Source organism: Hydractinia symbiolongicarpus, chromosome 5 (assembly GCF_029227915.1).
Source record: "Hydractinia symbiolongicarpus strain clone_291-10 chromosome 5, HSymV2.1, whole genome shotgun sequence".
NCBI classification, from domain to species: domain Eukaryota; kingdom Metazoa; phylum Cnidaria; class Hydrozoa; order Anthoathecata; family Hydractiniidae; genus Hydractinia; species Hydractinia symbiolongicarpus.
In genome coordinates this window covers 33,283,755-33,345,657 of record NC_079879.1, presented here as the reverse complement: position 1 = coordinate 33,345,657, position 61,903 = coordinate 33,283,755, and the positions used below count along the sequence as shown (strand labels likewise).

Here is a 61,903-nt window from a genome sequence, read left to right as displayed (position 1 = left end):
ACCTAAATGTATACGATATCCTATTAATTAAAATCTAACCACTATTAGATTCATTAAGCTATAATATTTTTTTTCTTATTGCGGTATATGTTTTTTAAAATGTCATCTTTTACCTAATGATGAGACTAAGTTGCTGTGGTATGTCTGTCCATCTGATCTGCTTAATAAATTAACAACCTTCTTTCTCTCTGCACTTTGCTCTCGCCGTAGGATATATAGAAAAAGACAACAGGTCTTGGGATGGAGGCTGATAAGTTTATTCTAGTTGGGCTAAATTTAGTGTAGTTATGTAGAATTATAGCTATTTTGTTATTTTTTACTAGGTCATTAACCTTTATCCGCCATCTTATCTCACCACAATTACGTATTCATCATACTTCTAAAAATGGAAGCAAAATAGCGTGTAGTTTGCTCGTTTTAGATATTTTAATATCGTTAATGGGAGTTTTATAATTTCATTTTTATGGAACAACACAACTTTTATTTTTATTGTACGTAGACATTAAAGCTTCAGAAAATACAGCCCATAGCCAATACTTACTAATTAATCTGCAATCGGTGTTGCTAGGTTACAGCCTCGTTCGGACGGTTAATAAGAGAAAATTAAAAGACTACTTCACCATAGCAATCATTGAATAATAACAGAATGTGAAATTATACTGTAATCTACAGCGAGTAGGAAGATATAATCCAGCTACATGAGAACAAAATGTTTTGCACTAAGCAGTTGCTTGATAATCAGCATGTAAAGTGGAATCTCAGAATATTATTTCCGTTGTTACAATGTTTAAGTGTTGAGTTGAAATTTAATTGTGCTGGCTGTAAAACATTTTTTACATATAACTTCTTAGGTTCTACCTTTGGACTCAAAAACAGGTAATGTCGAAAATGTAGAGTCAATATTAGTGCACAGTTGGTTTGTTAAAATCAGGAAATTTCAGTCTGAGGTGTTTTTATTTCTCTCATTTGTTCATCCTGTCATTGTTCTTAAGTTGTGTTATATTTTGATCATTTTTTGATGTAATTGACAGTACTTGACGCAAAATTCTGTTTTATGATTACGATTGATTTCGGTCCTTTCATTTCATTATCTCGATAATTCGTCGATAAAATTGAAGAGCTTTATTACCAATAAACCAAATTTTTTTCTTATGAAAAAAAAATCCATAAAATAATAAAAAATATATAACATAAGATAAATAAGAGCAGAATAAGTCTGGATTATAAAGTCGTGTTCTTAAGAATACAATAAGGACAAATGAGGATTAAGAAGACTGAAAAAAAACAGCATTGAGTCAGAGTTTAGTATTTGTCATTTAAACGAGAGTTAAAGAATGCAAAACATCATTAAACAAGAAAGAATGCAGAACATCATTAACATAAATAGAATGCAAAACAAAATTAAACAAGAGAGACAAGGAGGGTATGAACGCCTGCATGTACAAAGAATATTAAATTTGTGACGTAGCACAAATAGTAAGTTACATAACAATACATTAGTTATGAAGGTAATTTTGTGAATGATTTGCTGTGACGATATAATTAAAAAAATATCTGTTATTTTGTATATAAAAACACGAACTTAACTGATAACGTTTACGTGTCAATTGATATTTTATAAATATTTTAATAAAATGAAGGATTTGAAACTTTTCCACAAGGATTCCTGATTAGGCACGCAGTGTTTATTAAAAAAGGCCATGCTGATCTCAGCAATAGTTAGCACACTTCAAGGTTTGGAATCGAACAAGTAACCTGATTCCTAAGTCCACCCTGAACATTAACAAGGTCAAAATTCATGGATCTAAAATAGAAATAGCTGATGCAATTACTTGTGGTGGCAAACTTCGAAGTTAGCTATTTTGCGAGTTTTACGTTGAAAGTTTATTTCTTATAAACAAAGCTTTTTATTTGATTTAGAAATTTATAATATTTATTTTAGACTAGCTGTTCTTATTTTGTACTAAGTAATAAAAAAACAACAACATCAGATTACAGGCTCGTTTTGTTCTTATTTATGGGCAATGAAGCCATAAGGACTACTATTTCGCAGTTTTTGTAAGCGAGAAAAAAAAACACAAGCTGAAATAAAGAATTTACATACTGGATTGCAACTTATCAGATTATATAAAAAATTTAAGTTGGTCAAGCTCTAATTTTTTTAAAAAAAATTACAAGCTGAGCTTTAAAATATTTCTTAATCTTTCCAATTTAAAGAAAATATTTGATTTACAAAAAAATCAATGCTCTTTGTCTTTTGTCTTAAGCGATTAAAATAAAATTTCACATTATCATACGAATATTCCTTCAATGTAAGTGATTATTGCTTGTTTGTACATTTACAACTTTAAACAAAAAAACATTTTTCCTTCAGTGTTCTCTCCTCTGTTGTTTTAGCCACATAATCTTCCAAATTTAAATAAAAATATTAGCTATGCATTTTTCGCCCGTCAACACAGAAAATCACTACCTAACCGCATTACATATGTAAGGCTAATCTTGCAGAGTTCCTCTTTCAACTTTCTCGCGAAAGAAGTGGTCGTAAACAATAGGATGGAAAGAATTTTTTAGCGTAATTTATCGTATTAATCCAGTATAAATTGAACTCAGCCATATTAATAAAGAGTATTAGAGTATCTTTTACCTATATAAGTAAATATTTCGGAAAGAACATTAGTGGCTCTTTGAAAACCCCTAATCTTCGGAAGCTTAAGAACATTAAATCTCACTCAGCAACATTGCTAGAGAGTAGCTTTGAGTATAGCCTGTGTTATTGGACAATATATTCAGAGAAGCATATAGCAGGTCCCTAGAAATTCTTGATCCTGTGGTGATATTATTCCACGTACAACCTCATGTTCAAATTAGAGGAGCATGATGGTTTTCAAAATAATTAAAGTACATTTTTCTATTCTTTGTAGATGGTAGGCATACTAATCGACCTTAATAGTGGCCAATCAACATTTGGTTGTGAATATATTGACAATGAGCCACATGATTAGGGGGACAATTTGCCTGAAGCAGGCTATAATAATGAGGAAAATCAACAGAACAGCCCTGGACTAACCCACACCCGCACAAGGAAATACATCGAAGTTGGAGAGGAAGGAAAATCATGATGTACAAAGTTTCAGCCCTATCGATTGAAAAATAGTTTAAGATATTGCTTGGCTAGGAAATCTATAAAAGCTTTACTTTAGGGATATTCTCTTCCCGAAGGATCAACATCAGGTTGATAGTGTATTTGGACGACATGCTTTTGTTGGAATGGGATCAAATATCTCTGATACAGGTACGGGACTTTGATCTTTCTTCTTCAGAACTTTAGAACCATTTCAACAGATAGAATTCATAGTCCTTTACGTGGACTGAACAAAAATTAATTTCTATCTTTCTTACAAGATGCCCTCTTGTCTCTTCAAATCTCCCACAGTAACAATCATGGCACTGAAAGTTATTTAATCTATGGGAGTACTAGACTTTGTTAAATTGACGCTTTAACACATGAGCTAATTGTAGAGCATTTGACATTTTAATCGATTTGCACACATAACTAGCCTTTTACAAATTAAAAGAAATGTGGGAATTACACAAGCAACAGAAAATCATTTACAAGGATTTTTTATTTTGTACTATTCCTCTGCTTGAAAACGAGGCGCATTAGTACAAGTAGAAAAATTAGGAATGCTCTGTCCCTTCAAATATGACCACTTAATGTAAATTAGTAGTTACCTTACTCTTGTTAGCTAACATCTTGTAATTTTCCGGAAAACTCCCACCCCAGCTTATTCTATTTTTAAAAGTAAGATTTCCGAAATTTGCATGTACGAATAACGTTTATAGCATGTGACGTATAAAGTTAAAATATATCATGCATAATTAATAAAAATAATATGCATAATTTATGTAAGTCACTATGTCTATTGTGACGAAATACTTAAAATAATTTTCGTCCTGCTAAACTTTGTAAACAAATACAACTCAAAGTCCTGTGAAAATACCTACCGAAAAACACTCACATGACCTATAACTTTAAACATCTATTAAGGATGAAATTTTGTTATTGGAAAGAAAGTTTAAGAACCGTCACAAAATCAAAAGAACCTTTCTGAGCACGGAATTGCATTCCGAAACATAGAGTGTATTAGGTGTTTGAATGAGATAAAAAGCCATTTTAGGATAGCTACCATCAACAGAGAAAGAGAAGTTTCTTTAATTATGTTTTCAAAATTAAATAAATGTAAAAGAGGCGTACAGTTACTTCTTAAGTTTCAGACCTTACAAGGGGCTCGTCTTTTAAACCACGCTTACTAGATTCACGAGTCATTCTCCATCTTTTTGTCTACATATATTGCCATGAATTTAAATAGCTACCCATTGTCTGCGTTGTTACTGATTGTTGAAGTTGCATCGACAGTTTGTTTGGCATGAATATAAATTACATGGCTTCAGCATTCATGTACGTGCATGTTTTCATGTTAATAACATACAGGGATCATATTACATAACAAACGCAGGAATTTTTATAATTGAATACTTCCATACTAGGACAGTATAACAGAAACTAGATGAACAAAAAATGCATAAAATTAAATTTGTTCTTAAAAGCTTACAAGAAATACTGAGATATTTTTTAAAAAAAAAGCTTAGCTAACCGCGTAAAAAAAGACTATTATGTAGCTATAAGCATTGGCTAAAAATGACGCCAGGAAAGTGTCTAAAAGCAATAAAAATTTTCTCATGCAATTTTCTCTATGCAAATTGTATTTTATCTCCATAATAATCTCCACATTTTCAGCCATGCAAAAATGGTACCGCGGTTGCGAGATTTCAGATCAATTTGTGGTTTTCAGGCGGTAAATCAAAATTAGGTCAACAAAACTTAATTAAACAAAATTAAAACAGAACCGAATGGATTTCTTCATGTGAAAACCAGTTGACTGTTTGTTGCAGTGCTATTATGACCTTTCGAATTCATTTTTTATCCTTACTACAATCTTTATGAAAACACTAAACTAAACCAAAATGGTGTTTTTCAAGGTCTTCTGATTCTCAAATACAAGGTCATACAAAATCCAGAGTCGATCCGTTCGAAATTTTTTAAAAAAAATTTCTTTGTTTTGAAGTACCGAACTATTACTCTTGTATTGTAATTGTTGTTTTGTCTTGGCAACGAAATACATTCTAACTATTAAGTAAATCAAAGTGTTAAAATACTAATTTAATTAGTGTGTCCATTTTGACGTTGAGTCATGTGCGGTGTGCAATTAACACGAATCTGTCGTGTAGGTATGTCAAAAAGAACTTGACAGGTTTAAGATTTAGTTTGCAAATACAGTGAACTCTCTATAACTCGAATCCCTATAACTCGAATCTCTCCCTAACTCGAACGATTTCGCTGGCACGGTGGGAATTTCCTAAAAAAATCTCATAAAAAAAATCTCTATTACTCAAACCCTATAAAACTAATTCGTCTTTGTATTGAAGTTTTACAATCATTGCGTCCGTTGCTGGGACAGAACGTAAAGCAGAAAACAAGTCCTGCAAAATAAAATACAGAGTGTTAAAGGAGTTTGAGAAAGGAACTGCTCCAAAAGGTGTTGCTGCCCGATTCGGTGTACCTACCAGTATATTGTAAACATGAAAAAAAACAAGGACAATTTATTCAATCAATATAACAGAGGGCCGTTATCAAAACGAGTCACGCCAGAAAAATATGAGTAAGTGAACAAAGCTGTCTACAAGTGGTTGCTTATGTTACGAAGGCAAGAATGTTCCTATCAGCGGATACCCAAAGGTGAAGCTCTGATTTGAAAATGTGGTTTCCATTAGTGGGGACAAAAAAAATGTTTTTTGGAAATTTTAAATTGTTGATCGACAAACACCTTAGACGTGAAGTGGTTGGAAAGCTACTTAAAGTCGTTAAGAGTGGTTGCTATGGCCGTTGCTATACAGCGTTTCTGACGATTGGTTGTGAAAAGTGTGGCATTGCACATTGTAAATTAAAATGTTCTAATGAGCACTACTTTCTACAGTATTCGAACACAAATTTGGGTGTCTAAAAATGCAGTCATTCTTCCAGGGTTATCAATTTTATCAAAAATATGAATAAAAGATCTCGTTTATGCGTTGTTTTTAAAAATGTTATTAATCAAATATTTTTTTTGATACTTGTTTTAGATTTTGCTAAAGAAGATTCTTCAAAAATATTTTTTAAGCTAAATAAGGTTTATAGTAGTTGGTGGCCAAGTAATTTCCTGCTTAGCAAGCAGAGAGGTCCTGCTTTGAACTCTGTGGTTGACATTTTTTTTCCAAATTTCCGTTTCTTCTCCCCGACAATCTTTCGACCTTTCATTCGATTAATGGCTACTTGCTGAACGTTGGTGAAACTGAGCACTGCCAGGTGGAAAATTTAATTCTCTTTTATATTTTAAAGATAAGTGATCTTGATTTATGGCCAATAGACAGCTTTTCGGTAATTTGTCCTTGCCAAGACGTTAATAGGTGTATTTCGGAGTGTAAGGATTAAAATATGCGTACATACCATTTGTTCTCAACACAGAATCCAAACAATGCATCATACCGCATCTCATTTATAGCTTATAAAAATTATTACTTTAATCGAAGAAATTAATGCAAGAGAAAGTCTTTGCTTTTATTTTCACGAATCGGTAGACATATTTGTCGTTACAAAACGACAATTAAAAAAAACTAGGCCAAAAATACTTTTTTACTTCTTTTCTAATATATATTTTATATTTTATAGGTATATCATCCACAAATGTTGATACTCAATCAAATTATCATCCAGAATCTAATTTTTTTATGTGTTGTGCAAATGATTTAAACAGACACGAAATGGAAAAAGATATAGTCAAATATCGGTTGACATTATATTCCTTGGTAGCAAGAAGTTACTGATTGACAACAATAACAAGAAAGTGTAATATAAAGTGTAATTCAAAGATAATGCTTCATGTTAAAGAGAGGTTAGGTTACCAGTCTGCAGAGCAACATTGGCCTGGTGTTAATTCGCCTGATTATCCTTCTCTTTCTAAATATCACGCGTATTTTTGATGAAAAGTAAAAAAGGTTCGTCCAGTACAGTTCTAAGGAGAATATTAACATGGTGAAATATGAAAGACAATGAAAGAAAAACTTGACCAATACAAGTATTATACGGATGAAATTAAGAAAGCTTAAGAAAATTTATGCAAAAGGATGTATTGGCGTTTGTCAACAGTTGTCAACTTCCCCGAAGTTTGCTAGCTGGTGCCTTGAGGTAATCAGTGAATTTTGGGTCAATATCCTAACTCTGGTTAGAAACTTAGTTGAAGTTTGATTCAATTTGGACAAGTCTAATAAAAGTTATAGAGGGTAATAATATATATACGAAAAACCCCAGACCGAATGCAGTTAACAGCTGCTGATTAAATTTATCAGAAGAACCGGAGTTTATTAGCTGCCTTAGAGAAAAAAAAATAAAGTGAATTTTACTTCTGAGATTGTATGAAAGGGAATTTTTTGCGAATCAAAACGTGATGTTAAATGGCATTGCACTCTTATTTAGTACAGTTCATTCATCATCGATTATTTCTATCACAAGGCTACTGTCTGGTAACCTTGTGGTAGAGCGTTCGCTTCCAGTGCGGGAGATCTTGGGTTGTAGCCCCAACCGAGACTATAAAAGTGTGAATAAATCCTTTCTGCTTAGCCTTCAGAATAGGAATATCATTGATTGACAGGACCTTCGTTTATAGCAGTAGCAAAGGGAACTGAAGAGGCTATACTGGGTAAACAATTTCAATAATAATAAAATAAAATAAAATATCGTCCTTAAAATTCACTTGATCAAATTCGTTTTCAATTTTTCAATTCAATTTTTGAAGATTGAATGAACTGATGAATTTTGTTTTAGATTTGGCATGGATTTGTTTTGGTGAATAGATTAAATTTAAGTTTGAAGTCGACTTAATTTGGCTTTTTTTTTACACAATTTGCCGCTCTCACCAAATTTTCTAGGGACAGTTAGTGTACAAAAACTTCGAGCGTCTTCGGGAATCTCTCTATACTCTCTAGGGGTAACAACCGGTATTTTCTAGAGATTAAATAGAGTTTGTTCATAATGCGGGATAGTCCCCAGTTGAATAACAACATTAGATCTGCTCCATTGTATTTATACAATTAGTATTTAATCTGTAACTATGGTTACTGTTAAACTTGTGTATATTTAGGAGAACTTTGTACTTTTTTGATTGCTTGAAAATGGGTGTGTGAAACACCCGAAACGTCGCAAAAAATGTAGTTTTTTTTTGTTTTCAACGTTGGTTCGCAACATTGATGTGACCGACGGAAATCCAACGTCTTTTCAACGTTGCTCCCAGTGTAACCGTAAATAATTACTCCCTGAAAAAAAATTATCCCCCCCCAGTAATAATTTCCTGGGAAATTATTACTCCTGGAGTGGTAATTTCCCAGGAGATTTTTACTCCCTTTTAATCACTCTTTTATGAATGAAGTAGTACTTTTTTCCCAGTAAAACTAACTCGCATGAAAACATTCCATTTCAAATTCGAATGCGCGAGCTTCCTTTATTTATAATTCGATATCTCTTATAATAATACGCTAAGTGTGTCCGTCTGTCTGTGACAGGCAAAGTTGATATCGTCATTTTCCTTTGATGTTGCCGAAAAATGCATGTCTAATATGTCAAATTTTCTGACGTTACGACGCGACGAAAATAACACTACTTTAACGTCAATATCCTATATTAAATTAATGAAGCCATTACAGTGCACCTAAAACTTTGAGGCCAAATAACTTGGAAACGAGGTGGTGACGTCAATGATTTTTCACCGCGTGGGTAACTAGGGACCAACTAGGACCAATTTGGGTAATTTTCCCAAACCTGGGTCCCCGAATCCGTTTCGGAATGGACGGGTTGATGACGTCATCGAAAAACCTTCAAATCCTAATATCTCTGCAACCGTTTGTCAAAAATACGCGATCCTATACATTTTCTTGATAAGCGTTTCAAGACCTATACAATAAAGGCAGCAGGTATACAAATTTCTAAAAAAAAAATTTGGGGGGTTTGACTGGCCATTGCTGACATCAGCAAAATGTTAAAACCCTTATGTCTCATTAACTGCTTATCAAAAAGATATGATCATATACATTTTCTTGGTCAGCGTTTTAACATCTGCATAGTACAGGCAACGAATAAACTAAATTTCGCCAAATATTTTTGTAATTGCACTGCTGACGTCAGCAAAAAATCTAAAACAACCTACTTTTCCATTGTTCTTCTGCCTAAGTGGATTTTTCCACGGGCTTTATCGACTAGTCTATATAATAATAAGCCAGTTCCGTGTCTCTGTGACAAGCAAAGTTGATATCGTCATTTTCCTTAGATGTTGCCGAAAAATGCATGTCTAATATGTTAAATTTTCTGACGTTACGACGCGACGTCAATAGCACTACTTTAACGTCAATATCCTATATTAAATTAATGAAGCCATTACAGTGCACCTAAAATTTAGAGGCCAAATAACTTGGAAACGAGGTGGTGACGTCAATGATTTTTCACCGCGTGGGTAACTAGGGACCACCTATGACTAATTTGGGTAATTTTTCCAAACCCGGGTCCCCAAATCCGTTTCGGAATGGACGGGTTGATGACGTCATCAAAAAACCTTCAAACATTAATATCTCTGCAACCGTTTGTCAAAAGTACATAATTCTATACATTTTCTTGATCAGCGTTTCAAGATTTATACGATGTAGGCAACAGGTATACAAATTTCTAAAATAATTTTTTTAAGGTTTTGACGGGCCATTGCTGACGTCAGCAAAATATTTAAACCTTTATATCTTCTTAACCGTTCGTCAATAGCACATGATCATATACATTTTCTTGATCAGCAGTTTAAGCTCTACACGATAGAGGCAACGTGAAAACAAGGTTCTTTTTTTTGTGGATCGGTTGCTGACTTCATTAAAATTCGAATGACGCTTCTTTTTCATATTTATCCTGCCTCAGTGGATTATTCCACGGGCTTTAACGACTAGTCTTATATATTAATTCCCTTGCGTGAGTAAAACTGTGAGTCCACGACACGGAAATCACGGGTCACTTTCTTATGACGTGGCTGTACGCTAAAATTTAACTAAAAAGATTAGGGATGTACTTCATAGAAATCGCACATAAGGTGTAAATATATAACCCGCTGCTAATAACGATATAAATATATATACCCTTATGCCAAAAAACTCTATGTTAGCATATATATATAGGTATCGCTACATATGAAACGGTATTAGATATTCACAAAGCATACGGACTGTTAAATGAAGTTCCTAGCATAAAACGGAAATTGTGTTGACGAAAAAGATGGCTGTTCTTTTTGAGTATTCTCTACTCTTTCATTCAAAATAAATCTTTAAAAAAACATTTGAAGAAGAGCATGGTTTTATAAATTAATCATAGCAAGGTTCTGTAAGGTTTTTTCATGTTTTATTTTCAGTTTTGATTATATTATTGTTGCCAGACATGTTTTATAGCTAGCATCATAAAAAGCCAACCACCACCAACAACTAGCTAGCTAGCTAGGAATATATATATATATGTAGCCATGTTCTTTATACCTAGCTAAGTCTCCAGTTTATATTTAAGTGACTAGCTATTAGCTGCTGTAGCTAGGTAATGCTAAAGATTCCCATTATATATATTCCCACAAAACCCATCAAACGTTATTAACCCTGAAGATTTTAAACATTTTCCTGGGTTTTTTTGGTTTGCAAAGTTCTTTTCCTCCAAATATTCTGAAAATAAAGTTCAGAAATTACTTATTTTTAAAATGTAAATTTAATTTGTTTCAAATTGTGGTTTTGACATTTTCATGTAAGAATTTGTGGGCAAAAACCTTAATCAACATGCTAAAAGAACTGACTTTTCTTAATTTAGAATTACTAAACACAACCATTTTCTTACATTTAGTGTAAACTTTTGTGCGTATGGCTTATATTTAATACACCAAAAGAGCTACTTTGTTGATTTCAATTTTATACTCTTTGTAAGCTATTTTTTTCTTCTTTTTGACATTTTGAATTAACTTATTGTTGTAGAAGGCATATAATATACATGCATATAAAAAAATGGAATTTTGCAAATTTCTGTTTTACCACTCAATTTTTACATTTTATAAGTTATTTGGAACAGAATGGTATGAAATAGACCAAAATACCTGATCTTAGTTGTTTTTAATTTACAGGCTGTGTCTGTGAAACTTTAAGGGGAACATTTGGTGGAAGACAATGGCATGACATATACTGATAGAACTGATTTTTGTTGTGTTGGATGTTATATCTGAACCTTTTTGACATTTTATGTTAATTTTGCGAGGAAGGACCATATATATATACACAGAAGAAGAATTCAATTTTACACCTTGCAAGCTTTGTTTTTCTATATTTTGTATAAATTCTTACTGGGGAGGACTCCGTGCAATATATCGAAATGACAGATCCTTCTCGATTTAAATTTGATGTGTTCTAAATCGTATATAGTTTTGGAAATTTTGTGTAAGATTTAATGGGTAAGGGCTAGATGCAATATGTCAAAAAAACTTTTTTTGTTGAATCAGAAGCACTCCCTACAACCATTCTTTTTTTACAGTTTGTGAAGCTTTTGTGAGGAAAGAGTGTATGCAATGTTATCGAAATAACTGATTTTTGTTGCAAACTGTCTTTCTTAGGCATTTTGGATTAAAATATTGTTTTAGAGGGCATATGCAGTAGATATATGTACCATAATAATTAAATTTGATTTGATCAAACTTTGATTTTGTCGTTACCTCTCATTTTTTACATTTTGATTAAACTTTTGTGGGAGACCGTCGGTATGCGAAGGACCAAAATAAGAGATTTTAGTATTATTTAGAATTTGTATTTTGTGTTGCAAAATTGGTGCAAAAATTGACATAAAATGAACTTATATACAGATTGATTGCTGTTGTTTAACATGACTCATTATGACTTATATATATATTTTATGAAAATTTGTGACAGAATACTATGTGAGATTTAAAATTTTGTTTACTTTATTGATGGTAAAACAGCATGCAAATTGCTAAAAGGACTTTATTAATTTTAGATTTAAACACCGTTATTTTGTTGGCATTTTGTCTAAAGTTTGGTGAGGAAGGACCGTATGCAATATCAAAAAACGTTTTATTGCATTATAATTTATCCTTGCAAATCCCTTTTTAACACCTTAGATAAAAATTTCTACTTAGGCAAAATTTATTGTTTATTTTTCACATTTTGTGTCAACCTTTAGCAGGGTTTGCAATAAACTAACTGATTTTAACATATACAATGAGAGAGATTTGTGTTTGACATTGATCAGCTTTTTTGTATATAATGTGACGTTTTGAGTGATTTAAATTTTATGGGTGAGGTATATATTGAAATGCTTTTGAAAACTTCTTTCCGAATAATTTTCGCATTTGTCAGATGGTCAGAGCAAGTAATTTTAGTAGATTTAGATTTTAAATGTTACATATATACTGCAGTTTGTTGGATACCTTTAATTTTTTTGGTCATTTATATAATAATGCAGATGTAAGATGCGCACTGCTGTATTGTTTGTTTTTTGATGGACATATATCTGCTACATAAATTAAATGGAATACAGTGGATTCATTCCACGGGAAACAGCTAGTTTATTATTACAATGATTTATATGTTTTCATTCAAACACAAACAATCAATAATCAATAAAAAAATGGCGGCGGAACAACACACTGACTAAAAAATTGTTGAAGAATTTTTTAGAAACAAAACTTATCCGAAAGATATAGCAAAGAATGAAGGCAAAAAGTCAAATTTTAGAAGAACATGCGGAAACTTCTCACTGAAGAATGGAGAGCTTTTTTTCAAAGACTCAGGGAAGGTTGTTTTTGAAGAAGAGCAAAAGATGACAATTTTTCATAACATTCACAAAGAAATCCGTGAAAGTGCAAGTGCGAAGACTATGGCCAGTCATTGAGGCGTGAGTCTACATATCAAAATTTAATTAAAACATTTTTTTGGTTTGGAATTGTGGATGATGTTAAAAATTACATCAAGAATTGTAAAAAATTGTCAACAGCAAACAAATATATAAAAAAGGAACCGTATATTCGTACGCACTTTAATATGACGTGAAGTGCGTATTAATTGTGCGTAGCGCTATTCATACGCATTATATGACAGATTTACGCGGGAAAAAAGGAAAAATAAATCCTAACCCTAAAGCACTTTGCGTACGAATAGCGGATGAACATATACGTACGCAAAAGTTGGCAAAAGTGCGTACGAATATACACTACGTAAAAAAAAATTGCTCAAGAACTTCATAGTATACCAGTTTCAAGTGAAGTTATGAAACAAATTGGTGTCGATATATGTAACCTACCAGACGTGGATGGATACCTCATTGTTTGTATGGACTATTTTTTAAATAGTCGGAAGCAAAGCTTATCAAAGACAGTAGCACAGTTTTTATACGAGATTATCTGTCACCATGGCAGTGTAAAAATTTAAATCAATGATCAAGGCAAGGAGTTTGTAAATGAAGTCTCGACGACCCTACATCAAATGACAGGCACAGGCCAGCGAATTACATCTGCATACCATCCTTAAAGCAAAGTTCTTTGTGAGCGTCAAAATCGGACAATAAAAGACTCTTTGGTGAAAGTTCTCGAAGAAAATCCGAAAGAATGGCCTATTATCGACGGTATACAGGGACGGATCTAGGGTTGGGCAGCCTAGGTAATTGCCTAAGCCTAATTTTGTGACCTACTAGAGAAAAAAAATTCTATAGATAGAATAATCTATAAAAAAAAATTAAATTATTTTTATAAATTTATTTTTAGCATCCGCCGATTTCGACTTCATAACGATGTGGCGTTTTATCGATTTTTATTTATTTTACTCAAATAAGCAAACCCGGGACGATCTTAGGCAAAGTGTCGATTCGCCTAAAACGTCCGCGGGTTTTAAAGTTCCGAATGAACGAAAATCACAGATGGAATAAAAAACGCCTAAAACTTCCGCGGGTTTTCAAGTTCCAATGAATGAAATTCTGGAATGTGAAGAAAAAACGCCTATAGCGTCCGTGGGTTTTAAGTTTAAACGCCTAAACCGACCACGGCTATGGTTACATGGACAAGTGGATGTTTCTTTTTCAATATGGTTTACTTGGGTCAGGTCCAATTGCAGGGAGCACTTCAAATGTCTAGAATATCAAAGTAATTGTACGCTACCTAAGTTAAATGAAGAAGTTTTGAATTTGGAAACCCTTTTAGATATTGAAAGGATTGGAAATGCTGGAGGGAAATATTTTAGCCACGTGTGGCATGTTGTTTTCTCAAACCAAACCTTCGTCTGCCTCTGCAAGAGACAATAAATTCATTGCTTTAAAGTAAGTAATACTTGAAATATTTTAGTTTTAGCTGTTCCTGAATTTTAGGCACTTTTGTGTCAAGAACTATTCTTAAAAGTGACAAACCACCAGATGTTCTTACAAAACATGTGATTAAAATCTTTTTCTTATCAAAACAAAAGGTTTTAACTTGACCTCGATCAAATGTATTGTTTGTTTATAAAAGTACAATACTAAACGAGATAACTGAGGCAATTTATGTAAACACTGTCTTGGCGGTCAAAAGATGTTTTGGTGTGTATGTTAAATTTGGTATAGAGTGTATTACTAGCTATCTACCTGTATGTGTATTAGTTTGAATTTTGTTAGTTTTTTTGTTTAACGTCTTAAGGTCACAGGCTTCGTGTAGGCTTCGTGTAGACGTTTATGCAACTGTGTGTCTTTGTTGCTGTTTGGGAGAGAAAACATTCTTGTAAGATAACTAAGAGACGTCAGCATTTTCGGTGATGACGTCATCACATTAGGTGACATATGGAAAAAACGCTCTAACTTTGAATTTTGTTAATTTAATTGCGATGAATTTAGTAACAATAATAATAAAAACACAAAATAATATAACAATATAAACTAAGAATTGACATAAAGCTTTTAAAAACATGTAAAAAAAAATTTTATTAAAAAAATTTATTTAAAATTTTTACTCAACATAAAAAAAGTGTTGTTGTGGCAACACTTCGGCATAATTCCCCAAAAATTTTTTTTGGAAAATAAAGTTCAATAAAAGTTAGGAAAAGTCACAAAATTTGAAGGTGTAACTATAAACACATAAAAAGTTATTAAAAAAAGTTTAGGAGGGGGGGGGGGGGCTGAATCACCCCTCCAGCACGAATAGGGTTAATTCTTATTCTGTGGCGGTGTGGATGCTTTTTTAAGAAAGTGGCTTATTGATTGTATATATTGCTGATGTAAATGCTAAAAGAAATCGTATACAGTGCAAATGAGATTATTTTTATTCGAAATAGTCATGTACAAAAACTTCCTGATCATACTGATTTTACCAAATCTCCGAATCAGTTTCTTAAACGTTAAAAGGAAGTTGGATAACGGTTGCTAAACAACATAAAAACGACGTTGATTAAACGTCACAAGACGTTGTTTCAACGTTGAAAAGAAGTTAAATAACGGTTGCGAGAACATTTCTAAAAACCATAAAAACAACGTTGATTAGACGTTGTTTCAACGTTAAAAGGACGTCGGAAAAAGACGTCAAAAAAACTTTCATTTTCAACGCAAAATCAACGTCTACTTTAAAGGAAGAAACTTTCGCTGGAAGAAAGTTTCGTGGTTTCCGCGAAAGTTTTTTCCCGAGAAATGCGAAATTTTTGCGGTTCTTCTGAACCGCGAAACTTTCTTCCAGGGAAATTTTCTTCCTTTAAAGTATTCAATGTAACATGCAACGTCTTTTTAACGTTGAAGTGCCTACTGGGTAAAATGTAAAAAAATCGGGAAATCGGAATAGTCATGGTCCAAAACATGCAAAAGAATTTAACTTGATGAAACAAAGATGTGTAAGTTTTAAGTTCTAAGGATAATCCTAACAAAATTCATTATAATTTTCCGATCATAAGGATTTCATAGAGGCTTTTAGGGGTAGTTTAGAGTAAAAGCCAATATCAAAGCCTCTGAAAGGAATGGGGCCTAAAAATTCGGCATGCAGGTGTTTAATAGATAAATATTGAAACTCAGTAAGTATCATAGCATGCAACATAGCATAAAGGAGTTATTAAAACAACAAAAATATCGGCAGAATCCCCCCCCCCCCCTCCTCCCCCAAATATTTTGAAACTTCTCCGGTTTTTCATTCGCAAAAGTACTTTATTGCTTTGAATAATCTAAAAGGGTTAGAATTTCGGAGAGAAACGAATGCTTTGAAATATGCTAAAGTATATTAAAATTTATGTGTTTTTAAATAAATTCGACGAAGTATTCAATCTTCAAGATGGTTGCTGGAACAGAGATTTAATTCGACAAATCAGATATCGAAATTATTCAGTCTCACTTTGATGGTATTAAACTTCTAATATCACAAGCTTGACTGAATAATTTTTTATATCTGATTTAAAATCTGAATATCTGTTTATTATAGTTGATAGTGTGGGTTGTTGGATGAATGAGAAGTAGAAAAAATGACTAATTATCGAAATAACACCCATAAAAAAACATGTTATGGTGTCAAACCTATTATGGAATATTTGAATTTTCACTCTGATTAAGAAGTTCTCCATTTTTTGTGATTTTTTACTTGTCAGCTAGAACCAGTTTTTTACATTGACTATTTTAGCTATTTTTTGGTTTTCCACAACATTACTCTTAACACCTACTTGAAGAGTGTTGCATCACGCTGAATCAAATAAACTTTTTTTATGAAGTTAAAGTTACTACTTCACTTGCACACAGCATTAGTTTTTTGTGAGCACGTTTTCTGAAGCCTTTCCAAATGTTTGCACATCGTTTGTCTAAAGACTCGACTGCTTGGAATTTTTAAAAATCTTTGTTAGTTCTATAGAAAAATGACTTAAAGGTTTTGCTCGGTATGCAAAGTTGTGACATTATCAAATAACGCTAAAATATTTCATTGCTGTTATCGAACATAATTATAAGTAACTAAAAATTTGTGTAAATTTATGTAAAATGCTCAAAACATTAAAAAGTGTAGCAATCTAACTGCATTTAGCATAAGAATTATTAAGGATTTTGGTGTAGCTAGCCAAACTGTTTTTGACTTTTTTAATGTCAGAGGTACCAAAAGCTGTCTAGATAGCCACAACCCAAAATACAATTATATCAAACTGAATGAAAACTTCCAAATACCAGGAATAAATAAAGATAGCCAGCTTTTGAGCAGAATTTTAACTTAAAATCTACGTTTGTAGCCAAAAATCTTAAAATTAGTTTGTTTAAGATTTATACATGGCTAGAAACCGTGATGATATTTTAATCTTAACATGTGAAAACATACAGAGAATAAATATTCCTATAGTTACAAAGTAGTTAGAAGAAAAAAGGTGAAAAGGAGACCTAAAAAATTGACAACATCACTTTCAACTCAATATAGCCTTCGGAGCATGTTCATGTTTTTTTTTTCGGGTTCCACCGTGATGTGAAAATTAGGCTGCGTGCAATCAAAACGAAATCCGTAAAAATCGGGTTTTGCGGAAATTTTCCGAAATGAAGCTGCTAAACTCTTTTTAACGGAATACGGCTATTGTAAAAGAGATATGGGCGTGGCTTAAATGTAGTTTTTTAAAGAAAAAATGCGATGATATATACGCTGGCAACATCAATTTCTTAGAAATGGAACATATTGTGCGCTGACGTTTAAACGCTGGGAGATTAGAATCCAGCCTTTAGTATTTTATTTTCACATTAGCACGTGCATTTGAACCCACATCTATTACACATACTATTTTTGTTCTATCGCAAAGAGTTTTAAATGTGCTTTTTGTCAAAAGGTCGTTCGTTGTGATAAACCTTTGCAGCATGTGGGCGCCTTAAGCCATTCTGTATATTTGTGAAAGAACTTTTTACGTGGAGGGATTCACTAAAGGAGACGATCGATTTAGAAATTGATTCAGCCTCCTTACTCTTGGGTATAATTGACTAATCTTTTTTATTGATTTTATTTCACACGTTTGTTAATACCTTGCTGTGTGTTATAATACTCAGGAAATTTCATTTAATTCAACTCAATACAGAGTAAGGCTAAGCTTATAGAGGAAATAGAGATGCAAATTCTTAGATGATCTTTAATCACAATGCATTGACCGTGTTTCTACACACCCACTTTCTCTTTTATTTAAACAAAACTTAACACAATCACGGCATCGCAAAAATATCATATTTATATCCTATGCAGAGTAATAATATAGAAACCATGATGCTTTAGAAGGGAGTGAGAAAAACCACTGCGGTGTAAATTTATTTTGTCGCTATTGAGAAATTATTATTCATAGGAATAAATAGATTATCACCGAATGCGTAGGTGAATTACTTAAATGCTGGGAATTAATTTTTGAGCATCAGAAAAAATCCGAACAGACTCACGATTCTGCAGTTAGTATAGACGCTTAGCAATAGAAATATGGAAGCAAAATACCTCGATAAAATGGTAAGAAAATGCTAAAATTTTCTTAGGATTTTCTGTTTTAACAAGTAGGATAGAAGATATGCTTTTTATATAAGAATATGCTTTATAAGAATATGAGGCCGGTATTCACTCAACTATTAAGAATATTTACACAATCTGCAGACTAATTTTGCATAGGGAGTAGAATGAAACGACTTCTTATTATCAAGCAAATTTTTGTCCAACTGTATATCTATTCACCAAACGAATCACCTTTTTTAATATGTCAGTGTCTATACTGAATTCTAATTTCAGCCTGAAAATGGATGATCTTGTTCTTATAAAAAACAAGACGTATGATATACGCAAACAACATCGCGAATAAAGTTTACAAAAAGCTGTCTATCAAATTGGGATTTTTGTTACGAAGTTAGACACGACATATTTTACTATTCAGATACGCAATAATATTTGTTACACACTTATTTTTCAAAATTGATTTGTGAGACCTTCCTGAACGGAAAATTCCTCGAACTTTTAATTTTCGATGGGTCCGTCTTGGGTGAACCGACTGACAGGAAGAAGAAAGACCACAAACCCACAAACCCCAAAATTTGCGAAATTCATTAATTCAGTTAATTCTGCCTACATTCACTTTTAAAAAGTTTGGTGGAAACACCTTTATTTACTAGTTAGTTAAACAAGTGTTTTGAACACTTGTCTTATCTTTTTAAAAAAGAAAAAAGAAAAAAAAAGTAAAAATAGTTACCAAGATGAGATTCGAACACACGACGACTCCCGTGTCGGTGCTCAGAGAGGCAAAAATTTCTATTCTTGTAGGACACATTTGCGTTTTAATACAAGCTCACGAGCTTGTAACAAGCTCACGAGCTTGTAAGCTTGTAACAAGCTCACGAGCTTGTAAAAAGTGTACTGTCTTGAAAGTTTAATTTGTTTGGTACTGGAAAAAGTATTATTTGTATTAAAAGTTTATTTTCCCATAAACTGATGAATATCGCACATTTTTCTGATACAAATACCAGATGAAGCGATTAACGTAACTAATTTTACATTGTTATTTCATTTCAATTTAAGATATGGTTTTCAGTTATACTTGGTGCTGTCATGAACCTATCATGTGGCTATACTAATATTCTTGGTGAAGTAAGAGAGGTTGAAAAAGATGTAAAAAATATTAAACAGGAATTGAAAAGTTTACATGCTAGGAAGGACGTTGAAAGCTCAGGCTACTTATCGAAAAAAGACATAGACGAGGAAATCAGAAAAAAGAATGAAGAGATTCTACATAATTATTTGGACGTTTTGCCAGAACTTGTTCCAGATTTGTTTGCAGTGAATTATACCAATTCGAAACGGAAGATGTTGCGTTTAGTACGAAGAAAATTGAAACGACGAAAACATCACTTTCACAAAACTTGTGGTAGAAGATACACTGTGCTGGAGAAATGGTTAGAGGCACAGCTGCAAAATGTCCAAAAAAGAGCTGCCAAAAAATATATAAATAACTGTACGAAGATAGATGCAAAGAATCGCAAAACAGGTAACGCAAGTTTCACTTATTCTCACTTTCATATCGAGGCTACATTACGTAATTTAGTTTATGAGTAGGTCTATTCTTATCGACATTAAAATAAATTTAATATTTAGTACTTGCCAAAAATATTTTCTGGATTTTAAAATTTTAAATCTTTATAATAATATCTAAATTCTCAAGCGCAGCTCTATTTCAGACCGCGCAATCAGGAGGATAAGAATGCAAAAATAAATAAAATCTGCAAAACTTTGATCATTTTGTCCTAGCTTTTACTTCTCGATAATAAACAAAGTGCTAAGCAAGCAGCCAACCAGATAATTTAAGCATAGGTCACCTAAATTTTTTAAATGGAAAATGAACATGTATTATGTTCTCCGACCCCATGACTCGATTCTGGTAACTTTTAGTACTAAACCTACCCAAAGTTTCTTATGTAATGAGACAACTTATAAGTCTTACTTCGTTTCATACAAAAATGTTTTTTATTACTCACTTAATATGAACATTTACCTTTGGGTTTCATACCAATCCCCTAGAAAAGAGTGCTGTGACTTATATAGACAGTTACTTCACAATAATTACTTTTCTATTAAAAAAAGACCTAAATAACCGTACTATAATTTCACAGGACGTGACGATATTGGCAAAAGAGGAGAGAATCATAGATATCCATCAACTACGACATTGTTTTGCAGTGATAAAGGTGATTATGAGAGTGATGGTTCGGTGACAATGTGCAAAGAATGTTTAGTACGAACTGACTTAAGCGAAAGGTAAAAATAAATTTGTCCATACAAGCACCTGTCATGATTCTTTTTTTTCAACTTCCCATGGCTTTATGTTTATATTACAGGGTATTTCCGCGATATATTCATGAAGTAACGTGTGGAGATGCTTTCAACGACAACTTTTGTTTTTCTGGCGAGGGGATGTGTGTCGAAAATTACATATATGTGACATTTTTAATTGATGACAATGAAGTAGGAATGGACAGATTGTGTGAATGGAGGAAATACCAACAAGCAATTAGGACTTCATGTTCTTGTCAAATTATGAGTACCTCATTTTTTAGAGGCTTTCTTTAAAACATGTTACACACACTTTTAGAGATTCATGACTTTATAAATATTTCGTCACTGTTTATAATACACATCTTTTTATTTATAAAATTATATTTTTTTGTAGTTTTTTTTCTTAAAATTTAAAACGCGTTTTAGTAAGATCATTGTCCATCCTTCAATTTCTCAATATTTCATAAGCTTAAAGTTAAACTAAAATCGAAGCCTAACGTTTCGTCAACTATGTTTTTTTCAAAAAAAGTTCTGGTAATATTTTACGATTCTACAAAGCATGGTGGTTTGAGCCTGCTGTATAAAAGCATCAGAAACTTTGAACAGAAAATACGATTCTTCCTGGAACTAAAGTAATTGGATCTTAAGCAGATCGTTGTTATTTGGAGAAATTTCGAGGTTCTAGTGACGTCACTGAGAGCTGACATAAGCAAAAAGTTATTTGAATCATTTCGTTTTTTTTATGACATACTTTATATGCCCTAAGTTTAATTTTATTTTAGTAAGCCTAAAAATAGGAATCCGTCTCCCAATCATAATATGTTTAAAAAAACATGGACCAAATGGGGCTAGGTTCAAATGGTGTAGCCTTTGTTTGATCAAGCGTAGCGATAGCGCAAAATGCCATGACAAAAAAGGCCAGGAATATAAAGATCATATAGAATAACATGACCGTTTAAGAATTACATAATCTAACAGAAGTATCTGTTGTGGGAAAGAAAGAGCTTAATCCATTTGGCGTTAATTAATGAAAAAAGAAATTACGCCACTGCAGGTGGCCAATTACGCCAATAGATTCAAAGTGGTCAATTATGCCAATAGCTTCAAAGTGGGAAAAATGATCTTTTTTTTCAATAACATTTGATATAATTCTGATTATATTAACACAAAATGATCTATGGATGTTGTTCCTTTTAATTAACGTCCTTCTTACGTCCTTAACCTTCTCACGAATAATTAGGAATAAATAACAGATATGTCGAAAGGAGGTCTGTTTATACAAGTTGAATAATACTTCTCGCGAGCGTCTCTATGAAGAACTTGGTCTTGAGAGCCTTAGCGACAGGCGTTGGTATTGCAGACTTGTTTTCTTTTTCATTATTGTATCAGGTACCTGGCTATCTAGGTTCATTGCTTCCCTTGAAGCAAAGTTCTTATGACCAGGCTAGAAGTAATTTGTTTAGGAATTTTAAAACCAATACTGAATATTTTAAGAATTCTTTTTTCCCGTACTCATTGAATGAGTGGAATAAACTTGGGCCCGATTTGAAAAATTTAATATCAATCTCAAAATTTAAAACAAGTCTTCTTAATTTTATTAGGCCAAAAATGCGTCCTGTGTATAAAATCCACGATCCTCGTGGACTAACACTAATAACCCGATTGTGCGTAAACTTTAGTCACCTTAGAGAGCATAAATTCAGACATAATTTTTGCGATACCTTAAATCCTCTTTGCAGTTGTGGTCTTGAAATCGAGTAATCACTATCTCTTGCCCTGTTCTTTTTACACGCATATAAGAAAAACACTCATTGACAATATTAATAATACCATAGGTCCAATATCAGACCTCTCGGATGATACACTAGTTAATTTACTTCTCTATGGCAATGATATTTATAATACAGAACAAAATTGTTTTATACTAAAAACCACTATTGTTTTTGTAAAGTCATCTGAAAGATTTGATGTTCCATTATTATAAACAAACCCCCTCAACCTCGTCAACAGTATTTTCTTTTAATTTTCTCACAGTTTTATTGTCTAATTTATGTGCAGTACCCCACAGACAGATTTTTCTATCGTGGGGTATGAAGAGTTTTGTATTCGTCCTCTTTTTGTTTTGTAATTTTGTGTTTGAATATATATATAAAAAAAAAAAAATTGAATAATTACAGTCCTATGAATAAAAACCCACCCACTTGAATTAACACACTTCCCAACTAACGATTCACAGATAATTACCAAGCTCTTCCCCCATTTTCCCTCCTAAATAACCCCCTTTACAATTATGTTACCGAGAGAATTCTACACCCGACAAGTGACGCAGGGACTTCGGGTCGGTATTTCTTATTTTTGTTGCGGTATGGAAAAAAATAATAGTTACGTCTTTCAAGTGGAATTTAAGCAGAGAATGTTTTTAGAAGTTTAAGCAACCCAAAATTACTGAAACATTTGACATAACATTAATGCTTCACGCCATTGAAGAAAAAGCTAATTATATTAGCCGATATTTTTATTAAAAAGTTATCATAAAATATGCGATCCTTGGACAGATCTTTAAACACTAAAGAAATATATGTGATTTAAAACAAGGCTAAACATACTTTAAAATACATCGCAGCGTTATTATTCAAAGACTAACCGTTTCTTTAATCACCTAACATGAGTACAAATGAAGTTTTAATTGTTACAACTTGTAAATACATGACAGAATGTTGAATTCTGTTGCAAAACCTTCTTTTGTTTTCCCTAAACTTAATGTCCATTTTCGTTCCAATGCTGCCAGTATGAATAGACTTTTACTGTTATTTATGCTAATTAATACTAATAGTGGTTTTTTGTTAACAATAGACCTTTCTGAATTTCCTAATTATGCCAAACTCAATTAAAGCGGTCGATATTAAAAATGTTTCTTACCCTAAGTTCCTAAGGTAGAACAAATTACCTAATTTCGTAAATATTTTTGTTTGTTAAGTGCCTCAATTTGGAGCTTAAGGTTCCGGTCAAACCCTTTATATAGCCGAGCCTTTTCAAAATCTAAATAAAATCCGACCAGAATATTATATTGCTTTAAGAACTTTATTTTTGTCATGATAATTTAATATTTTATCTGAGTACCCTTTTTTAAAGAGCACAAAACCAATATAAAATTTTGCATGACGTCATAATTATTGTAATTTATGAAATTCAGGAAAGGTATGTTGGAAGCATCGTTCAGGCACAACGTAAGGCGTAATATAAAGTTTACTGATATATAAAAGGAACATGTATTTAGATAAACAGTTATTGGCCAACAACCAGTCAGCATAGATTGAATTTTAAGGAGTGATTTGTTTTATGCCAGGGTTTGTTTTGGTTTTAGAGGTGAGAAATATTACCGGAAAAAAACGACGAAATGATTAATGTGTTCTGATAACATAAACTATTCTATATTGCAGTCATATAGTGCAATCTAATTTACCTTAGTTAGGTAGAGAAACATTTTGCATCTATGATATTTTACCCATGATAACTGTTATTAGTTATTGTTAGTATAGCTATCAAATTAAAGGGTATTTAAAGCTCCCATTTAAGCTGAAAAAGCTGTGCAAGCAAAATAACCGTTCAACTAGATATCCAGCTTATTCTTGTGCTTAGCACCTAACAGAAAGGATCGATTTCTTTTATAGTTATCAACAGAACATGCAACTCACAATCATTTGCATTGAGTAAAAAACCAAAAAGTTACTGGCCCGTTGATACCAGATGGGGCTTGCTCAAAGATATTAAAGTTACCACTGGATTTTTTGAATCATTAAATTAATATAAATAAATACGTACAAAAAAATTAGAAAAATTGGTTTTGAAAATGTCTTGTTCTCAGGCAAGATCTGAGAACTCTCTATTCATCTTGTACAGGATCCAACGCAGACAAAATGTGACTGTTACTCGTTTGATTCTTGGTTGGTATAAACAAGAAGAAGATTTTTCCTCAGCATTTCCAATAAGATCTTCAATTAACTCTTTCACAGAGGCATCAGCAGAATGAAATTTTTCTTCCAACTCTAAATGTTGCTTTCGAATTGCTTCGTTTTCGTTTTGTTTAATATCGATCTCTTTAGATAAATTCGCAATTTGGTTTTCTTTCTGACAAATCTTCTGCTCTTCTTGTAACTGTGAAAGAGATATTTTCACAGCTTGTTCCGTCATTAATTTTGCAAACGTGATTGTGTTTGCTTCGAAAGCCGCTTTCTCGTTTTCCTTCATTAGAAGTAGTTGTTGGTTATTTTTCTTAGTACGCTCTTCGCTTTTTAATCTTTCTAAACGCAAATCACAAATACGTTTGGTCTGTCTGGTGTTTTGGGCTTTCAGAAATATGATTTTATTTTCCAATCGTATACATTGATCTCCGTGTTCTCTTTCTTTTTCATTTGCCTTCACAAGCTTTTATTTAAGCAGCTCGTCTTCTGTTTCAGCCGTTTCAATTTTTTTTTTGCATTCTTGAACAATTTCACCTAAACACTGGTTTTGTTTTTTCATATTGTGTAACTTTCCGTCAAGCGTACCATTTTTTAGCTTTGTTTTAGAAAGCTCCTTCTGAAGAATTGTATTCTGTTCTGATGTGGCATTAAAAGCTGATTTTAATCTTTCTTCATGAATTTTCATGGACACAATAGCATTTTCTATGCTATCAATGATGGAAGTTTGGGCTTCAATATCTTTGTTTAAGGATTGAATTAACTTTGTATTTGAATGCAATTGCTCTTCCATCATAGCGATTGCAATGTCTGCTTCTTCTTTCTAGGAAATAAAACACAGAGTTTGCTAACTATTTGGGAAATTCCGACTTACTGCAATCTATACCTTGAGGGAAGAAAATTAACCAGACAAATACCAGTTTGACATATCATTTGTCAACTCACAGATATTGGATAAGTAATCTCTAAGATTCATGTCTTGTTATCTAATTTTGTTGTGTTCTTTATTTCGTTTTTTCTTATTCCCTTTCTATTTCACGTAGAATACGCATTAAATAGAGTTTAAACCCTGATAAGCAAATCTCCATATTTTAAACACAGTTACAAAGAGAGTGTTGGTACTGACTAAAAAAGTTGAAATATTGTAGATTTTTGGTATCTTTAGGTGTGTTAGCTAGCTAAAATTATTCGAAAACTTAGATTTAGAATGACGTGAAAATACTTTTATTTTTCTGTTTGCAAAAGTAAATTTAGTAAATTTAGGTGGATTATTTCGTGGGGAGCGTAGCGGGCATTGCTCCTCCTGTCAAAATTCCGCCAAAAGCGGTCCGCTCCGTGCAGAAGAAAAAGTTTAACTAACTTAAACTCCTCCCAATAGAAATCAACAGGCGGAGCGGAAAAAATAAGCGGACATTGTTAAAAACAATAGCCACTCAGTTCTTTTTTTAGTCCACCTAGTGAAAAACCAGCTTAAGACTAAATGTACAGTTTAATAACATTCAGTGGAACGTTATATTACTCTGACCAGTTCAGAAAAGTAAAACTAGCTTGCTAATAGCCAGCATAGCTACAAATATTTGAAGAGTTCATTTCAAGCACTTCCTTCCCCAAAAGTCAATGTCAAAAATGAAATAGTTTTAGTTGACACTAAAAGAAGTACTCCAGGAATCTTAAAGCTTAAAAATGCACGTAAAGTTTAAACGGACCGTCTAAATGTAAGAAAAAAAAACTTACTGGGTAAACAGGAAAGATGTACTTTTTTCAGTTTCATAAGTTTTTTTAAAAGTTGACAACTTTTGACTCAACTTTTGCTAAGTTTTTTCTATTGAAATTAATAGAATAACAAGAAGCCCGATGGCTTGAAGATTTCCGCCATCAGCAGAAATAATAAGTATGGAATTAAAATATGTCATATAGTGTGATTCTCAGAGAACAAAAACGCAATGCACGTTATCTGCACCAAAGTTTAACAAGTTTAAAAACAAAGAAGCCCAGCGTAAATATCTTTTGTTCTGGGGACAAAACAAAGTATATAAGAACAAAGTCTCAAAATTTAAGAACATGTTAAGACTACAAATTCTTTTAATAAAAATATAAAAAATATATAAAAAATCCAAGCGCTACACTTTGTAGCATTTATCATCAAATTAGGGTAATACCATAAATTACAGAATAACCGCCCCCTGCTGAATAAGCACTTCTACATAATTAACCGCCCTGCCAATAAAGCGCCCCTTTTAATGGGTGAAATTAAATAAGCCCTGCCCATTAAAAGGCCCTGCACATTAAGAACATCCCAAGAATATTTATAGGCTACGTTTCAAAAATGTTAAAAACATTTCAAGGGCTTTTTACCATTTTCATGTTCTTATAATAAAAGAATGTGTGCATATAAATAAAAAAATAAAATATTTTACATATAGTATTCTCTAAAAATATAAAAGCTTTAACTTGATGTCTTTGAAATTGATCTAGAAAATTGTGGATATTTTTTTATATATGCAAATTCTTTTACGTAACATTGAACTTCTGAATGTATCCGTATTTAGGCGTTACTCTAACTCTCTCGCTCAATTCGAAAATGCCGACAGTGGATGTTTTGATAAGGGCTAATCTAAAAAAAAAATGAGAAACAATAATACAATTGGATACTTGTCCATACACAACATATCTATCTCTCATTTATTCCTCCATCCAATTTTAAAACCATCAGGACAGAAAACTTATATACGAGACAGGTAAAGTATATATACATGTTTTTATTTACAGTGTTCACAACACATGTAAGAAAGACTAATACAAAAATGATTATTAATTGTGAAAATATTTGATTATACTTCTTTAAAATTGTGTACAACATCGGTGAAACAGAATTTCAGTGTAATATCACCAGACAGACGACGAAAAAACCTATTTTCTTCCAAGTTTAAACCTGCCTAATTTTAATGGGGTTAGGTTGTTTTATAATAACTTTTTACTTTTTATGCTTTATTAGCGTTTTACACTCATAATTTTGTTCTTATATTTAGTCTATGAAGGTGTTCAAACATCAGCCTTTCTAATTTCATTTATTTCTTGTTCGCAAAAAACTCCCAACATGAACTACTCTTTGCCTGATGTAAGTTGGAAAGCTCGGTTTCATGTGGGCAATTTATATTTTGTTTGTGATTGTATGCTCCCATACACAAATTGCAGTTACCTTTAAAGAGAAATTTATAAGAAAATGAGAACAAAACTTATATATGTAAATCAAGTCACATCTAACTGCAATATAAACACGTCAGCGAATACATGCCAACGTGAATCGAGAATTTTTGTTAACACCTGGGCATTTGCCTCGGCCGATTGCAGTATCAACGATGTTGTAAATTATAAAGGCTAAACGTATATAATGTGGTCTGGATTTTCAGCTTACGGAATAAAATATATGTCTCAGTTATAATATAGATGTAAAAAACTATTAAAAGATAATAAGTATATATATAAGTGAGCAATGCGCTAATCTTGGAAATAACGTTTAAAAAATAATAGTCTATGACTTATCACCTGGATTTTTTACTCTGTCTATTTGTGTTTTTTGGGGTATGGAAATATAAACACCATTGTGTCACAATGAAACATGTCTAGCTAGCTACAATATAATAGGGTTTACTGTAGCAGTGGAAAAGTGATTTTACAAAATTCAAGTAAAATTTTATCTAATTGAAGCTTAAAAAAATATTTTGTAAATGCTTCTGCTGGTTGGTTAGGGAGTTTACAAAGCAAGTTCAACAAAGTGCCCAAGCTTTCCGTTAAAAAATCTTAAAGTTACCGAAATAGTTAATTAGAACCCTTGTAAAAAATAATATAAGGGGTACCTACGTCCAGTTGGCTGACTATTAACCCAACTAAAAATTTGCTTTTCTGGTAGCTAGCTAGCTTTAGCTATTCTAAAGTTAGATAGCTTGGTGACTAGACAAAAGGCATGTGCAGATCAGCTATAAGACACCAGCTAGCTAATCAAAATACAATAATTCTTACCTCATACCCAGTATGCTATAATATATACTACTCTGGAGTTCCCACCAGCAAGGCAAACCTAAACCCAAAGGACGCGATGCGCACAACCAGAATTCAAAGTGCTTTTGGTCATAGTCCAAAGCTTTGACCAAGGAATGTAGAATACTAGAAAATTGTGAAAATCAGATTATTTACAATCTTTACTCTTATTAGTTGTAAACAAAACGAAGCTTTCCTATTGGCTTTTCAAGTAATAACAGTGACAGGGACTGCGCAAATATTTTAGCCTAAAGTCTAAATATTACAACCTCCAGCCTGGCTGCACTGTCTCTCTCTGTATCCCTCAAGGCGATTTTAAAGATTCCGCCTCGCGTGGCGTTCGGCGGAAATCAATTAATGAGCTATTGTTTAAACTAAAGATTTGAGCATATTTTCTGTTTTTAATCACAACCGCTTTTCTTCTTCTACCATTATAGCTGCTGCTTCTATAACAATAACTGCAAAGGAAGATATACGTGTTTTTTCTTTGATATTTATTGTGAAAAGAGAGTTTTTTAAAAAAGTTATACATTTTATCTTAACGTGTAGACAGGTATATTAATTGCAACTAAACTTTTTTTCTAGCCTTTAGAGGTATAAGCAACATTTACTTTAAGGGAGCGGGAAAGGGACAGTAAAAAGAGATTTAAACATCAAGATTTTAATGCAAAAGACTTCTTATAACATTTTCCCAAATATTCTTTCCAAGGTTATAGGTATATAGGTTTGTTTCATGAGTAACCAACAAAGCATGTTGAACATTTGTTGCGTGAAATGTTATGTCACACTCCCTCTGCCACCACTTTGTCAATAATCATACATTTGTATCAAGCAGTGTTTTGGTTAACCTTAATACTTATTAAAATACTGTGCGTATTGTGAAATATTGCGAGTTAAGGTTCTTGTGTAACAAATTCAATATTCTGACACCATGTTATATTCAGATATGAGTGGATGTAAAAAGAGTAAACAAGTAAAGCTTTTCAGCTTGAGTCAGCCATCTTTGATAAAAATAACATGAGTAAAAACTATGTACAGGTCTAATCGATATATTGGGTTATAAAGCTATGCACAGGTGGATAAACAATCCTAGCTTAGCAGCTGTAGGCAGGGCTTATGGAAAGCTGGTCTATCTCAATAAAAAACATAATGTAAGAAATTGTTTCTTAAATTTTCCTTTATTTGACCCTGAAAAATCTTTGATTTGCAAGGCATGTATACCTTTCTTCATATCGGACTCGAGAAGGAATTACAGACGTCTCGTAAACCAGTTTCCCAAGTATTAAAAGTCGCATTTTTATAACCTCCACCCAAAGTGATTGTATCTGAGTGTATTTTCTTATAAAAAAGTCAAACACAGCAGAAATCATTAAATGCGATATTCCCGATGAAACCTTCTGAGGAATCACGTGAGCACACTACACAACAATCATTGAACGCACAACAATCATTGAACACAATAATGACTCCTTTCAAGGAGTCAAGAAGAATGAAACCCTAAAGTAGTCAAATGAGCACCTCAAGAGGGAGTCATTGCGGATTGACTCCTTCTTGCGTCTCAATTTGACTCCTTTTTGAGTCTTTGTGAAATGATTGCATTTAAGGTTTCATTTGACTCTTCTAAATTTATCAGTGTAGAGCTTATCATAAAGCTACACATATACTAAAGCTTTTTAAATGGCACTCAACTTTTCGAGGTTTTTCTATTCTATTCTGCTTCTCATCTTGTGCTCAAGACAACATTTTCTTATAATTTTATTTATCTTTATTATTTCATTTTCAAACAAGTTCATGGTCATTTGAGGGTCATATACCGTTCATTGTTGATCTCTTTCTAACCAATACAGGCAAGAGTTTTAATATGTTTTAAACATGTATTTTTGTCACAATTGATATATACGGCCACCAATCAGTGTGAAATTATTTCTAAAATTTCGATATGTTTACTCCCTTGCATAAAATAATGAAAATGCTCAGACGATATATCACAACGGTAAACTGTTTAATACCTACAGACAACACATTGCCAATTAAAATATGGTTAAAATGGAGTATTTTTGTGTCATTTGAAGTAAAAAGAATAAAAAAGTATGTTATGAAATTGTTAATGGAACCTACTTCGTTTGAATTGGTTTATTTTCATCAGCAACTGTCGCTATCTTTTCTTCCAGTGGTTTCAACTCTTCAGCAATCGTATCGTCATTACAGACGATTTCATCAGCAGGATTATTTGGAATAGTTTCCGTAACATGATTTTGTCCATTTCCTTTGCTTCTATTTTGTTTACCCTTATGTTTGCCTTTGTGTTTACCCATCACGAATGAACCCTTCCGTTTCGTTGAAATTAGGTGACATTAAAAACTTTTTTATATATGCACCTCATTTGATACGTAATCATTTATAAAATGACGTTATTTTTTTAAAAGTAGCCGTGGGACTGCGAAACATACAGTTAACTTTTCATGCAGTTTTATTTTCATTTCGTGGACAAAAGCATTAATTTAAGACATACTTTTACGTCAATGAACTTTGGTTCCCGGACAAGTTTATCTTTGCTGGTCTTACTTAACCAAATTAAATAAGGTCACGTGTCTTTGATGATTAACTTGAAAGCATTGTAAAGGTGGTTGATATCTGGTACTTAGTAAAAGATTCGTCGATTGTGTTTGTCGTTGTCGTAACAATACTCGTTGTCGTAACAATAGCGACCGTATGCATAGTGAACTGTCGTCTTAAAGCCTGACCTTACAATAAAGAAATTAAATAAATAAATACGCGCGAAAACTTATATAAAAAAATTGATATGTTACGAATAGAACCATATGCTTTTTTCTCAGACAGCTAAGAGAGTCTTTCTTATGTAAGTCATGTGATACGTTTAAGAATATGTTTGTCTTTCAAACTAAAGAAACTAAAAAAACAAACTAAAAAATTAAAATAAACTCGAAGAAATACCCTTACCAAGAAGATTAGGACAAACATTACGTACGAACTTCTTGAATAAAAATTATTATACGCGATAAAATACATTTTTTGTCAGGGAACAGAACTGATTGTAGAAAGGTTTGGATTAAAACCTTTAATTTCAATACATTTTCCTTGTTATTTATGGTGATATTTAAACTTGTACATATTGAACGAAATTAGTACGAATATGTGTCTCAGGTAAAATAAACAAATCTTCGAACATTTTCCTTGCCAACATGAAGCACCTTAGTTTCACGTTTAATTTATCAAAAAGATGGGGGTTTAACCTTAGTTTCACGTTTAATTTATCAAAAAGATGGGGGTTTAACATGTAATTCCCTTGTTAAAACTGTCATCTTCTATTCTATCTCTTCGTCCTCTTTGCTTAAGGTATCTAATGTGTTATAACAGTCACTAAGACACGAATAAATGTGACATCAACAAGAAATTATTTGCGAAAGAGGGATTAAAAGAAACTTGCCATGCTAAACTCAAAAGCTTTTCTTTTTGTTCGGTTGAATTGGGAAAATACACATAATAACAATGTTTTATAAAAAATTCAATGTTTGAGACAGTTGATTTTAGCACTTCACCGCAGGTTTAAATTAGGAAAAACAAAGAATAATGCATCTTGCGTTTTTGCAGTTGTCAAGCACAACGAGGAAGTGCATTTTAAATGGAAAATTTTTCTGAAAACTAATATTTGATGCTACAAAAAATACGTAAATAAACACACATAAAAAGTTTTCCTCCGCGACTAAGACTTTGTTTGTTGTCACCCCCTGGTTCTTTAGAAAAAACATCAAAAGGAAAATTTATTGAAATAAATATACAAGAGCTTTATGTTACGTTATCTGAAAAATACATGGCAGGATCAAAACAAAATAGAAATAGTGGTAAAATAGTTGTAAAGTATGCTTCTTGAGATTGAAACTAGCGCACTAACAATACCAATTGTTTTACATCTTCTTGCTCTATATGCACTTTACCATACCAAGAGTGTAAACAATGATTCCAATCAACGCATACATCTGGCGAATTTAAGTTTATCAGAACTACTCATATGTGTGCTATCACTGATTCGTCACATTCTACAAATTGGCAAAGTGAACCATTCTGTTGTGTATTACCTGTTGGTGTTCGAACATCTTGGAATTTCCATGCTATATTTAATAGCTATGATATTATTGACAATTGACAGGTTTTTAAAAGTTTATCTTCACTTTCGTTACATGTTTTACTTGCCTACAAGACAAACGAAAAAGATTTTATTTCTTGTCTGGGTGTTGGCTTTAATCGCGACCTTCTTATACATTGCACTGCTTGAGCATGACGAAGAGATGCTCTTCAGCAGGTGTTACATATATTTCTATCCAACTGCGGAGCTGATTTTTCTGATGTCGGCCGGCTGCACTTATTATTATGCCCTGCGCAAACTGAGGACATCTTTATCCGTGAGACAAAGAAAAGTGTACGAAGCAGGCGGTCAACTTACTGTCATGGGAAGCTGTAGCACGATAGACCTTCCGACACAAGCACATAGAGCTGTTGTTGTCAAAAAAAGACGATTTAAAGGGATGATCGTCGTTACGATGGTGATTGTGACGTTTATCGCGCTAATCGTTATTCCGGATCAAGTATTCTTTTATTCACTGGTCCTAAAGAGAGACTTACCACATAGTTTGAAATCGTATGTGTTTATCTCGTACTATGCGGGATTTTCTTCCGATGCAATTATTTACGTGTTCGCGATTCCAGCTGTAAAAAGAGTACTAAAAAAAAAGTTATTTTGCATAGACGGACTGGAATAAGCTTGCAGATAGAAAGCGTTGGTCATAGCGTTTGGTAAAATGGTTGGTCTCAGCAAAGTAATTGGTTAGTCTGGAAGTCTTTACTTTTCCAGTTCCGCAGCTGATTGTAAATTTAATATTTTAATCGTTGGCTCAAATGAATAGAAAATAAATAATAAGTACTGTATAATAATCTTGAAAAGAGAAAAATAAATTTATAGCAAAATATATTTTACATAAACTTTTTTTTACACAGTTATTAAGCGCTCTACCTAAAGAACAATAATAGCTTCTGTCGCATACCAATAATTTTCTACGACGGAAGTAAAAGGAATTTAAAAGAGGAAAACGTCTCCTAATATTTGTTTTTGAAAGTCTGTGTGTATATAAATAGGGACTTTACAAAACAAGAACTATGCTATGTATTCACACAGATGTAATGAACAAGAAATATTGTGAATTTCAAAAGAAATTTTCATGGCAACACCTTGATATATGTTCCCAAAAAAATTGAATATAAGTCTACGTCACTAAAGTAACAAAGTATAAATGAGCAAACACAAAGTTATAAAAAACAGCACGAATAGGGTTTAAAAGGTGAAACAAGAAGCCCTTAGTACCCCCACGATGTAATTTTTTGAAGTGCCTAATGTCATGGAGCCCTACAATTTTGGAGGGACCAGGAAAACAGCGCCCTAAGAAGGGAGGAAGAAAGGGGGGGTGCAAACACAACAAACATCTCAATATTAAAAGGTGATTATTTATTGCTGACGCGAATTTCATGATTTATTATACTCTTCAAAGTCATGGAGAGAATGGTTCGCTAATGGGAATATTTTTGCAGTCTACTGGCTGCAGAATTCTGGTCACTTGATGCTCTTTGGTCTTCTTGATTTTTTAAATATTATTAGAATTTATTATGGCGTCCTATTGATCAAGCTCTATCTCCTCTATTTGTATAAGTTTAAATGAACAGAGGTTATACTTTTCAAGGATAAAACTGCTAAACTGACAAGCTGTTATTATTTTAAATTTTAGAGAAAACAAAATGAAATTATGGCGTCGATTCGTACGTGAATGAAACACTTGTAAGTGCTTAGGTAAGAAAAACAAAACATAAATATGATGGCCATCTATGACATATCTTTATTATGGTGCGTGATATGTCTAATTGAAATAGGAACTTACATTTTATGCCACTATTTTTATTTGATAAAACATAAGTACTTAAATTGATATATTCAGCGCGCTTTATTCACAAATGACAACATTCAGTTAGGGCTAACAAGTGTAAAAAAGACCAACCTCGGCTCAGCTTCTTTATTTGTTTGCGATAAATTACAAGTGTTCTGGGTGGTCCTCTTGCAGTTTAACGACAACGAAGTAAAAAAAAAGCGATTTTATCCAATTTAAAAATCTATGGTCTCAGTGTATATATAAATACCTTCTTGAGAATTACTTTGAGTAAAATGTGTTTCAAATTTTTGTTGAATATAAAGCTAAGGGGGCACGAGGGGTATTTTCATGCTCGCGCTATGCAACATTGTTTCACTGCACGCGCATGACAAAAATTACTCGTGTTCCATATCCACTTTTTACTGCAATGGAGCAAAAAAAATGTTGCATGGAGCGAAAAGTTTGCTCCACGAGTTCGGGGACAAAATAGATCTGAATCTATTTTGTGCCTGTGGTCCGGGTACAAAATTGGATTAACATTTTGTTGCAGCATGTTCCGGGTTATTGTTGTGGGACAAAATTATTGTTGTGTCACATTTTTGCCTCATGTCCCATTTCATGCAACAAATATTTTGCAAAGCCATTTGAGGTTTGTGTAATTGACCAATAAAAATGTGAGAAACTGTAAACATTGCTTTTCTTGAGAATTCGAACATCAAACGAAGAGATAAGATAGGAGAAAAGGCAAAAATGTCGGATTAAATGAAAAAGCTGATGAGGAAATGACAATTTTAATCGACTTTTATAAACCAAGCCTGCGTTATGGGATAGTAGTGATGTATATTACAAAAATAAAAACAAAAAAGAAGCCATAGAGCAAGATCTGGTTAGTTAATTTAACAGTGCAGCTCTGATAACCTCGAAAAAACTCTTCACTCCCTCCACATCCATGCTTCGGGAGGTACGAATATTTAAATCAATGTTTTTCATAAGACTGTTCTGCAGCAAATGAGAAGTGGCGTCACGAGAAACATTTTCATGCACATGCTTTGAGACATATTGCATAGCTTGCGCATGATAATGTGCCTTGTGTCTGGGGGATGGTAATGCTATTTTATTGAGTAGCAAGAGCAATCAAGAACGGTGTGAGGTGTCAATCCAAGACAAATTTTAAGTCTAGAGTAAAACGGATTGACATGCAACCTAAAAATAGAATAGAAACCAGAATACCATTTGTCAGATATGCGGGGGAATTCACTGTGTGGTTATCAATGATCCATAAAAAGGTGATTAAAGTTTTTACCTAATAATATGTAATTACATTGTTTTTGAATAATAAAACGTCATTCTTGTCCACTTTTTTCTAGTCATTTATGATAAAATACTTAGAAAATATTTTTTCAGCTCTCGAAAGCTCTCGAAAAACAGATGTGTGTTATGTGGACATGAGTATTGAAATTCTCAATTTCTTTATATATATGATGGTCAGCAGAAAAACGCTAGAATTGCCAATATGCTTACGTCTTGCAAAAATCTTTTTTTATATTTTTTCTGGAAAGAGCATAAAACATTTTTGATTTGATTTTTGCCTTATGAACGCCTAATAAAAGCTGCCACAATTTTTTAAATAAGACAGTTTTAACGAAGTTGACCAATTTTGATGTTAATGGTGAAAAACACATATTGGCAGGTTTTACGTTGCCCTCCGAAATTTTAACAATACGATATTTGGTGCTCATTTCCCTTGGACTAATTTCGAAAGAAGGAAGTATACAAAAAAGTCTGAAATACCCTTTTTTAATTACACTATCTAATTTAATTTGTTTCACAAATTAATTTATTATGACGATAACTTGTCATTAAATATAAACCGTCATTTTGGCTTCAAGGGAAAACAATTGTTTGTTCAGTTGTGAAGGCAATTCAGTCTGGAAAATATACAAGTACAAATTTCAAGACTTAGTTTGGTATTGTAAGTATGAAATATGTTTCTATTTTTATGACAGGTATATTCACCACGGGCGATTGTTTTACAGAGTAATGGCAGGTTCATGGAACGTTTCTCCATGCAGTATCATGCAAGAGCTTTCCTTATGATGGTATCTTGTTTATTAAAAGTAAGCTGGAACGTGGCTCCAATAATCCGGTATTATATTTAAAGTGCAGAATGAGTCATATTTCAGTACGCATCCGCTAATTCGAATGCCGTAAATTCGAGCGTCTGCTACCTGGAACAAATATTTTTGGCTCAAACCTTTACTGTTTGAATATGTGCTAATATAATTCCTCGTGTATATCTAACATACTCATTATTTCATAGTAAAAATATTCCACTTTTAATTTTAAATCGCTAACAGAAAGCGAAGAAGAAGAATTGTTGTGATATATTTTAAGAAGCGGGACAGAAAAGTAGCTGTGAGTGAATTGTATGATTTAGGAGTGGAAGATCTTATCCCTGATTAGCCATGTACACCCCTTTTTAAGGGGAGTTCCTATATTCTACAATATTCGCTTCAATTGATGCGTTCTATAATAGTAACCCAATCCTGTATGTCCGAAATGGTTTCGCACAGTTTTTTTCTAGACCCCAGCCGTCAACGGGCGATTTTACCTTAATTTTTTGCTTCATTAGATATTAGTATTTTCTTGCATTTTTTAATTGTATCAATTAAAGTATTGGTCCATTATTGAATAATTATTTAAGAATCACTGGAAGACCTATTTTAAGCTGAAAATTTCGATGTTATAAGCATAAAGTATGATTCTTATACAAAAATGAATAATCAATAATGCATATCTATTTCTGCTAATATTTCCCTTCTTGGTTTACACTTCCGTTAAAATTTGGAAAAGTTCTTTTGTCAATAACCGCATTATAAATTAGTTGCGTCAGAAAGATTCCAATTTTTTAATGAATTCATTTTTATGCAATTAACCCCACGCGTGATTAAAATAATGGTTAATGATTCAATTAAGAATACGGACAGAACTATATTTCCCTTTTTTTTAAAATAGTATTAATTTTCATTTTTTTAGAACAAGAAATGGCTTCGTGTTGTGTGTTATTGGTTATAATTCTACTGATTGGAGAAGGTAATAATGTTGTTGTTGTTGTCTTTATTGTTTCGTTGCAACTGGTATTACGGAAATAAATTTCTTGTTGTTAGGTGTCAATGCGTCATGTTTCACTAAAAATGGAGGATGTGAAGATACATGTAAATCTGTTTTCGGAAGGGTAAAGTAAGTAAGGATAAAAAAAACCTTTTGAGAAGATTTGAGATTGTAATTTTTATATCACAATTATATCCAATTACTTTAGATGTTCTTGCAATATTCATGGAGTACTTCAGCTCAATGGAAAAAACTGCAGTTATCATCAAAGCTTTGTTTATGCTCATGGAAATGTGTTGGAATTAGAGAAAGGCAGAATAAGAACTGAAAACATAGTTACCGGTATAGCGCAAGATTATGAAAATAAGAGAATCTTTGCTAGCTTTTACGTTAAGGGCAACACTGTGTCGATTGGCATGATAGTTCTTCCTGGTCTGGTACAAAAAACGCTTTCACAGGGTAAGTCACCACCTCAAGATATTATGAAGACGGATAGGCCGTATGGTTCTCCGTGACAGTGGATTGTTGTTAGTTATTGTATTCTCTTTACATACGTGTTTGCTCATAAGACTACACTCTATAAGAATATTCAAAAGGAAATTAAGAATATGCCCATCTTGAAATGTTGGTTGCAGCCTAAATGGAATATAAGCAAAAAATAACAATATCGAGTGTTCATGGATATAAAACGAAACTCTGGGCAAGTGGCTATTAAGACTTGGAATGTATGTAACCGCTTTAAGAATATGCTAAGACTATACCAGGATGATACTTGCCCACAACTTAAAGATAATTATGTTGAAACGAAAAAGCATTTTTATAAATAAAAAATCATGTATTACAGCATAAATTTTTTCGAAGTTATTGTTTTGCTATTAATAACCCTATGAAGACGAATCGCTAAATATCCGCGCAAAAGTTGGGCAAGAACAGCCCCACATTTGGACATCCATAGTTCCTGAGCACTATGTTGTCATAAAAATACGCCCCCTATGTTTAAGGTGGGGATAACTACCCATCAGCACCCAACATGAACAGCTATATTTCTTTATCAACCTCCAATCAAAACTCCAATTTTAGACACTTAATTACCTTCTGACCAAAAAAATGGTATTTTCAAAAACGAGCGCTAATATAGTGATATTTATTATAAGATGTTTTCAGTTCCAGGACTTGTTCACAGTATGAGCTACGATACACATAGAAACACATTGTACTACGCTCGCTGGTCTTCAACGAAGAAAAACAGTGTAGATGCATTACTTCATGTAGGAACTAAAAATCAACAAAAGGTTACGCTTCTGACATTAAATTTGGCTTTGGCAGTGGAGTATGAGCCTTGGTTTCAGTAAGTTTCTCTTACAAATTCTCTGGTAATAGACCTTTTCCGAATTTCCTAATCATGTCAAACTCAATTGAAGAGGTTGTTACGAAACATGATTTTCATCCCTAACTTCCTTAGCAAAATGTAGAACAAATTACCTTATTTCGGAAATATTTCTGTTCGTTAAGTGCCTCGATTTCGAGCTGAAAGTTACGGTCAACACCTTTATATAGAGGAGCGTACTAAGAATAGCCTTGTTTTCAAAAGAATTTTTTTTTTCAATATAAAAAAAGTTTAACCAGAATATTATATTGCTTTAAAAATTTCAGTTTCAGTCATGATAATTTAACATTCTATCTGAATATCCTTATTTTAAAAGCATAGACCCATTATAAAATTTCGGATGACGTCATAGTAATTATAATTTATCAAATTCGGGAAAGGTGTATAATTGTAAGAATTTTGGATTGGCGCTGGTTATTTTGAATGGGCAAAAGTTCTTGCAACCATATCAGTCGAAACATGATATTAGTTGAAAGATGATTCTTAATTTTTAACTATACTAAAACAAGAATGGTTGGTGCTGGAAGCATTCTCTGTCGCTGGAGTATTAACTAAAAACAATTCATGCCAGCAAACGCACAACGTCGTACGGAAATCTGTTAGTATTTTTTGCTTTGTCGTTTTGACGTCGCAATGGAAATTAACATTATGAAGTTTATTTGTTTGCGCTTGCATTACGTTAACTCACTTCGCGCCAAAATCATAGTGCATTGATATCATGTACTTTAGTAAAGCATTGTTGATGAATTTTTTAATCAGAAACAAAAACAAGGAAGTAAAGATATTTCAAAACATAAAATGAAGAGTAAGTCTTTTTTTCTGCACTGTTTGTTTCATGTGTTAACAGTCACATTGCCGCAGATCAGAACAAAAAAATTTAACTTTCAGCACAAAAAATGCGTATTTTTGCAGGCTTTTTCCACGTAGTTGCGTAGAAAAGCCAGTAAAATCTTATAAATATACCTTAGGGAACAAATTTTGGCGGGAAGTAAATTGTCTTTTTGTAAATCAGGCAACGATGTTAGTTTTTTCAATAATCATAAACTTAGATAAAAACGTGAACCTGAATTTCGCCGAACTGGATTTGTAAAAATTGGTGGATGGCTAAAGAAATTATTTTGGCAGAAATTTAATTTGTGAAATTTAAAAAGAATAATACCACATAAGAATAGCGTAATGATTTTTATTATGATAGAGCTGCAGCTTAACAACAATAGTCAGGCCAAGAATACCCCTAAGGAAGGACATTTTTTTTAGACTTTATTTTGATAAACTTGTGAAAATAAGTTTTTATAAATACTAAATCGCAAAAGCTTTAACTGATGTTCAATTTTGATGCTATGTTGGGAAAAAATATGAGTCATTGTTATCATTTTTGATTTTTCATAAACATTTTCCAAATGTAAACATTAATTCCATATTTTCTGTAGTTGCATGGAAAATGTTTCATCGCAAAAGCATACCCCATAATATTGTTATTTTTAGGCCAACGAATTACGGAAATTAATTCTTTAAAATAATTGTTGAAAAAAGGTGAAAAATATTCTCAAAATGAAAAAAGTCGATGCAACAATGATGTTGATGAGTTGAAAGAGCAAGCACATTGAATTGTTAAGCACAGTATTGTAGACTTTACCATCGAAAGGAATTGTTAGACTAGTGTTGTCCATAGGGAGTTGTCCTTTAATTAATTCTAAGCACTTCATTTATCTTTTCAGTCTAGATAGTTTATAGCTACTTGCTTAGTTTGCAAGTTGAAAATATAGTATGCAATTGATAGCAACATTACACCCTCAGTCTCTCTATTATGTACCGCATTTATTATCTTCCATATTCAGCATTAACAGATTATATTACTTATTACCAACTTTCATACAGCGCAGTCTGGGCAAAAAGCGCTTGTAGGGACAAATATTTTCATAATGGTAGCGCAACTAGAAAAAAACAACAACATTAACAGAAAATTTAACTTGTAACTTTACCAATGGAGGTATAAAATAACTTTTATACCTCCACGCTTTACTATTATGACACTAATATTAAAGAAGAGTATTCTTTAATGGTTTGTGGACTGTATTCTATCCAAAAAAACACAAAATTCAAGGTAAATAATGACTAAAATCTGTTGATTCCATCGTAAGAGGTTTAGCCTAGCTAATAAAAGTCAAGTGTCCGACGTGTTAAACCAGAAAGAAATGTTATTGTTGGCACCACATTGCTAATTTTTATTGTTATCTTTAAAAAGTATTGTCCTCAATAATTACTATCACTATATTTCAAAATAAAGCAAGTGCAGTTGTGCAGTTAGCTACCTAGCTAACTAGGTGTAGTTTAAGCCAGTTAGCTTTAGTTAGCCTGGCCAGTGCACAAGGACAGGAAAAACATCACTGTAACTACTTTTGTAATATTATCATTATGTTACCTGTTAGTCTACCTTTTTTGAGAATACTGATTTTTTTCTAAATCTACAGCATTTTTTATGCAAAAATCTTCATCAACATTTGACATATATAATCTTTAAGATTCCAAAAACATAAACGAGTCCAGCTAATGAAAAATCATATATATATAAAGACATTAAATTAATTCTCACAAAAAACTCTAAAATTGCCAGATTAGCCAAAATTAATAAATTGTTTATATAAATTGGTTAGGAATCTAATATTAAAAGGGGGATGGTAGGTCAAACTATTCTGACAGAGATGGGGTAACGTTTTAAAGAAATCATGTTCTCTTGATACTTATTCACAGGAATTTATTTCAGCGAATAATTTGTAAAGACATGACTGACTTTTAAAATTCGCTCTGAACTTGTGAACTAAAGAAAAAAGCTAAAAAAAAATCATGAAAATTTCTTTCCGTAAAAATCACTTCTTTTAAAGATTACCTGCATCCACAAAAACGTTTCCTCATAAAAAATAAAACAGTTAGCCAGAAAAAGTTAAATTGAAAATTTAAAAAACTTTTAAAATTTAAATTTTAAATTGACGATGGATCTATAGATCATTTCTTTATACATTATCTGAAAATGTGCCTTTATTCCACGTCTTTGTCTGCATCGAAACAATAAATTATAGTAGCTACATGGATGTTTGAATGTTTTTACTAATTCACTTTTCATCCGATGACTTCCAATTCAATCACAATAAATTTATTTTACGAGAAGCTAAACCATAAAGTTATGTAGTCGTTAAAGATAATATTCGCTTTTAGATAATCACGTAATTAAGACAGTATAAGCTGCTACATATGCAGTTGTGGCATTTTTAATAACCTTTCGTCCAAATTTCACAATGACCTTTGATGATTATCCGTATCTTGATTCTTTCAGTTTGATATTGGATTATCCATTTTTTCTACTTTCGCTACAATTAGCCCTAATTCATGTTTGGTTGTCCTTCTTGTTTGCCCTTAGGTAGCTAGCCATAGCCAAGCATACATTTTACATTGGTGGTTTCAGTCGTCTAGCTATATTTAATTTATACCTTGAAGGTTGATTATAACGAAAAGATGTGTTATGATATTTTAACAAGTACTTCAGTCCATGCTTACTGTCACAGGCCACATAGCTAAAAATACCCTTTGCATGGTATCCAACTTTAAACTTTGTAAAAGTTAATAACTGTAGGTTGTTCTTACTTGAAGCTTTTTAATAAAGTTAATATACCACGGAGAGGACTATCTGCACCATATGAACACGTTATTTGAAAGTTAAACGTTAGTATAATATGCAAAGAATTAGGTTAGGAACGTTACACATTTCTGCCTTTTTCTGTGTGACACAAATAATTCTTTGTGAGAAAGTAACCGAGAAACTTGACTGAGCTATCGAGTCAAACAAAAACAGGCTAAAATTTGTCCCTACAAGCGCGTTACTTGTGCCCAGACTGCGCTGTAAAAAGACTAACTATAAGAGACTAATTTTTGCCGACCAACAATTTTTTTCTCTTTTTTTTTTGAAATATTTTGCTAATTTTCTTTTCTTACCGACCACCATTTTTCAATGAATTTTTATGTTTTAGCCATTTTTATTTCTTGGCCTTTTTCATTTTTTGATTATGTTTTAAATCAGTAACTATGGAAATGTAACAATACTAAAACGAAAAACAGCATTGTATTAGTCCCTGCGCTCATCTTCTTTTAAATAACGTTTCAAGTAAGCGAAGCAGAGGTAAAATAAAGCCGAGAAAAAAATAGAATGAAGCAAAAGTTGAGGAACCAAAGCAGAGAAAACCTTTAAATAAGAGAAACGGAAAAAGAATCTTTGGAATTGATTTTTGAAGTTTCTATTGAAAGGAAAACAGCTTGAAAATGCAATCTTTTGTAGTTATTTTTTGATCTAGAAATTAGTCGTCAAAAAGTGCTAAATTCAAAAATTTAATTGTTAAAAGTAATTAATTTATGGTAAAGTTACTAATTTTTTCGCCAACTTTTTTTGCCGACTTTTTCTTTACGGATAAGTTATACTTCTATCGTAATCACGGTAACTGCAACACTTCATATCTTTGTTTACTGATTAACCTCCTTGTACAGTCCCAGTCTGTTCGCTATACATCGTGGTAGTTTAAGAAATATCAGCAACCAGCTAACTACAGCTTCCGAATTCATACACCTAAAGTTATATTCATTCATTTTGAATTCCATGCTACTTTGTGGCTGCACTACCTTAGTAGTTTGTTTACACGAAATCAAATAGCACAAGACAAAACGCAAAATTTCGCTCAGAAAAAAATCCTTAATAATCCTTAGCAGTAAGAGGCTTGTTTATCAGAAACATGTAAAATTTATATACGTGTGTATGTTTTTCGTTTAGATATCTGTTTATTGCAGCTGGCTCACAAATCGTTAGATATGACACAAGAAGTAAAACAACCCATACTATTGTGACATCCAGAAAGTTTGCTTTTGTTGTCACAGTAGATCCAATTACAGAGAAGGTGTTTTGGATAGACCAACCCAGGTAATGCTAGCAAAAATTGTTAAAACAAATTTGATTATTTTTAGCTATCTACTGTGCTATTTATATACTTTTAAAAAATAAGGTAACCCCTGATATACAAATCAGTATTATTTAAAACCAGTCGGTGCCCTGTGGAAAATATTCACGTGTTTACCAGTTTTTATAACCTCGCTACGTGCATCTCGCTACTAGCGGTACTATTTTGCATGACAAACACACGTATACCGGTATTTTAATATGGTTTTCTCTTTGATCGTGATATTCACTATTAAAAATTTTGTTGTGAAAACTGATTAAGAACCATCTAGTGCTAAAGATAAAAAGGAACTTTCTTTGCTATATGCTGCGATTGGTTATCAGACGGCAACTGCGGCTCCGGGCAAAACGCTATGGATTAACTGTTACACCAGTGAACACGATATAGTTTTCTCGTAAACTCAAACATCTAATACATCTTCTGTGAAATTATGATGCACTTTTTTATAAAAAAATGTTTTATAAGAACAACGAGTCTCGGAATGATCTCATTTTGGTTTGAGGAATTTTTTAGCATATTTTGTGAAATTTGCAAATGGAGTCAAAATCAAGAAAAAGTAGTTACCCATATTTAGGTTATCCGAAAAATTCTCTTTATTCATTATAACTTTAGCGTTATTCATATTATAAAATGCACTATTCTTTAGTAAATGGAAAAAGATTTGAAAAATTTCTCCTTTTGGAGATAATTAAAATAATGCAATAATGCATACACTTTTACAAAAAAGAAAGAATTGCCGACAGAAATGATCATATATTTGTAATAAATCTATCAGTAAAATCCTTAAATCAGACCCAAACTTATGTTCAAGTCAAAAAGTATAGGCAGTCTTGCCACAATTCAGCCGTTTGCTCAGATTTTCTAACTTCATTTTCTTTTTACTTTTTTATTAAATTTTTTGTTCTCTTGAATTTTGTTTCATAAAAAATCACTTCTGTAACAGCAACCAAATGATTGTAATATCTTCGAGAAGTGACTTGCGATTAAATAAACCTTTTATCTATATATTACAATAAAAATAATCAAATTTTTTGGAATGGTTATTTACGCTTTTATTTTTCTGTTTACGTCCAGCTACAACAATTCCGATAATCTGACCACGACCACAATTTTTTGTTCTTCTATTAAAGGAGAGGCGAACAAAAAACTATTTTGTGGCAGCCAGAAATAAATTTTAAGCGAAAAAAAAAATATAGATTTCTAAATCATAAAATCAACTAAGGTAACTACTATAATAACAAATAAATAATTATATTTCATAACTAAGTATTTAAGTATCATCCAAACGACATTTTTACAAAATCTTCATGGCTGTACAGGATAAAAAATAACAGGAAAACAGGATAAAAAGGTTTTGGATGTACTTACCAGTAAACATTAAAAATAAGATCTTTCACTTAAGATAACCAAGAATATTTTACGTACTATAATAATAACATTATTTTAGAACCTTCTTTTAAACTTTTCTGAACTTAAGAAATATCTATCATGACCAACAACAATATTTTTTTATGTTTTGAGTGCCTTTTCCGCGACATACTACAAGCCTTGGACGATGAAGTTTGTTATGATGAGATGGCGCCAAATTTGAATAAATATACAGAGCGGAAACATTCAACAACAAATCGAACGCGCAATATGGTGGCTTCATCTTTATTCACGAATCTTTATTTTCTTTATCTTTACTCGCAAAGTAAATATCAATTTGTTACGTTGAGTAGTATAAAATAATAAAAATGTTCTTCACTTGTTGTTCAATATTTTTTGCTGTTTTGATCTTTAAGTTTTCTTATTCATTATTTTGTGCGCATTGACCTGTGACCATCACAATAAAGAGAAATATATTCTATTGTTTTTTTAATGATGTCAATGTTTTATGTGCAAATTTACGATTTTTTGTGAAAAACATCAAATTCTTATAACCCTACAAATATTCTCAATATAAAATATTCTTCGTCTTTTTTTTAGGACGTTTTTTGTTATGATGGCTGAAACAAGTAAATTTTATTTATTATAGAACTGACTATGCCAGTCGGTCTTTAAAATCAACACAGTCATCATAAACTTTTATTCCGCAGCCGTGCCGTGCGTAGTTCGCCTCTCTTTCAAAAAAGAAATATAGATAGTGCAAACGAAAAATTGTTAAAATTTTGTAGGAATAAACTTTTACATTTCCAAAAATAATTAACATTCGCGTCTTAAAATACTTGAAATTTACGGAAAAGGTTTTTTCCCTGCAACTTATTCCATCAAAAAAACAATAGGCCAAATTTTTGTTTAAAGTCAGAAGCGGACATTATTCATATTTTTTATAGAAAAGAGAACTTCAAAAAGCGCAGCTATTACGATTTATCACTAAGCTTTTTCCTAAAATGCAATGTGAGATCACAGTATTTGTATATTTTCTAGTACTTATATACTTTCTTGACTTCCTTCTGGCTTACTAAAAAAATATTTCCCTGCTGTGAGAATAAGCATTTACATAACATGCAGTAACTTTTAGCTAGCTGGTAGCAGAGTGAAGAAGGAGGTGAGATCCCCCCCTAGCTAGCATAGGGGTGGGGGGTTATGCTAGCAGGCCAGCTCCTTTCATCCTGGATGGTGGGCCCTGTGTGACACTTAAAGCTATCTATGTAAAAATGATCAAGTACTAACAGTGAATGTTTTTGGTAGATACATGTAAAGCCTCTATTATCTGCTTTAAATTCAGTCACGCAATTATCAAAGGCGAGCATACTTCGATCTTTAGTCTGTGTACTGCCATGTTTGTTTGCATTTAAATGCTAAATACAATCTTTCGCGTAAAAAATAGATCCCAAATAATAGACCAATCAGAATTCGTCAAAGGATCGGATGTAGTTTCTATTTTAATTTTTATTATTCGTATCCATACCATGATGCTAATTTTTATGTTTAAGATCACCTCCAACCAAGATTGAAATGGCTAACTATGATGGTTCTTGTGTTAAAACAATTTCTCAATATAAAGAACCCCACACAGTTCTTGGAATGATGTTTTGGAAAGGTGACTTGCTATGGACATCAAACACCACAGTTCGTAGCACTTCAGTGCAGACAGGCACAACAACTGTCCAAAAGATCTTGCAATATAATGTAGGAGAAATGGATTATTTTGGCGATACACAAGAATGTAAGTTTCTTGTATTCTGAAATGTTTATTTTAAAACACCCTTTTAAACATCCAACCTGAATGTAGCATGTTTAATATTCATACAAACATGCTATACCTGAAGTTTCGCTAAAATGCAAGCAAATCAAATTTGTAAATTGAACTATTGTTTCAAAACTATAATTTTGTTAGAACTACTTAATTCCACAAAAATGTTTTGCGCAAATAACTAATCTATTTCCGGGGGTTTATTTGCAGTATCCCAATGTGTTGTAATACGTTGACAGTGGCAACAATTGATCACTATGTAATTGTCTCTAATTTTCCACATCACGCTCATCTAAAAAAGCAAAAGGAATGTAAAGCTAGTTTCGCACAGGAAGAGAAAAGCGTCCGTAAAATTTTAAGAATAGAGTTATTATAGAATTGCATAAAAGTTTTTGGAGTGGACAAATAGTTTTAATTTGAAAGTATTTATTTATAATCGAATAAGTACTGTTAGAAGAATATAAAAATATTTCTTATTAGTTATCAAACCGTAGCTATCACATGGCCTTTCTTTTATCATAAAGGGAGTGTAAAGGAAGTGTAAAATAAAAAATGTGTCAAACATGTGTTTATTTCGAGTTTTATCAACGGCAAAACATACGAGAAAGCATGTCTAACATTTAATCTACTGCCAAAACAATTTAATTTAATTGTGTAAATTTTATTTTAAGTTGAATAATAGTTTGGTGCAAATACTTCCTCTGTTTTTTAGTAAACGGGGAATGGTCTGCTTGGACGGACGTATCAACCTGTAGGAAATTGTGCTCAGGAAGTAAAACACAGATGCGTTCTTGTGAAAATAAGTATCTGCTTCATTACGAATCCGCTTGTGTGAAAACAAGTAAGAAGAAACCTTTAAGATGTGTTGGTGAAAATGGGTATCAAACAAAAAACCAAACACGCTCGATTTCTTGCGGGAGAGCTAATTGCACAGGTGAGGATTTTTTTTAATTTAAACTATGCTTAGAAATGTCCGACAATTTTGACAGACTATTTATACTTAATAATTTGCAAATCAATGTCCTACGTAGGTAACTAGGGTCCACCTGGGGCTGAAAATGGACCAATTTGCGAAAGCTGGAACAACTCACTTATCTTGGAACTGACAGTTTGACGACTTCATCAAAAAACCCTTAAAAACCCCGTATTTTTTTCTGGAGAAGTCAGACGGAGGTTAATAGTTCGAGTAGTGTACCGTCGTAGCCCGCGTTTTTTTAAAAAAACTTGCGATACGGAACAGTCTTGTTTAACATGAACTTAATTTGTGTTTTACACCATTTTGTTTTATTTACACGTATAGCAACTTGTGGAGAAAACAATGGAGGTTGCGAGGGTAGATGCACTATGCTCAATAATATGGCTAAGTATGTTTTACGAAATTTTCATAATTTTCTTTTGGAAAATCCTGTCCGAGGTAAAAAAAGTTAAATGATGGATCAAACTACTTAAATAATATTATTGCAAATTTTTAGATTATTTCCATAGGTAATTTAACTGGTAATAAAATATTAACTTTAATTTTGTTTTTATTTATCCGATTTTTAAATAAGTATGACTATTTCGAAATGTATAAAGTCACGTGTAAAATTCTATCGATGGGTCGAAATATCAGTTAACAGTAATTTGAAAAATTAGTCGTTAGCCCGGGGAAAAATCCACGGGTTTCTCCGTCCTTTTTATACCGCATCGCGTGCGTCTCGCTACTTACCAGCTGAGCTGCCATATTGCGTGACAGACAGACAGACGGACAGACGTATACGGGTATTATAATATAGATACTTCGTGTCTTAAGAAAGCATATTCGGAAAAGTGGTACCGCAAAAATTACTTCATCAATTAAAATTTTTATCCCCATTTCATTTTTATCCCAGAAACTTATTTCAAATATAATAAATTTTATTTTTCGTGCTACTTTTATAGATGTGATTGTGGTTTTCTTGCGACTCTCAATGCAGATTTAAAGACTTGTTCTTTTCACCAAGCATTTTATGTTAGTCAGGGAAATGTCATTCAAGCCTACCTACGTAACGGAACTGCCATCGGACATCTTTATAGTAGATCCACATCTATCAAGTTTTCAGCACTGGCCCATGATTTTGAAAAGAAAACTCTATTTTACGTCTCTACCGCTAGCTTTGGATCTACCTTATACATGATACAACCTGCAAATCTCAAAACTACTGTGCTCGACTTTAGTAAGTTGTTATTGTATTCGCAAGTTTATTTTACTACTTTTTAAACTAATACGCACAAGTGAAGTTCCTCTGCACCATCTTTCTAGTTAGAAACCAATCCTGTATATTCAGTAGCTATAATCACAATATGTCGAAATTATTTCTTTTCTCTTGTTTACACTGTCAATAACATTGTAAGCAGAATAACAAAGACAGTATTTATCTGTTCTAACCGATGATCATTAAAAGTGATAAGTTGAAAATTTAATCTTCCAATTTTGATCATCATTGACAAGAACCAGGTAAATTTCGTCATTTTTAGGGTTATCCCGCGAATGGGTCAACTCAGAATTGCTACAAGTTCGCCGAATAGCTTGTTAATTTTGGCGAAAAATTTGGTTCGAACTTTACATAAGTGTAGAGCAATTTCGTGAAGAATTTGTCTTTGAATGATCCACTCTTTTATGGTGTGATCCGTAACACAACTAGTTGACCTTTTTAGACTGTAAGTTATCGGTCTTTGCTGCTCCTGCGCCAGATCACAGTAAGATGCATGTGTGTAATTGTGTTAATTGTGTTCATTGATGTATTATCTAATTCAACGCAACATTTCAATGATAAAAACTTTGTGTGCCTGTTAAAGACAGATAGTTGTGTTCAACAATTACTGTTTAATTACCTGTTCTCCCAGACTGCTAGTGGTGTGGCAATGTAACATTTCATGCTGAAAAAATGGACTAGCTGGTTACCTAGACTGGCGACCTAAAATTGGAATGCAGCTGTAACTTTTACGGGCTTTAAAATGAATTCTTAGCTAAAGTTATAATTAATTTCAAAACTGGAAATTCCCAAGTTAGTGGGATAAATGTCCAAGATATGGATGGTGTAAAAAATCAAAGGTTCTGTGGTAATTCCATCTGTGCCTCTTCTAATGAACTACTCACAAAATATACAACAACAAAAACTTTTAGCTAGTCTGCAAAGATTGTCAGAAATAGTAGGTTAGTAAGTCATAATTCTGTTTCTTAGTTAAGATTGTGAAAAACATTACAAAATCTGGTTGTAATTGTAATTACGTAAAAACTAAGAATTAGTAGAGAAATTTATAATCCTCGAAAAGTACTTTGAGTAATAACAGTTTTTTTTGCTTTGAAAAGTATGTAAATAGATTAAAATTGAAGAAGCGATAATGTGTTATAATTGCAGCTGACTTAAAAAAAGTCGTATTATTTTTTCTATTTCGATAAATGCATTATTTGTACATTATATATATAGGAAAAAAATGATACAAACAAATATTGTCTCACAAAAAGTCTAAATAGAATCATCCTTTTAATCTCATTTCGCTAAGTCATTCCTTATCTGTTATAGCGCTAATGCAAATCACGGCAGTTGCATTTGAAAAAGCATCAAATACGATATATTATGCACAATCTAATGGTAAAATTAAAGCTGTGAAAGATGTGTATGGAAAAAGACCAAACAAGATGATCTTTAACGTAAAAAAACCTACAGCTCTTGACATTGAATCTTGTTTTGGGTAAGTTTGGTTTGTTGTTTATTAGTTTTTGGGTGTCTCCTGCAAGTCATTGTTAACAGGTGGATGTATCATTGACGTCTTCTCTTGTGACCAGAATTGCTAGTAACAGCATCTGTTACATTGATCACTTGAAAACCAGGGTCAAAAACGATAAACCCTACTAAAAGGGTCATTGTTTCGATATACGGACGACCTTAAATCGAATGAAAAGAACGTGCACGCTAAATATGTGTTATGGACCCCTTCTATTGGCAAACGAAATTCAAAATTTTGTCACACGTTAACGAAAAAAGTTCGTGAGCCTTGTACGTTACAGGGAAAATGTAGCCTTCAATCTTCAAGCTTTCTCTCTAATTAATAGAAAGAACACGTCCGCTGTCTTTTTTTGAGATGGCACTTTATAAACATCCATTGTGCTTATTTCATATCAGTCGAGAATACATGTAATTTCTAATGAATTTTTTTAGGTACCTATTTATAGCAGATTCAGGTTCTCGGTCCATCATACGCTATGACACAAGACATAACATATCTTTTACAGTCGTAGACGGATTATCATTACCCAACGCGTTAACAGTGGATAAACTGACTGAAAAATTGTTCTGGGCGGATACAACAACTGATTCGTATGTGTACAAATATAATTTCTAATTCTTTATCATTGGACTCCTGGTCATTAGACCTTTTTTTTGTTGCGTTTTTTAAGCCTCTTCTGACGAAGGGGGTAATCCTTTCTTCAGAAAACGTGGCACGCATATAGTGTGTTATATTTTGAATAAATAAACATAAATTATAATTTTGCTCGCATCAACGCTTTTTTTTATTTGATGACGCTACAGTATTCTGAATAGACCTTATTTCATATCAATATTCGTTTCGCGAAATATACAAACCCAATCACCTAGCTACCTACTCCAAATTAAATGCAGTTTTGTTTTACTGTTTGCTGGTAAAACAGGTAAAATAGCCAGTAGCCAGTTAAGCTAGCTATAGCTGCCGCAGAGTAGCTACACTTTTTTCTAAAAAGAAACCAAGTATCCAGCATTCGTAAAAAATCGTGGAATCTCTGTTTTTTATGCAAAGACTTCAGGACGCGAACATGGCATATTTTTGATCGTTTTTAATAATTTTTAAGCATTTGCATCATTATTGCTTGCAATGGATATAGACAGTTTTCCGGATTATTGGTTGTTATGATTATGTTACCGTCACACTCCTACTGTCATTACCTTCTCTTTTATCAACTGTCAGTAATCATCAATTTATGTTAAGCATTGTCATGACTAACTTTATTCTTAGTAATGTTAATGTTCTTAGAAACCCTACCCCTTAAAAGAACCCACGGGTTTAACATATCCCGCATCAGTATCTTGTGGATTCTTGTGCGCCCGTGAGCGCGAAGTAATGAAATTACTCTTCTGAAAGATGGAAACAAAGATGCAGCGCAGCCATTCTGGACAGAATACGGTTGTTGTGATACAGACAAGCCGGGAAACCAGGCGTCGAACCGCCGGGTTAAGCTACAAGTAACTGTTGTTGAACGCCTTGAGGATCGCTTAATAAGAACGGCAAACTGTGCGACCTGGTGAGGTGGAGCGCTTTAGTACGGGTTTGCAGTATGTCGCAAATCAAGTGGAGCGAACACACCATTGTAGTGTTGCGACTGTAACATATATTTCCAAAAAAAACTTTCCCGCAACAAAAGCTGAATTTAAACAGAGTTACTCGGTCACAGCAAAAACAATTGGGCAATATTATTTTATTTTGTGGGATAAGTTTCCGTGAAAGTTCAAACCTTAATCATGACAGCGGTTCGAGAACGCATAATACCCTTTTCAAAAAAACTTAAGTTAAAACACAGTAAAAATCCAGTCGTTACCTCATCCAGCTAAAAAAACTCCATAATGGGAGCGCTTCAATACAGGTATGTAGAATATGTCGTGAATCGAGTAAAGATCACACAACATTATAGTGTTTCAGTTGCAACATATTTTTTAAAATTTATGTAAATAACTTTGATGCAAGTTTAGCTGAAATAAAAACCACACCTGTTGTTACCCCGTCATAACAAAAAAACATTAGTCAATATTATTTTACTTTGCCGGATAAGTTTCAGTAAACCTTGTTAAACCTTGGTGTCACACATGCGTTATAGCCATAATAGCCTTTTCCAAAAAAAACTTATCGCAACTTCAATTTAAATAAAAAACACACAAAACACCCTGTTGTTAACACCGGGTTGAACGTTTATTGTAGGTTAATAACTTTTATCACAACGGATTGAAAAAGAATACAGGAAAAGACCGTTGTTAACACCAGGCTGAGCGCTTAACAGGTGAATCGTGTTATACATGAACATAGGGGTACCACCATTTTCAAAAAATCCTTAACGCTTCGGTTTTAAAAGAAATCAATGAAAAGTGGTCTCTGCCAACTGCATTTAGCATAAGAATTATAAAAAATTGTGTTTCATCCAAACTGCATTTGGCTACTTTCACTTTTTAGCTAGAAGTAGGTAAAAATAGGTAGCTGGGTAGTTGGGTCTACCTAGCTACCTCCTTTTTTTATTTATCAACATAAAAATAAATAACAATATACCAAACTGGCTAAAATTTGAAAATTGGTTTGTTTAAGATTTATACATTGCTAAAAATGTGACGATATATTCATCTTAACATGTGAAAACATCAAAAATAAATATTCGTATAGATAAAAAGTATTTAGAAGAGAAAAAGGTCAAAAGGAGACTTACGAACCAAACAACATGACCTCCAAACTAAAATGACCTCCGTAGCATGTTTCCGTTGCTTATCCGGTTCTTGAATAATTCCGAAAATATTTCGAAATTATGCTGTGTGCGACCGAAAAACGGAGGTCCGTAAAAATCGGGCCCTGAGCTACTTTCCGAAAAAAGCTGCGCGCAGCTATTTTGAAAGGAATACAGCTATTATTATAGAGATGATTTGATAGAGACAGACAGCTCATCCAAATGTAGAAATTTTATATGATACAAGGAAAAAGAAGGATGCATAAGTGTATATATATAGTCAAAAAGCTACAAACTTCGTTTTTGACCTCAACAAATAACTTTCACGTTGTTTTCTTTGATTAACGTTTGACATGGCAAGAATTTTTGTGGACAACATGGTTTACTTGTGATTTTGTTTTTAATCCTAGGAAAGTAGTCAGAACCTTTCCAGCAACCTTTTTTTGCCAGCAACAATTTTTAAATTGAATGGCTGAAAACAAACTTAAGGTAAGTCTACTAAATAAAATTGGTTAAAAGTCATCATAAAATTTCATTTCCCCCCTTTTATTAACCATATATTATTAGTGTCATAATTTTCAAATCAGGAATGTAAAAATTTCGTGAATAGAAACACAGGATATATGTTGGCAACATCACTAATTGTGATTACCAGTTTTATTAATAACGTTTTTCATATAGCTAACAAACGAACTACCTACCTGCCTACCTACCTATCCATATCATATGCAAAGCTAGTTTATCTAACTCTTTTAATACAAGGAATATTAAACCAACCATTATAACGGCCCAGTTACTGGCAGACAAATCATATTATCCCATATTAATACTAAAATTTAATAGTTAATTTTAGTAAATTTTTAGTAAATAGTAAATTTTTCACAACCTAATTTTGCAAATAATGCAAGTAAACAAACTATAGGTGCACTATTAACTAATGTAGATTTCATGTTATACGGTATTTTGGTACGTAATTTTCGCGGAACGAAAATGGACAAGATAATAAACAAATGGATAATACGTTTACTTTGTAAACATTTATCAAGTTTCAGCATAAAAACTAGTATTTATTTAGTTGGTAAAACCATGAAAAAATTGAAAAATTGAAAAAATGGAAAAATTAAGAGTTATGTAATAACCTTAAAAATGACTGACAAAATATTTAAAAATACACAAGCGTCTTGCATTTACCTTACAGGATTGAAATGATCAACTACGATGGAACCTGCCGACAATTAATTAGAAAATTCAATAACATCATTCCAATGGATTTGTTATTTCATAATGCTCTTCTATACTGGATCAACCAACATGGCACAGACAATCGTGTGTACATTACAAACATAACATCACGCCTTACAAGTACGCTCACCCCACAACTTCGTCTGAAACCAACATCAGTAGTATTCTTTGGAAATACAAGAAAAGGTAAGCCTTTCATAGTAAGCATGCCTGTGCGTAATAAAAGATAAGGTGCCAAATCATTATCATTTGTTATTTTGAAAGTGGGATGATCTGTTTAATATCCATGAGCGATGTGCATTTTATTGGTTTTTACAAAAAAAATATAATGGTTTTAATAGGTGGACAGATTATTTCAATAGAAACATAAGAGTTCAATCACCTTTTTATCTCTATCTACATGATATCAGTAAATATACATCATTTCTGTCACACTAACACAACTAATAGTCTCCTTTTAACTGTATACGCTCCGATTCGTATAAAGTGCGAGTTGAAAATTGAAGAACCAGCATCTGGAAACAAAAAAAAAATACTTGGCGTCCTGAATTTTTCTTAAATAACCTCGTTTTCATTTGAATTACGCTATCACGACTTATCATAAGTAGTAAATATTGAAAAAGAGTTGATAGAAGGGCTGTTCCTTTCAGAACTATTCCGAGTTTTAAACATACTATGTTTTACTTGATCAAGTAAGTTTGTTTAAAGAACCGTCCAATTTTGCTTCCGTCATTTTATTAGAAAACCGAAATATAGTAGTAATGGAGACAGTAAATGACGTTCCCTTAAACAGCCATGCAATGATTTCATAAGATTTAAAAGTCACACATGATTATATTTTCTGCATGCTTAGGCCAGGGTTTTATACATCTTCTTGCTTATATTAAAAATAATATAAGTCATCGAGGTTATTTTAAACCATCATCACAATATATGTAGGAAGTAGTCTATTTAAAAACTACTGACTTCAAGAATTCTTGTTATTTTGAATATTTGTTTATTTTTAGGGCTGGGCCAATGGTCAGAATGGATTGACATCACTAGTTGCCCTGCTAATTGCGTTGGAATCGTTCAAAGAAAAAGAGTTTGTCAAAATCTATTTTTATCAAACTATGAAAAGCGGTGCGTTAAAACAAAATGCACACGCAATTTTCAATGTTATACGAACGGAAATTTGCAATCAACTGAAACAAGTAGTTTTCAATGCGTTTATCCGTGCAAAGGTAGGATTCGTCTTTTTATTAATCCTTTCTGATGCCACTGTCTTAAAAAAAAAATAATAATTTATCATTAAATTCGTCGGTAAAAACTTTTGTTGCAGATAATTTTCACCTAGCGAAAAATATATATTTATTAAGTGTCCTCTCAGTACAAGATTCTATAATTCTTTTTTTAAAAAAATCTATTTTCTTTAATTAACAGCCATTAATTTTGTTGATGAAAAAAAAATTGTCGGCTAAAATTTTCGTCACCCATCATAAATTCACCCCTTTTAACCAATAGGGTAGTAAGAAGTTAATGAATACTATCAATATTTTCTATCCTCTATTATTGTTATGATCAATTAATAACATTATTTTTTTATATTTCAACTTGCGAAGTGTGTAATTTGTAATGTTTCTGGTCCTTAGCAACATTATGCAAAGAAGACGTAAACTGAGTCAACGCAACTAGCGCAAAAATGTACCGTCGTCTTAAAGCATAACTTTAGGAAGAGAAAATTAAAGTGCGTATAAAATAATAAAACAACAAACTTTACCAGTAATACTTTTATTTTCGCTTACAGAAGATCCACTTTGCAGACAACGATATATATTCTGTCGAGAAATAAGAATGTCTCGCAAAATCAAAACCGCGAACAGAAATTTCGTACACGAGTCAATAAAAATCAAAAATTTAGTACATAAAGCTCATTGAGTTGAAACTAATTACAAGCATAACTTTCTGAATAACTTTCTAAATAATCGTAAGAAAAACATATCTTTAAAACCCTGCGAGACTGCGAATAAATTTTATATTCGAAGCTAAACAGAATTTCAAAGGGCATACATTTGCGTTCTTGATATCTTACATTTTTTTCAATATCGCGCGTTTGGCTAATCATCAAAAGTAAGAAATGATAAGGCAAAGTTTGCCTGCCTCTACCAAGCACTTATACTTGACTTCGCAGAATGCCTGAACAAATTTTTCGGGATAACGCGAATATGAAGCGAATATTATTAATAAGGCATACCGTTTCATATTTGTATTAAGTAGGAGATTCTCTTTTTCTTGTTCATGTGAATACATGTTGATAGAATATGAAAACTTAATTAAATTCAACGAAAAAGTTGTTTAATATTTAGATAATACTTAGGTTCATATCCAATTTACAAACAAGAAGGCGTGCAATATAGAACTTACCTATAACAACCTCGATTCCAGGGCTCTTTTCTTGATATAAGGACGGCGAGATTTCTGTCTCGCCGTCCTTATATCAAAAAGAGAGAAAAGAGCCCTGGAATCGAGGTTGTATCTATAATGTTGTATCTATAATAGACAAGTGCAGAAAGTAACAACCTTATTTTGTTGACCCGTTCTCTGTGCGTAAGGATCGTAATTACTGCATCAAGACGAAAAAGTTAGCAATTATCATATTTTTTACTTGTCAGTCAATGGAGGATGGAGTACCTGGAGATATAGTGATGCTTGTTCAAGGACCTGTGGAGAAGGGACAAGAACAAGAAAACGTTATTGCAACAACCCTGTACCGTCGAATGGAGGATTGCAGTGTGCTGGAATGAGCACAGAGGAAGAGAAATGCAACACAGCGGCTTGTTCTGGTACCCTTTTAACTTTTAAGGAATGTTTTAATACTCTGAATGCGCGGAATATACATAGACTCACCGAAAGTATTGCTGATAATCTATTTAGGGATTTTGCAGGTGTCAATTAAACCCACCGAAAGCCTTTTCAACGTATACTGTTCACTTTAAAATTGTTTCAGCTTTTCTACATAACAAAGCTTGCCTTCTTTAAATAAATAGGTTGAGCTCATATGACAGATCTTTGAACGTTATCTGGGAATCTCAAAATATATGTCTCAAAACTGACGCTATTTATATGAAATAACTAGCTCTAAAACATGTAATTACAGTTGTTAAGCATAATTATGGTGACTAAATATTAAAACTTATGTACAATGTTCAAAACGTTAAACTGCCTTGGCTTAACAAAACAGTTAAATACAACACCTCACTCTTCATACATAATAAGTGGAACTCCTATTTCAAAATACTATCAAGAACCTATCAAGATTTTAAAATATATACAAATTTGTAGCCAACTTTATAGGCTCTTTTATATAAAGTTAACTTGCGCAAGGTCCGTATTTACTGCATTAACACGAAAAAGTTTGTTTCAGCTTATTATTTTACATTTTTATTTTAGTCAATGGAGGATGGAGTACCTGGAGATACAGGGATGCTTGTTCGAGGACCTGTGGAGAAGGGACAAGAACAAGAACACGTTATTGCAACAACCCTGTACCGACGAATGGAGGATTGCAATGTGCTGGAATAAGCACAGAGAAAGAGAAATGCAACACAGCGATTTGTTCTGGTAGCCTTTTTATTTTGAGAGAATGTTTTAATACTCTGAATGCGTAGAATAAACATAAATTTAACGAAAGAATTGCTGATAGTATATTAAGGGATATTGCAAGTTTAAATTAAACTCATAGGAAGCCTTTTCAACGCATTTTACCTTTTAAAAATTGTTTCAGCTTTTCTACATTAAACGTGCCTTCTTTCATTAACCAAGTTTAGCTGCTGTGAAACAGGTATATGCCATTAAAGGTTTCGCCCTAAAAATATAACGTCATCAACTAGTTCTAAAACATGTAATTGCTGTTGTTAAGCATAATTATAGTAAATTTATGCAAAATATTTACTCGTCATACATAATTAGTGGAACTCCTAAGTGCTAAATCCTATCACGAACTTATCAAGGTTTTTTTAAAATATGTATACAGAAATTTCTAGATAACTTTTTAAGCACTTTTATATGAAATTAACTTGTTTTTCCACGAGAGGTAAGCAAAATGAATTTTCTATTTCAGAGTCCAAAAATGAAAGCAGCGGAGCTTCATTGACAATGATTGCCGGCGTAGGCGGTGGTCTTGTCGTCATTCTAATTCTGGTGTTGATTGTATTAGCGTGTGTATTTTTCAAGTACAAAAAGTCAAACGCGAAACCACAACGAAACGAAATGCAAATGCAGTATCCACCAGCCGTCCTGGAAAACATACATTCACACAATCCCGCTGAAGTTTTTTATTATCACGATCAAATGCACCAAATGTAGAAATAAGACTTAGATCATTTTAACTATACATAGATAAAGAATTATTTTGAGTATACCAGCTACAACATTGCATATCTTACAGTCCCACGGCAACTATCTTATGGCAAATTTTCAAATAGAAAAAAGCTTTGGCATTAACCTTAACATTTTCAGCCCAATAAGTAAAGCCTGGTAACCATTTCTACCTGTTTTAATTAGGATTGAATTTTTTTTCTTTCTTACAATAACTCCATACAGTGCTGTAAGATATTGTGTGGCTTTCTCTTTTAACACGGGCTACGAAACGGGCTGATTATCTTTCACTTTTGTGACTTACACAAAAGTCGAGCTGATGGCGGTGAATAAATTTATGAGCACTGAGGACAAAACCAACATCTAAAATCATCTTAAATATCACAAATATAACTAAAAATCACAAAACTAGTTTTCACTAAATATAGCTCCTCGTGTTGTCTTTTTTTCCTCTTCAAAACAAACTTTTAATTTGATGTTATCTGATATTTGATTAAATAGACCGTAGTACATTTTACCGGCTAAAAGAATTTTAAAAACGCCTCAGTAAGTTACTTCTTTAGTTTAGTATTTCGAGGTCTTGCCACATTAATATTTTTTTCTTTTGCCGTAGTACATTTAGTTTTGGTTCTGAAATTTTGAAAAGTTATAAATAATGTATATTTCTCAATCTTTTCCCTGAGATATCTTTGACTTCAGTCAATAGATATTTGGAATCTAAGTTTTACTGCTGGTTTTTAGCTATCTAAAACACTTGCTTGGACATACCGCTAGTCGTGTTATTTACCTAATTGTGTGATGTACTATGGGGTTCTATGGTTTGTTAACTGCCGTTACATCGATTTTTTATTAGAATCACCTCTTAATTAGTGCTATAACAGGTCAAATTAACTCTTCGCCTTTTTTTCTATTGTAAATAATTTTTATAGGTTTTTCATTTGTATGCTTAATTTTTTTAAACAACACGCTTTTCCATGTCAGTTTTAATAGATTCGGAATATGTAAAAATTTTAGTATTCAATGATGAATAACACGGTTAAAAAAACACTATTTATCTTTTTTTGTAATACGTGTTGATGAAAAAGGCTGTCAAAATTAAGAAACTTCTTAAAAAACTTTTTGTATGACCTCAGAATTTTTTGCAATCAGCAAACAGAAATATAATGACGAAACCTTTTTATTTCGACACCTCTGAAGAGTGAATCATCTTATCAGATACGTATGACATAAAAAACCACTAAGTAGCGGACAATTTATATGGGACACATTTCTATTACGGTCCTAATTTACTTTTTTATAGCAGACATATAGGATAATTACTGTCCAAAATTTGTCGATAATTTTAGACGAGATTTTTTTTAAAAGCATAACGCTTAAAAGCATATTGCTAGTGTGAGTTTTAAGCGTATTGCCCAGCTTTGATGAATTTTTCTGAGGTATGTTTTACTGATGTTATGTGTAGTTAACCAGAGACAGCCTATTAAAACAGAACATTTTCATGTTATCCATATAATACATAAGGCAACGTTTAAGTTTTTAATTTGTTTCTACAATAAGTATAACCTAAGCAAACTCTAAGCTTGACTGTGTTTTCACATATCCCATCGGTTAGAAAGAAGCATGCAGATTGTTTTCGCTTAGACAAAGCAACATCTTAACATTTTGAGTTTTTTTTACATTTTTCGGTCAAAGATTGCATATTTAGTAAATGTATCGTTTTAAGTCTTTTTCTCCTAAAACTGGCCTCTTAACATATTTTGCGATGAATTTTACTTTACTCTAAGACAGCCTTTACATAGCCCAGACATGAAATTATCCAACATAAGATTTCTAACAGCTATAAAAATTGCGCAGTAGTTTCATTTCGGATAAATCGTGTTTACATGAATATTTTAAGGGCGAAATAAAACTTCCGTTCGGTCTTTTAGGCCAAAATGAAATAAACGACGAACTGAGTAAATGAAAATGTTAACATTTATAAGGATTAAGCAAGAGACCAAAATGGAATTTCACCCTTTGGAATAAAACTTCGTGTAAAGACTGTCAAAAACACCAGAGCAGGATGAAAGTTTGGAAAGACGAATTCGTTACGAACCTCTATATAGTAGACTTCTCTCAAGTGGCATGTTTTTTAGGTCGCGATGGTGTCTGATTTGGGTATTCCAAGGGGTATTACATAAGTTCTAAATTTGGGAATAATTTTTCATTATCTGCACTGATAAAAATGCAAATCTTTAATTGTTATCTTGAACAACAATATATAACACTGTCGTTGTTATTGCACCAAACCAAAAAAACTCGTTTGAAACAGTCTTTCCGAC

The 61,903-nt window shown here is 32.5% G+C and overlaps 5 protein-coding genes across 5 annotated transcripts; 4 read left to right on the top strand and 1 right to left on the bottom strand.

Moving 5' to 3' along the window:
* The first annotated feature begins 18,373 nt into the window (after positions 1–18,373).
* Positions 18,374–22,219, top strand: LOC130646322 (uncharacterized). Its single transcript, XM_057452494.1, has 4 exons — positions 18,374–18,596; positions 19,650–20,115; positions 20,738–20,882; positions 20,963–22,219. The coding sequence occupies exons 1-4, from the start codon at positions 18,570–18,572 to the stop codon at positions 21,192–21,194; spliced, it is 870 nt and encodes a 289-aa protein (XP_057308477.1). The 5' UTR covers positions 18,374–18,569; the 3' UTR covers positions 21,195–22,219.
* Positions 22,220–24,761: 2,542 nt separating this feature from the next.
* On the bottom strand, positions 24,762–25,792 carry LOC130646128 (uncharacterized). The gene is made up of 3 exons (XM_057452267.1): positions 25,766–25,792; positions 25,397–25,682; positions 24,762–25,201 (listed from the first exon to the last, which is right to left on the bottom strand). The coding sequence occupies exons 1-3, from the start codon at positions 25,790–25,792 to the stop codon at positions 24,762–24,764; spliced, it is 753 nt and encodes a 250-aa protein (XP_057308250.1).
* Positions 25,793–49,445: 23,653 nt separating this feature from the next.
* Positions 49,446–52,024, top strand: LOC130646321 (low-density lipoprotein receptor-related protein 2-like). Its single transcript, XM_057452493.1, has 3 exons — positions 49,446–49,698; positions 51,049–51,217; positions 51,685–52,024. The coding sequence occupies exons 1-3, from the start codon at positions 49,656–49,658 to the stop codon at positions 51,866–51,868; spliced, it is 396 nt and encodes a 131-aa protein (XP_057308476.1). The 5' UTR covers positions 49,446–49,655; the 3' UTR covers positions 51,869–52,024.
* Positions 52,025–54,952: 2,928 nt separating this feature from the next.
* LOC130646127 (uncharacterized) lies at positions 54,953–56,686 on the top strand. Its single transcript, XM_057452266.1, has 3 exons — positions 54,953–55,412; positions 56,234–56,449; positions 56,649–56,686. Exons 1-3 carry the CDS (start codon positions 55,190–55,192, stop codon positions 56,684–56,686), a joined length of 477 nt encoding a protein of 158 aa, XP_057308249.1. The 5' UTR covers positions 54,953–55,189.
* Positions 56,687–57,787: 1,101 nt separating this feature from the next.
* On the top strand, positions 57,788–60,018 carry LOC130646320 (netrin receptor UNC5B-a-like). Its single transcript, XM_057452492.1, has 3 exons — positions 57,788–58,048; positions 58,656–58,826; positions 59,326–60,018. The coding sequence occupies exons 1-3, from the start codon at positions 58,006–58,008 to the stop codon at positions 59,568–59,570; spliced, it is 459 nt and encodes a 152-aa protein (XP_057308475.1). The 5' UTR covers positions 57,788–58,005; the 3' UTR covers positions 59,571–60,018.
* Positions 60,019–61,903: the final 1,885 nt, after the last annotated feature.

Bases quoted from the DNA above. Each gene is read 5' to 3' on its own strand.
- LOC130646321 (XM_057452493.1), top strand. From the start codon at position 49,656: ATGATACAACCTGCAAATCTCAAAACTACTGTGCTCGACTTTA. The intron at 49,699-51,048 runs GTAAGTTGTTAT...TATCTGTTATAG, and splicing joins AACTACTGTGCTCGACTTTA to CGCTAATGCAAATCACGGCA. The intron at 51,218-51,684 runs GTAAGTTTGGTT...GAATTTTTTTAG, and splicing joins GACATTGAATCTTGTTTTGG to GTACCTATTTATAGCAGATT.
- LOC130646320 (XM_057452492.1), top strand. From the start codon at position 58,006: ATGAGCACAGAGGAAGAGAAATGCAACACAGCGGCTTGTTCTG. The intron at 58,049-58,655 runs GTACCCTTTTAA...TTTTTATTTTAG, and splicing joins CAACACAGCGGCTTGTTCTG to TCAATGGAGGATGGAGTACC. The intron at 58,827-59,325 runs GTAGCCTTTTTA...TTTCTATTTCAG, and splicing joins CAACACAGCGATTTGTTCTG to AGTCCAAAAATGAAAGCAGC.
- LOC130646127 (XM_057452266.1), top strand. From the start codon at position 55,190: ATGATCAACTACGATGGAACCTGCCGACAATTAATTAGAAAATTCAAT. The intron at 55,413-56,233 runs GTAAGCCTTTCA...GTTTATTTTTAG, and splicing joins CTTTGGAAATACAAGAAAAG to GGCTGGGCCAATGGTCAGAA. The intron at 56,450-56,648 runs GTAGGATTCGTC...TTTAATTAACAG, and splicing joins ATGCGTTTATCCGTGCAAAG to CCATTAATTTTGTTGATGAA.
- LOC130646322 (XM_057452494.1), top strand. From the start codon at position 18,570: ATGGAAGCAAAATACCTCGATAAAATG. The intron at 20,116-20,737 runs GTAACGCAAGTT...ATAATTTCACAG, and splicing joins TGCAAAGAATCGCAAAACAG to GACGTGACGATATTGGCAAA. The intron at 20,883-20,962 runs GTAAAAATAAAT...TTTATATTACAG, and splicing joins CGAACTGACTTAAGCGAAAG to GGTATTTCCGCGATATATTC.
- LOC130646128 (XM_057452267.1), bottom strand. From the start codon at position 25,792: ATGATATGTCAAACTGGTATTTGTCTG. The intron at 25,683-25,765 runs GTTAATTTTCTT...TTTATTTCCTAG, and splicing joins GTCAAACTGGTATTTGTCTG to AAAGAAGAAGCAGACATTGC. The intron at 25,202-25,396 runs GTGAAATTGTTC...ATTTGCGTTTAG, and splicing joins AAAACAAAACCAGTGTTTAG to AAAGATTAAAAAGCGAAGAG.